At 44.4% G+C, this 72,089-nt stretch overlaps 1 non-coding gene across 1 annotated transcript; it reads right to left on the bottom strand.

Annotated features, from left to right (window-relative positions):
• Positions 1 to 42,895: 42,895 nt before the first annotated feature.
• Positions 42,896 to 42,977, bottom strand: trnas-uga (transfer RNA serine (anticodon UGA)). The gene has a single exon. It is a non-coding gene; the product is annotated as a tRNA-Ser (tRNA).
• Between the last annotated feature and the right edge of the window lie 29,112 nt (positions 42,978 to 72,089).

The raw sequence follows: 72,089 nt of genomic DNA, 5'->3' as shown, positions 1-72,089 counted from the left end.
CAATTAAGTTACAGAGATAGGTTGAACAAGTTAGTTCTCTATTCATTGGAGCGTAGAAGGTTGAGGGGGGATTTGATCGAGGTATTTAAAATTTTGAGAGGGATAGATAGAGTTGACGTGAACAGGCTGTTTCCATTGAGAGTAGGGGAGATTCAAACTAGAGGACATGATTTGAGAGTTAGGGGGCAGAAGTTTAAGGGAAACACGAGGGGGTATTTCTTTACTCAAAGAGTGATAGCTGTGTGGAATGAGCTTCCTGTAGAAGTAGTAGAAGCCAGTTCAGTTGTGTCATTTAAGGTAAAATTGGATAGGCATATGGACAGGAAAGGAGTGGAGGGTTATGGGCTGAGTGCGGGTAGGTGGGACTAGGTGAGATTAAGGGTTCGGCACGGACTAGGAGGGCCAAGATGGCCTGTTTCCGTGCTGTGATTGTTATATGGTTATATGGGTAAAGTATCGCATCTGCTTTTAAATTCATCCTTCCTAAGAGAATCACTCCGTAATGTTCTGGGTTGAACTCCATCTATAATTTCACCAACTTCCTCATCGTTGAAAATACAATAAAACGCCCTTCCACTTCCTTATTCACATCATTTCTAAAACACAAAAATCCGTGGTTCTCAGAACAGATCTCTGGAAGACGGAGAAAACGCTCCACCCACAAATATCCTCTGCCTTCTTGGGCGTCAGTCCTGAATCCACAAGCCAACTTCCGCAGGACACCAATCCTTCTGAAAGGTCCGGCCATGGTTAACCGCAAATATGACCGCCACATCCTCACAAATTGAACCAGGATCGTAAGACATGATTTACCCCTCACAAAGCCACACAGGTTCTCCAAAATCGGCTTCTGCCTCCAAATTCACATAAATCCTGTTTTTAAGAATGTTCTTCAATAATTTGCCCATCACTACAATAGGATTCATCGCTTCCCGCAGTCACCCAGGGTTCCTCCCGAGCACACAAGAGGACTTATCCGTCATAATTTTGTTTATTCTTTTCAAACGTTCCAGTACATTCTCTCTCTTAACCTCGATATGTTGTCTCAGATCAGCTTGTTTAACGCACTCCTCACAAATGTCACACTGATTGGTGAATACTGAACTAAAGTCTTCCAACAGGACCTGCCCTTATCCCTCTCGACTTTACGGGCTTGTTTGATCTTCTGTCCCAGACCGGTCCGACATTCACTCTAGTCATCTTTTTCTTTACATACATCTAGAATAGCTTGGGGATTTCCTTAAACCAGAGCAGACCTTCTGTAGATGTTTCTTGTTCTCAAAATTCCTTTCTTTAGTTTGTCCCCGGCTACTTTGTAAATCTACAGTCATGTCTGATCCTTGCTTTCTAATCCTGAGCTCAGCTTCCTAAAGCTTCGTTCGTCCTCTTGACCAGCTGTATCACATCTCTTGTCAACCATGGTTCCTTCACCCTACTATCCTTCCCCTGTCTGAATGGGGCAATCCTGTCCAGAACCCCGTGTAAGTGCAGCCTAAAATACCTTCACATTTCTATTGATTATTTCCCAGGATATATACTTTCCTGATTTATACTTTGATGTTCCAGCTTAATTTAATTGTAATTCCTCTTACACTGTTAATAAATTTGGGAATTGACACAGGGCTGTGGGCAGAGAGTGTGGCAATGGGATGTGTATGGGGAATGACACGAGATTGTGGGGACAGCGGGACATTAAGATTAAATGTGACACGGGTCTGTGTGTTTAGCGTATGTAACCTTTTTACGAAAGGAGGGTGCTGAACCTCTTATAATTTGCCTCCCGACACCACCGATCGACAGACGGTGGAATAGCCACTGCTCTACACAACGGCCTTACACATCTGGACAAGAAGGATGCTTATGTGGGAATGCTATTCTTGGACTCTTGGACTACAATTCTGCATTCAACACCATAATTCCCCCCAGGCTTGACAGGAAGCTCAGAGATCTCGTCCTTGACACTGCCTCTCAGATCACCAGAAGGTTGTAAGAGTGGGCTCCTTCACCTTCACCCTTCCGACTTTCAACACAGGAGCCACTCAGGGCCATGAACTGACTACCCTCCCTTAGTCCCTGTATATCCATGACTGTATCGCCACCCACAGCTCGAATCTGTTACATTTGCCGACGATACTATATTGATTGGACTAATCTCAAAAAATAACGAAGTGACCTACAGGGAAAATGTTATCTCTCAGACATACTGTCGTCAGGTAAGAAACCTCTCCCTCAATTTCGCAAAAACGAAGGAGCTGGTTGTTGATTACAGGAGGATTGGAGACGAGATAACCTGTTGACCTCAATGGATCTGGTGCTGAGAAGGTAAAAAGCTTTAAATTCCTCAGCATCTACATAACCGAAGACCTCACGTGGTCTGTACAGACCAGCCGTGAACTGAAAAAGGCACGACAGCTCACCTAGAGATTGTAAGCAGTTTTGGGCCGCCGATTTTAGACTAACACGTGATTGAGTTTAACATATATTTATGAAAATGATTCCAGGATTGAATACCTTGTCATATGAGGAGAATTTGATGGGTGATACAGTTTAAACCTATCGCATATCCTCGAAGGGCTGGATGTGGACGGGATGTGTCCTATGGTAGAACAGTCTTGGACCAGAGGGGACAATCTCTGAATAGGGAATCGTCCATTTGCAACATTAATGAGTTTAGCCAGAGAGTAGTGAATCCGTGGACTTCGTTGGTACAGGCAGCGTTTAGCGCAAAATTTTGTGCTTATTTAAGACAGACTAATTAACACCACTTCGCATTTACCAGTTTCACCAATGTGCTTCCTTGTTATTCTTCCTCCTCTGCCCACTACACTTCTTACTCTGACTTATCATCTCCTTTTTCAAAAACAAAACCAATAATTCAAGAGTATCGAAGACAGAAGTGAGTATAGATGCCATTACTAATGAGAAAATGTGCTTTGGAGGTAGATAAGCCGCCTGCACCAGATGAAGTACACCCTAGGGTTCAGAAAGAAGTAGTTGAAGAGTTTGTGAGGCATTAGAGTCATGGAACATTACAACACAGGAAAATCTATTCGGCCAGCTTAATCTGTGCCAAGACATTAATCTGCCGATTTCCAGCAACCTCTAACGGGACCATAGTCATCCATATACCCATTCAAACTTCTCTGAAATGTTGAATATCGACCCTGCCCCTTGCTCTGGCAGCACATTCTACATTCTCACGGCCTGTGAGTGAAGACCTTCCCCCTCACCCATCTCTTAAAGAATGAGGAATGATCTGTCAAGAGTGTCTCGATTTTGGTATGTTTCTGATGAGCTAGGAAGTTGCAAATGTCACCACACTCTTTAAGGAGGAAGGGAGGCGGAAGAAAGGAAATTATAGAACAGTTAGTCAGTGGTTGGATTGCATAAAAGATGATTTTTCGGGGTAATTGGCTCATGCTAATGTAGGCCAAATTCAGCATGGTTTTCTTCAGGGTGTATATTGCGTGACAAATCTCTTGGAATTGTTTGACAAAATAACAAGCAGAATAGACAAAAGAGAGGCAGTGTATGTTTTTCTCTTGGATTTTCAGATGGTTTTTAAAGACTTGCTGCACATGAGGCTGCCAAACAAGATCGCAACTCATGGTATTACAGGAAAGATACTGGCACGGATCGAAGATTGGTTTACCGGCATGACAGAAAGAGTTAGAACAATGCCAACCTATTCTGTTTGCTACCGGTAACCAATGGCGTTCCTCTGGAGTCGGTAATGAGATTATTTATGTTGATGTTAAAATCAACGATTTGGATGACAGAGCTGGTGGCTTTGTAGTTGCTATGAAGGTAGGTGCCGGATAGGCAGCTGAGAGCAAAGTGGGTGTCAGCAGAAGGACTCAGACAGGTTTGAAGAACAGACAATGAAGTGGCAGATGGAATACAGTGTAGGGACTGCGGTCTGCAGTCAGGTACTCAGGTTCACTCAGCGTAATGTTGCACGATCATTATTAGCAAAACACTCTGACACGATACGGGTTTCATTTTGTTACAGACAATAATACAGACAATAATACCAGTTTGGTACTGCAAATAAACTACATTTCCACATTGGTGGAGAAGCGTGCCGTCACCCCTCGCTATCTGTAAAAACTGTGATGAGATCCTGAGGCGCATTCACTGTGGACTGGACTGTGCCTTTAAAAAGATAGAGCGGGTGTACACCGATTCAAAGAGAGAGACAGAGCACCGAACAGCTCGTGAGTCGCCATGGTTACGGAAGGGCGGGGCTATATAATGGACAGCTGGCGTTCAGCATGTTTGGGATGCATACAAGCTCAGCTGGCTTTTCAGACCAATACACAGACACACGGAATGCACGGACAGAAAGACAAACGAAATAGACACTGGATGAGCTTTCAGTGCCAGTGGAAGGGATTTACTCGCAGTGTGGAAAAGGGGGACCGGTGGAAGGCTATCGGAGTGTTTAACCCTTGCCTGGGTTGACAGCTTCACCGGCTGAAGATGGTATCCTTTTGTGTGGTCACAGTCGATAACTTTAACATGACTTCGGGGTACAACGGAAAGATCGACGGCATCGGTTTACTTGGAAAATAAATCAGCTCTCTCTCTCTCCTCAGTTCTACTCAACTTAATATCAGGAACTGAACTGACGTCATTCGTATACCATCGTAAGACTGTATCATTTACCACCTAAGCTTGAAGAAGTTTGGGGTTTTATATTTACACACTTATATATGCATAATCAAGTGAAGTCATGTCACTTTTATACGATAATTTTTGCCATAACTGCTGCTACAGTACATAGTAAAAATGAGACAACTTTTTTCAGGACTATGGTGTTACATGACTTCGTCCAAAGACTAGACTGAACTACGTAAAAGAAAACACACAAAAACAACTACACTAGACTACAGACCCTCCCAGGACTGCATAAAGTGCAGAAGAACAGTGAAGGCATTAAAATAAATAATAAATAGTGCAAGGTGTCAGTCCAGGCCTCGGGTATTGAAGAGTCTGATAGCTTGGGGGGAAAAGCTGTTACATAGTCTCGTCGTGAGAGCCCGAATGCTTCGGAGCCTTTTCCGAGACGGAAGGAGGGAGAAGAGATTGTGTGAGGGGTGCATGGGGGCCTTTGCGGATGAAACGTGTAGTGTAATTGTCCGTGATGGTGGGAAGAGATAACCCGATGATCTTCTCAGCTGAACTCACTGTCAGCTGCAGGGTCTTGCTATCTGAGGTAGTGAAATTTCCGAACCACTGAGCTCAGGATGCTCTCATAACACTCCTGTCGAATATGATGAGGATGGGGGCTGGGGGTGGGAGATGGCCTTACCTCAGCCTTTGCAGAAAGTATAGACCCTGCTAGGCTTTCTTTGCTATGGAGCTGGTGTTGAGGGTGCTGTCTCTGGAATTTTGAACAAAGTAACTGTGAAGTCTGGATTGGTTTCAAGACCTTTGACCTTACTGACAGAAACAACTCTCTCGGGTGCTGAGACAGTACACGTTGATTTGGTTAGCTATATTTTAGAATTTAAAGACAAACAAAGTGGTGATGTTGTTCACGTTGTGAATTGGAGAGACAGGATTCTGAGACTTCTGAAAACAAAGGGAAGTGTTGTTTCGACCAACAGAGGCCATCTGCAGGTGTACTTATGGAAAGATATAGACCTGAAGATCTTGGAGATAGAATTAATGACTCGTTTGCAACAAAGGACTTCTTTGGAAGTTCAGCGAATGGGCTTAGTTATTACGAAATTACGAGTCGGGAGTTAGCACCTGTGCAGGATAAAGTTCAGGCCCTCCTTTAAAGCCCTGTTGGAGCTGATCACGTGAGGTTTAACTGCTGTGTGGTGAAGTGCAAAAGAGAAAATGGGTGATCAAACGCCATTTTGAAGACAGCAGGATTTGGTTTTGCAGGAATTTGATTTTGTAACAAAGTATGTGAAAGGTAAAGACAATAACATGATGGATTGATTGTCTGGATTTTAAGTGTAAGAAAGAAATAGAAATTACTATTTTATATGCTTCTGTAGTCTGCTACATGTTAATCAGGTAGGTATTGCTTTATAACTTAATCTACAGTTAGACAATAATTTTGCTCCTTTATCAATTTTTTTTTCCCAAGAGGGAGGGAGGTGTGACGAGATCCTCATCATTATTCAACATGGACTGTGGCTTGACAAAGAGAGAATGTGTGGGTATACACCAATTCAGAGAGAGAGAGAGAGAGAGCACCAAACAACACGTGAGTCTCAGCATGTCTGGGATATATTCAAGGTCAGCTGGCTTTTCACACAGACACACAGACATACGGAAGACACGGACAGAAATGCAGAAGAAATAGACTCTGGATGATCTTACAGTGCCCACGAAAGGATGGATCTTGCTCGCAGTGTGGAAAAGAGGGGACCGGTGTCATGCTCTCTGTGTGTTTAACCCTTGACTGTGTCGATAGCTTTACCAGGTGAAAAAGGTATCCTTTTGTGTGTTCACAGTCGATAACTTTAACAGTTCTTCGGGGCACAACAGAAAGGGATGATTCTTGTCACTGTGGCGTCCATCATTAACATTGCCCACTAGCAGGACGTGCCCTCTACACAGTGTTACCGTCGCGAAGGAGATACGGAAGCCTGAAAGCTCAGGCTCAGCGATTAAGGAACAGCTTTTTTCCCCCGCTACCACCTGTATCTCAGTTTTGTTTTCTCTATATTTATTTATCCTGTATTTCATTGCACTGCTGCCGTAAAGTTAACAATTTCGCGACGTTTGTCTGCGATATTAAATCTGTTTCTGATTCTTGAAATGTACCCTTGAAACTTTTGATTCTGATTCAGATGCAGGGGGGTTGTGTTAGACCGAACTTACATTAGTTGAAAGCCTATCAGAACCTCGTGTACTGTGCTGTAATATTCTATGTTCTGTGCTCGATCGAGCGTACCTTATCTTGCTCTAGTTAAGCAAGTCGATTAATTATTTAAAGCTATGACGCCTTGCTTTTCCAGACTACTCTCAATGCGTCAGAAAATAAAGTGCAGGAGAATTTAAAGAATATTAGGCCAATAACAATAACTCCTGAACTTCTTGCTTTGTCATATGTGTGGGGGTGGGGTTGGGGCTGGGATTGACCCCAAAAGCAAGACACAGACACTGAACTACCAGGAACAGGACTAGGCGTGAGAAGGAAGCAGGGGAAGGAAGGAAGAAAGGACGCTGGACATGACAAAGGCCCCAGTCGAGACAAGGATTCCGAGCTTGGGCTAGGACGTAACTAGGATGGGGAACCAGGACATGGAACTGGGAATCAGGAGCCTGTCCTTGGACTCCGAGCCAGAGACTGGACAAGGACCCGGTACCTGGGTCTTGACTCGGGCTCGGACCCCAGAACCAGGCGAGGACATGAAGAGTTTACAGGACGGGACGTGAGACTCATGAACAGGACAAGGGAACCCCAGCTCAGGACGAGGGAACCCCAGCTCAGGGATGGGCAAGGAACTCCTGGTCTGGGCGATGCACATGGACAAGACGAGGACACAAAGCCGTGGCTTGGACAGGACAATGATCTTGGACGTGATTGGGACGGGACGAGACCCCGAAGCCTTGACTTGGTCGAGGGAGAGGCAGGAACGCAGAGACTTGATCGGGGAAGAACAGGAGCGAAGAACACTGAGCCTGAGTCGAGGGAGAGCCGGGACCCGTCCTTGGGTACAGGACATCGGGCCGGGACTCATCACACAGAACGCTGAACACGACGACACAGTTCCCAATGCTAGGCAGCGGCAAAACGGCCGAACCTACCTAGCGAAGGCGTGGACACAGACAGACAGTTCCAATGAGGGCGAGGATCCAGACACTGGCAAGGCGAGGCAAGGCTCCCGGAAGAGGCAAGGCCCCAGGAAGAGGCAAGGCGAGGTGAGGCAAGGCTCCAGGCAGAGGCAAGGCAGAGCGAGGAAAGGCTGCAGACAGAGGTAAGGCAGGGCGAGGCAAGGCTCCAGGCAGAGGCAAGGCAGGGCGAGGAAAGGCTGCAGACAGAGGTAAGGCGAGGTGAGGTAAGGCTCCAGGCAGAGGCAAGGCAGAGCGAGGAAAGGCTGCAGACAGAGGTAAGGCAGGGCGAGGCAAGGCTCCAGGCAGAGGCAAGGCAGGGCGAGGAAAGGCTGCAGACAGAGGTAAGGCGAGGTGAGGCAAGGCTCCAGGCAGAGGCAAAGCGAGGCGAGGCAAAGCTATGCTAGGCTAGGATCCAGGAGGAAGGTGAAGGGAATGGATACAGACAAGGGGTTTGGACAGAAACAATCCGGCAGCCAGAGGCTGAACGTGAAGCTACTTATGAAGCAGCCCAAAGAGAATCAGTTGCCGCAACAGCAACTGGAGAAACCCGGAAATCCTGGAATAAGGAACGTGGACCGGACCGTGAACCGGAATGCGGTTTTTATGGGCCGGACCATGACATGCTTTGTCATGACTAAGTCTATATGTGTACAGTTTGATGGTTTCTCTCACACACCAGCCTTCCTGTTCTCTTCCCGGAAAGTCTGTAACTGAGCATTCACCTTTTTGTTAAATTAGGTGTTTCCACTTCCCTTCTCAAATATGTACGTCAACATGGGAGCTGATAGTACAGGTTTACCATCTTTTGAGATATACCCTCTAGCTTCCCATAACGGTAAATATTAAATCAAGCACACGTGTAGACAGTGAATGAAGGGAGACGAGTCGTGTACAGTCATCAGAGTTTTGTCTCATTCGGTATCTTGTTCAGAGCAGAAGTTGTGAGTCAATGGGCTTGTTCCCGTACTGTACTGTTCCCAGGATCCCAACATGTCCATGTGACGTGTTCAGCTTGTAATATCAATCTATTAATCATCAGCTTCCCATTCTTCTCCATTCATCTCGTTCTTCTGCACTGGTGAGTGTAATATAGAACACAGTGTCTTGCAACACAGGAACAAACTCTTCCGTCCACAATGTCCCTGACGAGCGGAACATTTCCGGCTAAGCTGTGACGTAACCAGTGACGCCAAATTCTCAGGATTTTATCAATTAACCGGATGCTGCAATTTGGAATTTTGGGAAATTCCAAATTTGAAAATTTACCTTCCCTCGCATTCCTATTCACAAACTCTCTCGGTGCTGGACAGAACAACGTAGACACAATTTTATCAATGGGAAATGCATGGCATTTGCAGACAAGTCTGAGGTTATCATAAGAAAATCGAAATGAATATTACATCATTTATTAGTGGACATGACTCCACTGGACTAATGGTCTGGTGCACATTGAGTAATATGTGACAGAATCGGCAAACATAACGCAGCAGATACTCGGTGAAGGTAGCAATTTAGAACTGCTGAGAGGAAATGTATTCACATAAATGATGCTGGAACATGCAAAGCTCTGCCTCGGTTGATCTTATTTCGAGCAAATTATTAATTTAATTACTCACTTATTTATATAAATTAATGAATTTATTTAAGTTGATTACTTTCATTCAAAACATTTAAGAGGTTGTTTTGCCAAACCACAGAAAGTTACAAATCACGTTGAGTAACAAATAGCGTGCAGAATGATGTCGGGCCGAATAGTCTGTTTGCCATTTGATTCTACGACACTGAATGTCCTGCTGGATACAGCCGACATCATTCATCGGTGCGCTGTCCATCTCACAATCATAACAAAAACCGACTGCAGGAGATTCGTGCTCTAAAAATAGCTCATGGAATACAGAATCTATTTGAGGATTATTTACCAGGTTCGACGGACAGCGGGAAAAAAGAGAAAAAAAACACGCGCTCAGACTGCATCAGAGTCTCACAGGTACAGGACTGATAAAACACACTAAACGGTGGATCCGAGGCAGATAAATGGAAAATGAAACCCACACTCTCACATAGTAACAGAGACTGACAGTTACAGGACTGATAAAACACACTAAACGGTGGATCCGAGGCAGATAAATGGAAAATGAAACCCACACTCTCACATAGTAACAGAGAATGACAGATACGGAATGAAACCCACAGTCTCACACTGTAGCAGAGAATGACAGATACAGAATGAAACCCACAGTCTCACACTGTAACAGAGAATGACAGATACAGAATGAAACCCACTCTCTCACACTGTAACAGTGACTGACAGATACAGAATGAAACCCACACTCTCACACTGTAACAGAGAATGACAGATACGGAATGAAACCCACACTCTCACACTGTAACAGAGAATGACAGATACAGAATGAAACCCACACTCTCACACTGTAACAGAGAATGACAGATACGGAATGAAACCCACACTCTCACACTGTAACAGAGAATGACAGATACAGAATGAAACCCACACTCTCACACTGTAACAGAGAATGACAGATACGGAATGAAACCCACACTCTCACACTGTAACAGAGAATGACAGATACGGAATGAAACCCACAGTCTCACACTGTAACAGAGAATGACAGATACAGAATGAAACCCACACTCTCACACAGAAACAGAGACTGACAGATACAGTATGAAACCCACACTCTCACACTGTAACAGAGACTGACAGATACAAAATGAAACCCACACTCTCACACTGTAACAGAGACTGACAGATACAAAATGAAACCCACACTCTCACGCTGTAGCAGAGACTGACAGATACAAAATGAAACCCACACTCTCACACTGTAACAGAGACTGACAGATACGGAATGAAACCGACACTCTCACACCGTAACAGAGACTGACAGATATAGAATGAAACCCACAGTCTCACACTGTAACAGAGACTGACAGATACGGAATGAAACCGACACTCTCACATTGTAACAGAGAATGACAGATACGGAATGAAACCCACACTCTCACACTGTAACAGAGACTGACAGATACGGAATGAAACCGACACTCTCAAACTGTAACAGAGACTGACAGATATAGAATGAAACCCACAGTCTCACACTGTAACAGAGAATGACAGATACGGAATGAAACCCACAGTCTCACACTGTAACAGAGAATGACAGATACGGAATGAAACCGACACTCTCACAGTGTAACAGAGACTGACAGACACAGAATGAAACCCACACTCTCACACTGTAACAGAGAATGACAGATACGGAATGAAACCGACACTCTCACACTGTAACAGAGTCTGACAGATACAGAATGAAACCCACACTCTCACATTGTAACAGAGACTGACAGATACGGAATGAGACCCACAGTCTCACACTGTAACAGAGACTGACAGATACAGAATGAAACCGACACTCTGACACTGTAGCAGAGACTGACAGATACAGAATGAACCCCACACTCTCACACTGTAACAGAGACTGACAGATACAGAATGAAACCGACACTCTGACACTGCAACATCACCAAATCCGCGTGTGCTCCAACTCGCCGTGCGTATCTCCAAATCTCCAAATTCAAAGGCGGCCCTGTAAGTACAAATGTTTCTCCTAGAGCGAGATTTCAAATTTTTCACAGGATATCTTTATCCAGATTAACAATAGCAAAGAATCGAAGCTGAACGTTGAAGTGCATTATTTATTACAGTGTTTGTAAAAGAAACAACCTTGATATTTGCCATTACTCCAAATCCACAGCTGCTCAGAAATCCGTGAAGACGCGCTTGAGATTCGTCACGTCTCCAAATCAACAAGATCCCGATATCCGTGAGCACCCGAGGACCGTGTACACCATCAACCCGACTGAAACCCAGGGATGCATATTTGATTTTCTCAAAAGAATCATTCACAAAATAGCAACCTTCACCTGAAAGAAATAGCTAGAACAAAGTACAATGTTTAAAGATCAGTTGTTATTAAAACTCAAATAAATGAAACGACTTTGAGATTTTAACAGCTCGAAATCGACCGACACCCACAAATCCATGTGCACCCATATGCGCCGACCGACACCTAAACCTGCGGACATCACCAAAACCACGTGCACCACAAACACGCACGCACCCCTAAAATCCCTGTGCGCATATACTCGGCGACATTCTCATCAATATGTGCGCACGACGTAATCCGTATGTGCCCCCAAAGATGCTGACATACCCACTTGCACATTAGATTATCCCAGTGCAAGAAACATTTCCAGCAGATCACAAAATCGACTTAAACAACCAAACAGGTACTGTATAAAGTACAAGATTGAAAGTGCATTTGTTAATAAATTGTCACAAAACGTCCACCGATAAGCCAAATCCTCATGCGCAAAGACGGCCATCAGCGGAGCGGCAATTGCACACGTGTAGGCTAGTCGGCGAGAGTGAAAGCGACAGGTTTTGTCTCAAAGGAGCCTTCGGCTCTGTGTAAAGCGTCCGTAAGGTTCCATTTTTGTTATTTTCACTCTCTCACTGGACCATTTAATCGCCTGTGGTGTGCTCTTCGTGCCAGATGTTGGAGAACTGGGGTTCCCCGTGTGTTCATGAAGTCCATCCGGCTGCCGCTCCATGAAGACCGTGTTAGGGATCTGGATCGGAAACGGGATGACCTTCAGCTTGTGCGGGAGAGCGAGTTACAGCGATGTAGTCACCCCTAAGTTGCAGGAGGCGATTAGTTGGGTGCCCGTCAGGAGAAATGGTAATAGGCAGTTACAACAGAACACACCGTGGCCATTCTGTCACAAGGTGTGGCATTGGGACCGGACCCAAATGCAAGACACAGACACTGAACTACCAGGAACAGGACTAGGCGTGAGAAGGAAGCAGGGGAAGAGAGAGGAAGAAAGGACGCTGGACATGGTACAGTCCCTGGACAAGACAAGGATTCCGGGCCTGGGCTAGGACTTGACAAGGACACCGGAACCAGGACATGGAACTGGGAAACAGGAGCTTGGTCTTGGACTTCGAGCCAGAGACTGAACAGGGACACAGAACCTGGGTCTTAACTCGGGCTTGGACCTCAGAACTAGGCGAGGACATGACGAGGATAAGGAACCAGGACATGGAACTGGGAACATGGAGCTTGGTCTTGGACTCCGAGCCAGAGACTGGACAAGGACCCAGAACCTGGGTCTTGACTCGGGCTTGGACCTCAGAACTAGGCGAGGACATGACGAGGTTACAGGACGACGAGAGGCAACAGGACTGGACGTGAGATTCATGAACAGGACGTGGGAACACCAGCACTGGGCTGGGCAAGGTACTCCTGGGCCGGGCGTGGCGCATGACAAGACGTGAACACAAAGCCGTGGTTTGGACAGGACAAGGACATTGGACGTGACTAGGACTGGATGAGGCCCCGAAGCCTTGACATGGTCGAGGAAGAGACAAGAACGAAGAACACTGAGACTTGGACGAAGGAGAGTCAGTAGCATGGAACACTGAGCCGGGACCCCTCCTTGGGTACAGGACTTAGGGCCGGATCTCATCACACCGAACACAGAACCCGACGAGACAGTTCCTAACGCTAGTTAGCGGCAAAACAGCCGGACCGAACGAGCGAAGGCGTGGACACAGACAGTTCCAAACAGGGCGAAACTGCAGACACAGGCAAGGCGAGGCCCGGCGAAGCTCCAGACACAGGCAAAGTGAGGCGAGGCTCCAGACACAGGCAAGGAGAGGCGAGGCTCCAGACACAGGCAAGGTGAGGCGAGGCTCCAGACACAGGCAAGGAGAGGCGAGGCTCCAGACACAGGCAAAGAGAGGCGAGGCTCCAGACACAGGCAAGGCGAGGCGAGGCTCCAGACACAGGCAAGGCGAGGCGAGGCTCCAGACACAGGCAAGGCGAGGCCAGGCTCCAGACACAGGCAAGGCGAGGCCAGGCTCCAGAGACAGGCAAGGCGAGGCCAGGCTCCAGACACAGGCAAGGCGAGGCGAGGCTCCAGAGACAGGCAAGGTGGGGCCAGGTGGGGCTCCAGGCAAGGCGAGGGTAAGCTCCAGGCGGAGGCAGCGCGATGGAAGGCTCCAGGCAGAGGCAAGGTCGGGCCAGGCGAGGCTCCAGGCAGAGGCAGGGGGAGGCCTGGCTCCAGGAGGAAGGTGAAGAGAAGGGATACAGACAGGGGGGTTTGGGCAAGAGGCTCCAGGCAGGAAGGTGAAGGGAAGGGATGCAGACAGGGGGATCTGGGCAGGAGGCTCCAGGAGGAAGGTGAAGAGAAGGGATGCAGACAGGGGGTTTAGACAGGAACAATCCAGCAGTCAGAGGCGCAATCCTGAAGCTAATTATGAGGCCAGCCCAAACAAGAATCAGTTGCCTCAACAGAAACTAGGGAAACCCGGAAAACCTGGAATAAGGTACATAGACCGGACAGTGAACCGGAATGCGGATTTCACGGACCGTACCATGACACATTGCCATGAAAAGAAAGTATACCGATTTGATACAATTGTCAGGGATGACCTCCTGGAAGAATGCCGCGGCAACCTGTTTACAGGCACAGAACATGGGACGGTGGCGGAGAAAGGAAAGGGAGAGAAGAAGGAACTGCAGCGATAAAAGATTCGATAGTGGGGGGAACAGACAGGAGACACTGTGGACGTAAACTGCACACTCGAAAGGTATGCTGCCTCCCAGGTGTCAGGGATGGGACGGCTCAGATCGCGTCCACAACATTTTTGGGGAAGGAGGTAAAAGTGAAGATAGCATTCAGTCACGTTGTCAGGAAGGGCAGGCAGGTGATGGGACTTATTTGCAGCCGGAAGGTTGAGTCACAAATCATTAGGTGTGCAGGATCAGGAAGGACAGCAAGTGCGGCACTCAAGGTGTTGTGTCTAAATGCTCGTCGTATCAGAAATAATGTGGATGATATTGTGACAATGTTACAGATTGCCAGACATGATGTTGTAGCCATCACAGAAATGCGGCTGAAAGATGATTGTAGCTGGGAACTGAATGTCCGAAGTTACATGTTATATCGGAGGGATAGGAAGTTAGGTAGAGGGGATGATGTGGTTGTACTGGAAAAGAATGCCATCCAATCAGTAAAAGGATGTGATCGAGTATGGGAAGACCTTGCATCCTTGTGGGATGAGTTAAGAAAATGCAAGGGAAAAAGAATGTTGATTCCAGTTTTATTTAGCCTCCCAACAGTGGCTTAGCTGGTAATTGACACAGTCTTACAATGGTATAGGAATGAATCAGTTCGTGATATTGAGTGGAATTGAAGAGAGAGAGAGAGAGAGAGAGAGAGAGAGAGAGAGAGAGAGAGAGAGAGAGAGAGAGAGAGAGAGAGAGAGAGAGAGAGAGAGAGAGAGAGAGAGAGAGAGAGAGAGAGAGAGAGAGAGAGAGAGAGAGAGAGAGAGAGAGAGAGGAGAGAGAGAGAGAGAGAGAGAGAGAGAGAGAGAGAGAGAGAGAGAGGGCGATTCAGCGATGCAGCGATTCAGGAACAGCTTCCACCCCTCCGCTGTCTGATTCTTAAATGGACATGGAACCCGTAAACACTACCTCACTTCTTTAACATATATTATTTCGGTTTTGCACGATATGTTAATCTATTGAATATACATATACCTTTATTGAGTTACTTTTATTTCTTCTATATTATGGTTTGCTTTGAACTGCTACTGCAAAGTTAACAAATTTCACGACTCATGCTGCTGATAATAAACCTGATTTTGATTCTGAAAATATATGCTTGCATTCGGCACTGCAAGGCTCAGGAGAGAGCGCAGGGCATGTCAAAGCGCAGATCAACTCATGATTCTTCACTGGAGTCAACAACCAAGAAAGAGCTAAGTTTGTGACACTTGTTCCTACACGAATTCTGAGGTCAAGAGAGTGGAAGTTTCCCAGTGCAGCGGCTTTTGGTCCTTGAGAACACTGCCGCACACTGTTCATATACAAAACCACTTTATTATAATGTTATGAAATCTGGCCATTAAACACCTGAAAAGCGACAGAAAGACCGAGTGCAAAGGATAATAATGCTTTCTCTCTCCCTCTCTCCATCCCCCTTCCATTTTCTCTCTCTCCCCCTCTCTTCCCCTCTCTCTCTCTCTCGTCTCTCTCTCCCCTTCTCTCTCTCTCACTCTCTTTCCCTCTCTCTCTTTCGCTCTCTCCCTCTCTCTCTCTCGCTGTTTCCCTCTTTCTCGCTCTCGTTGTTTATCCACTCTCTCTCCCCCTTCTCTATCACTCTCTCCCACTCTCTTTCTCTTTTCCGCTCTCTCCCCCGTCTCTCTCTCGCTGTCTCTCTCTCTCTCTGCCTCTCTCTCTTCGTCCCTCTCTCCGTCTCTCCTCCATCTCTCTCTCCCCCTCTCTTCCCCTCTCTCTCTCTCGTCTCTCTCTCTCCCCTTCTCTCTCTCTCACTCTCTTTCCCTCTCTCTCTTTCGCTCTCTCCCTCTCTCTCTCTTGCTGTTTCCCTCTTTCTCGCTCTCGTTGTTTATCCACTCTCTCTCCCCCTTCTCTATCACTCTCTCCCACTCTCTTTCTCTTTTCCGCTCTCTCCCCCGTCTCTCTCTCGCTGTCTCTCTCTCTCTCTGCCTCTCTCTCTTCGTCCCTCTCTCCGTCTCTCCTCCATCTCTCTCTCTCTCTCTCTGTTCCTCTCTCTTCCCCCTCTGTCTCACCCTCTCTCTCTCCTCCTCTCTCTCTCCCCCTCTCTCTCCCCCTCCCTCTCAGACAAATACTCATGCCACTCTGCTTTACATTCACAATATTCAAAAGTAAGCTTTTAAAACAAATTTCATTCCCCTTTAAACGAGAGTCTGCACTTTATTTTATCTTTATCTCTAATAATTTCCCGCTAAATCTACTGAATTGTTTCAACACAAATTATGAACGTAAAACTGAAATGCTGGAAATTATTTGTCCCCTCCCCACACCTGCTGTTCAGGTATGCAAAAAGGGTTAACTGCATGTGTCATTTCATTAAATGCCGAAATCGTCATCTCCACGGAGGGTTTCAGCGTCACAAGGGAGTTTCCCTCTCCTATTAATAAGCATCTGAATCACTGAGCTCTCACTGAACAGCCGCTCCGGCACTCACAGTGATTCGCCGATCCACACAGCGGGACAGAGAGAGCACGCTGCAGAAGGAAGGTTTGCTGGTTCCGGAATGGATCAGAGTCCGGGAACAGCAGCGTGGAGTGTGACAGAAATTCCGAAGAATGTCTTCTGGGCTGCTCAGTTTGTCCTTGCGAAGGATGAATGGATGAGCTTGGATTTTCGAATCACGCACGCATTAACAGTCATTCAAGTGATTTACTACCCTGGTCTCGCTATCATTGCAGTTCCCGGTGAGTGTCTCTTCAATGGTCAACTACACAACAGTATTTAACTGTTCTCTAATGTTTATCACCCGTTTGAAATTATTGCTACTGTCACACACTCCAGGTAAGAAATCTCCAAAACTCCAAGTTATGCAACGATGCTATTCACTGTGGGTCTTGTAATTGTGCGGGTGTGATGGCCAATGATCCAATCGGTAAACTCCGTTCAGTCGTTGCTCACATCATTTCATGACCGAGGCTTTCATATTTTGCCTCCGGGAGCGTTGCCTCCTCTCAGTCTCTCCATATTCCCCTCGGAAATGTCGGCTTTGGAATCAAGTTGCTTCAACTCCTTGCGTTTGCAGCGGAATTTAATCTGACGTCCAAGTGCGCGTTATTCTCACAGGCAACCGCTCTGTCAACGACCCGCCAACGTCACTGCAGAATTAAGATGGTGATGTTAAACCTGATTCTGATATGGGTCTCAGTAGACGACTCAGAGTGGAAAGGGGTTAGAGTGAGAGAATCGTCGTTGGGAAAAGTGAGAGGGAGAGGGGAGGGGGAGGGAAGCACCGGGGTGACATTCTGTAATTGACAATAATTCCCCACGTCGTTTTCTCCTGCCAGATATGCAATCTGTTTCTCCGCTCTACATGTGCAAAAGGCTGGGGCTGCCTAACTATATATATGTTTGCCAAAGACATTTACATAGTAGTGAATAATGATCAGGGGACGGAGCCTGCCCTTGATCTAAACAGTCATTGCTGAGGAAATTTATCGAATGGAATTTACGTTTCTGTACATTTCGTATTTGCAGTGCCATTTGCATCCTTCCTGTCAACATATACAATGTTACTGGTTATCAGTGATCGTTATCTGTATTATTCAGTGCGGTTTCATGTGTGATATCGGCCCACAAATACTGCGGTTGATTTTTCACTGAGTTCACTTACGATTTGATTCTACTAATCGATTTCCTTGATAGACTTCCCGAGGAGCAATTATTCACTCATGTGACCAAACACAAAGAACAAATCCGATCAATTGTATGATAACAGAAAGCGCTTCCGGATGTGTCCCCACTGATTATTTTTATGCATCTTGCAGTGAATATGGTGACAATTTTAATCCTGTCCAGAGGAAAGTGCGGTCTCTCCGGAGTTGTCACTCGCTACCTGGTTGCCATGACAGCGGCGGATCTTATGGTCGTTGTACTGGACCTGATATTGAGCAAGATTCCGTATACTTACGCGCCTTTTGGGCTGAGGATACACCAGTGTGTAAAATCCACGCCGTCCTGCTTTACGCCGCCACCGATTGTTCGGTCTGGTTCACCGTCACTTTCACCTTTGACCGGTTTGTGGCCATTTGTTGCCAGAATTTCAAAACAAAATATTGCACCGGGATAACTGCGGCTGTGATTCTGGGGACGGTAACTGCGATCAGCTGCTTAAAGAACCTTTACTGGTATTTTCGTCTCGCTGCGGCTTATGCACTGATAATTGCTCCATTTATTTGTATGAAAACCGCGTATTATGTGTCTTTATCTGTCGCAATTCCAATAGACTTAGTTCATTACCTTCTCACCCCTGTAATCCCATTCCTGCTGGTTCTCCTGACGAATGCATTAACCGTCCGACATGTTTTAGTCACCAGCAGAGGGCGCAGCAGACTCCGGTGTGCTGACAAGGAACAGGGTGCCCGGGACCCGGAGATGGAGAGCCGCAGGAAATCCCTCGTTTTACTGATGATCATCTCTGGCAATTTCGTCCTGCTGTGGGGACCGTTCACTGTGTATTCTTTGTGGAACCGACTGTCTGTTGCCTCTGCGGCGAATCTTCCTCCGGATTCTCTGCGAGAACTGGGCTCGATGCTGCAGCTTCTGAGCTGCTGCACAAACACGGCTCTTTACGCGGTCACCCAGACCAAGTTCAGGGAGCAACTGAAGGACACGATAAAGTATCCCCTGGCTCTCATTGCTGGTAGGATATCATGAAGTAATGATGTTTCCCTGCCTGGTTCTACTAATTCACCACTCATTGCAGGCAAACTCTGCACCAAAGGGGACCCGTGTAAATACGTGTTCGTCTCATTTGTCACTCGCTTTACTAGCGCGCATGATTCCTCACTCCAGCTCAACTGACGACCCTTTGAATCGTTTTATTTTCTGCATTCACCAGTGTATATTCCCCTCTCTTCCCGAGTGGAACGACCTACGTTTGTCAGTGTATATAGCGCCGCCCTGGTGACCCACAGTTCTGTCTTGCAAGTCCCACCGTCCACCTGGTGCGGATGCACTGCCCCACTCCAGCGGGAGATTCTGTGTTCCCGAAACCTCTCCTATTCAGCGGTCCAGTTCCCCCAGTTCGCAGTTCGAGACTGGAGATCGTGTCCCGGGTATCGGTGACCGAGACCAAGGATTCCGGAAACATCTTGCAATCTCAGTGTCAACGGGAGCTTGAAAAGTCGGTGTTAGCTTGGTGGAAATGCGAACGTCAGTCCGCAATGAGGGGTGCAATTGCCGTAGTTTTTTTATAAAGCCTCAGTTTGGTCGAGGGGGAAGGCGGGGACAGACACGTCGCCGGATTCCAATGTGAAAGAAACGCGGGGGAAATACAGCGCACATACTTTGGTGTTTTATCTATAGGGATCGAGAGACTGAAAACTCTGGAACTGCGCGTTCCTTCAGACTTAGCGCAGACCTAATGCCATTGGCGTGTGTTCCAAACTTACCTGACTTCCCCAAATCTATCAAAGTCATTCAGAGTCATTGGACCAGCCGGTAAAATGGGCTGAGAAGTGGTCGATGTAATTTCATTCTGGGAACTGCGAGCTGTTGCGTTAGGAGGAATCACACGTTGAATGTTGGGGCAGCGATGAGTGCGGTGGAACAGGGGGATCTGGGAATGGAGATCCATAAACTCTCGAAAGCCGCATCACAGGTCGACAGGGCCGTAAAGAGGGTATTTGGTACATTGACCTTCATAAGTTAAGGTATTGGGTATCGGTGATGAAATGTTATGTTGACATTTTATGACGCCGGTGACGGCGGATTAGGAGTATTGTATGCAGATCTGGTCACCTTTCTGAAGGAACGATATCAAAAAGATTGAATGAGTTCATAGAGATTTTACGAGACTGTTGCGGGGTGCTGAGGACAGAGCTATAAGGATAGCTTGAATAGGTTATCACTTTATTCCCTGAATCAGAGGAGAAAAACGAGTGATCTGACCCATCACTTCAACATGGAGTAAACAGAGCGATCACAACTGCTGGTGACGCATCACTGACGCTCTGGTATTGTCACTGTGTATTCAGACTGGTCACTGACCACACGGACGAGGCTTCTCCCTCAATATCGGCAATCGTGTTAGAAATGTTTCTATCAGGTCCATGAATATTCGCACAGATCATGTCATTGCTCATTCAGAACTTCCCTCACTAAACTAACACTGCCGTTACATTTCCTGTCCCAACTCGGACACAGCAATGACGTTCATATTTAAACTCGTCAATAATAATACCCCTTAATCATCGACCACGGACTGTGACTGAATATCCGAGCACAATTGTACATTTAATTCTAAATACCCAACCCCAATTCTGCATACTAAATTGTGAATTTTCCATCAAGAGCCAAAGTGTACAATCACGGGATGAACTTCTCAGTTGTGCGATTGCGCAAAATCAAATTAAGATGATTTATTAAACGAACTCCAATTAAAACACGAATCCCTATGTTATTCCAATCTCAGGATACTTTAGAAATCACCGGTTCAACGTGAGCCTATCATCAAAATCCGTATATGTTACCATTTCCTGTCTCAAGATCTTTTTCTTTGCTGGCTGTTACAGGAGGGTGTGGAAGAAAAGTAAACTATTTCCCCCCAAGTGCTACACATAAGCAGATAGCCGCTGCCAAACAACTGAGAAGGTGCGTTTTAAAAATTTCTGAATGTGAGTCTGTACGCAGCAGGGAATCAAATCGAGGCAGATCTGCAGACGGAGAAGGAAGTGAATCAGGTCCGATGGGATCGGCACAAACTCTCCACTCGGCATGTCTGTGACTTCCCGGAGAGACACGACCAGGACTGAAGAGGACCAGCAGAGACGAACACAAACTGAATGTTATGCCAACATTTTAAAGTCATCAAAGCCGAAATATGGACTTTTAAAAAGACAATTCAGTTCAATAAACAGAAGAGTCTGTGTTTTATAGACCTGCAGAAAGACACTTCAGTTCATAAACCGAACAGTCTGCGTTTTTATAGACCTGCAGAAAGACACTTCACTTAAAACAGAAGAGTCTGTGTTCTTATAGACCTTCAGAAAGACACTTCAGTTCAATCAACAGAGCAGTCTGTGTTTTAGAGACCTTCAGAAAGACAGTTCAGTTCAATAAACAGAGCAGTCTGTATTTTGAGAGAACTTCAGAAAGACACTTCAGTTCAATAAACAGTGCAGTCTGTGTTTTTATAGACCTTCAGAAAGACACTTCAGTTCAATAAAAAGAACAGTCTGTGTTTTTATAGACCTGCAGAAAGACACTTCAGTTCATAAACCGAACAGTCTGCGTTTTTATAGACCTTCAGAAAGACACTTCAGTTCAATAAACAGAACAGTCTGTGTTTTTATAGACCTTCAGAAAGACACTTCAGTTCATAAACCGAACAGTCTGCGTTTTTATAGACCTTCAGAAAGACACTTCAGTTCAATAAACAGAACAGTCTGCGTTTTTATAGACCTTCAGAAAGACACTTCAGTTCAATAAACAGTGCAGTCTGTGTTTATATAGACCTTCAGAAAGACACTTCAGTTCAATAAACAGTGCGGTCTGTGTTTTTATAGACCTTCAGAAAGACACTTCAGTTCAATCAACAGTGCAGTCTGTGTTTTTAGAGACCTTCAGAATGACACTTCAGTTCAATCAACAGTGCAGTCTGTGTTTTTATTGACCTTCAGAAAGACACTTCAGTTCAATAAACGGAACAGTCTGTGTTTTTATAGACCTTCAGAAAGACACTTCAGTTCAATCAACAGAACAGTCTGTGTTTTCATAGACCTTCAGAAAGACACTTCAGTTCAATAAACAGAACAGTCTGTGCGCTTATAGACGTTCAGAAAGACACATCAGTTCAATAAACAGAAAAGTCTGTGTTTTTATAGACCTTCAGAAAGACACTTCAGTTCAATAAACGGAACAGTCTGTGTTTTTATAGACCTTCAGAAAGACACTTCAGTTCAATAAACAGAACAGTCTGTGCGCTTATAGACGTTCAGAAAGACACTTCAGTTCAATAAACAGAACAGTCTGTGTTTTTATAGACCTTCAGAAAGACACTTCAGTTCAATAAACAGAGCAGTCTGTGTTTTTATAGACCTTCAGAAAGACACTTCAGTTCAATAAACAGAACAGTCTGTGCTTTCATAGACCTTCAGAAAGACACTTCAGTTCAATGAACAGAACAGTCTGTGTTTTTATAGACCTTCAGAAAGACAATTCAATTCAATAAACAGAACAGTCTGTGTTTTTATAGACCTTCAGAAAGACACTTCAGTTCAATAAACGGAACAGTCTGTGTTTTCATAGACCTTCAGAAAGAGACTTCAGTTCAATAAACAGAGCAGTCTGTGTTTTTATAGACCTTCAGAAAGACACTTCATTTCAATAAACAGAACAGTCTGTGTTTTTATAGACCTTCAGAAAGACACTTCAGTTCAATAAACAGAACAGTCTGTGCTTTCATAGACCTTCAGAAATACACTTCAGTTCAATAAACAGAACAGTCTGTGTTTTTATTGACCTTCAGAAAGACACTTCAGTTCAATAAACGGAACAGTCTGTGTTTTTATAGACCTTCAGAAAGACACTTCAGTTCAATCAACAGAACAGTCTGTGTTTTCATAGACCTTCAGAAAGACACTTCAGTTCAATAAACAGAACAGTCTGTGCGCTTATAGACGTTCAGAAAGACACTTCAGTTCAATAAACAGAACAGTCTGTGTTTTTATAGACCTTCAGAAAGACACTTCAGTTCAATAAACAGAGCAGTCTGTGTTTTTATAGACCTTCAGAAAGACACTTCAGTTCAATAAACAGAACAGTCTGTGCTTTCATAGACCTTCAGAAAGACACTTCAGTTCAATGAACAGAACAGTCTGTGTTTTTATAGACCTTCAGAAAGACAATTCAATTCAATAAACAGAACAGTCTGTGTTTTTATAGACCTTCAGAAAGACACTTCAGTTCAATAAACGGAACAGTCTGTGTTTTCATAGACCTTCAGAAAGAGACTTCAGTTCAATAAACAGAGCAGTCTGTGTTTTTATAGACCTTCAGAAAGACACTTCATTTCAATAAACAGAACAGTCTGTGTTTTTATAGACCTTCAGAAAGACACTTCAGTTCAATAAACAGAACAGTCTGTGCTTTCATAGACCTTCAGAAATACACTTCAGTTCAATAAACAGAACAGTCTGTGTTTTTATAGACCTTCAGAAAGACACTTCAGTTCAATAAACGGAACAGTCTGTGTTTTTATAGACCTTCAGAAAGACACTTCAGTTCAATCAACAGAGCAGTCTGTGTTTTAGAGACCTTCAGAAAGACAGTTCAGTTCAATAAACAGAGCAGTCTGTATTTTGAGAGAACTTCAGAAAGACACTTCAGTTCAATAAACAAAACAATCTGTGTTTTATAGACCTTCGGAAAGACACTTCAGTTCAATAAACAGTGCAGTCTGTGTTTTTATAGACCTTCAGAAAGACACTTCAGTTCAATAAACAGTGCAGTCTGTGTTTTTATAGACCTTCAGAAAGACACTTCAGTTCAATAAAAAGAACAGTCTGTGTTTTTATAGACCTGCAGAAAGACACTTCAGTTCATAAACCGAACAGTCTGCGTTTTTATAGACCTTCAGAAAGACACTTCAGTTCAATAAACAGAACAGTCTGTGTTTTTATAGACCTTCAGAAAGACACTTCAGTTCATAAACCGAACAGTCTGCGTTTTTATAGACCTTCAGAAAGACACTTCAGTTCAATAAACAGAACAGTCTGCGTTTTTATAGACCTTCAGAAAGACACTTCAGTTCAATAAACAGTGCAGTCTGTGTTTATATAGACCTTCAGAAAGACACTTCAGTTCAATAAACAGTGCGGTCTGTGTTTTTATAGACCTTCAGAAAGACACTTCAGTTCAATCAACAGTGCAGTCTGTGTTTTTAGAGACCTTCAGAATGACACTTCAGTTCAATCAACAGTGCAGTCTGTGTTTTTATAGACCTTCAGAAAGACACTTCAGTTCAATAAACGGAACAGTCTGTGTTTTTATAGACCTTCAGAAAGACACTTCAGTTCAATAAACAGAACAGTCTGTGCGCTTATAGACGTTCAGAAAGACACTTCAGTTCAATAAACAGAACAGTCTGTGTTTTTATAGACCTTCAGAAAGACACTTCAGTTCAATAAACAGAGCAGTCTGTGTTTTTATAGACCTTCAGAAAGACACTTCAGTTCAATAAACAGAACAGTCTGTGCTTTCATAGACCTTCAGAAAGACACTTCAGTTCAATGAACAGAACAGTCTGTGTTTTTATAGACCTTCAGAAAGACAATTCAATTCAATAAACAGAACAGTCTGTGTTTTTATAGACCTTCAGAAAGACACTTCAGTTCAATAAACGGAACAGTCTGTGTTTTCATAGACCTTCAGAAAGAGACTTCAGTTCAATAAACAGAGCAGTCTGTGTTTTTATAGACCTTCAGAAAGACACTTCATTTCAATAAACAGAACAGTCTGTGTTTTTATAGACCTTCAGAAAGACACTTCAGTTCAATAAACAGAACAGTCTGTGCTTTCATAGGCCTTCAGAAATACACTTCAGTTCAATAAACAGAACAGTCTGTGTTTTTATAGACCTTCAGAAAGACACTTCAGTTCAATAAACGGAACAGTCTGTGTTTTTATAGACCTTCAGAAAGACACTTCAGTTCAATAAACAGAACAGTCTGTGTTTTCATAGACCTTCAGAAAGAGACTTCAGTTCAATAAACAGAGCAGTCTGTGTTTTTATAGACCTTCAGAAAGACACTTCAGTTCAATGAACAGAACAGTCTGTGCTTTCATAGACCTTCAGAAATACACTTCAGTTCAATAAACAGAACAGTCTGTGTTTTTATAGACCTTCAGAAAGACACTTCAGTTCAATAAACGGAACAGTCTGTGTTTTTATAGACCTTCAGAAATTCATTTCAGTTCAATGAACAGAACAGTCTGTGTTTTTATAGACCTTCAGAAAGACACTTCAGTTCAATAAACGGAACAGTCTGTGTTTTTATAGACCTTCAGAAAGACACTTCAGTTCAATAAACAGAACAGTCTGTGCGCTTATAGACGTTCAGAAAGACACTTCAGTTCAATAAACAGAACAGTCTGTGTTTTTATAGACCTTCAGAAAGACAATTCAGTTCAATAAACAGAACAGTCTGTGTTTTTATAGACCTTCAGAAAGACACTTCAGTTCAATAAACAGAACAGTCTGCGCGCTTATAGACGTTCTGAAAGACACTTCAGTTCAATAAACAGAACAGTCTGCGCGCTTATAGACGTTCTGAAAGACACTTCAGTTCAATAAACAGAGCAGTCTGTGTTTTTATAGACCTTCAGAAAGACACTTCAGTTCAATAAACAGAACAGTCTGTGTTTTTATAGACCTTCAGAAAGACACTTCAGTTCAATCAACAGAACAGTCTGTGTTTTTATAGACCTTCAGAAAGACACTTCAGTTCAATCAACAGAACAGTCTGTGTTTTTAGAGACCTTCAGAAAAACACTTCAGTTCAGTCAACAGAACAGTCTGTGTTTTTATAGACCTTGAGAAAGACACTTCAGTTCAATAAACAGAACAGTCTGTGCGCTTATAGACGTTCAGAAAGACACTTCAGTTCAATAAACAGAACAGTCTGTGTTTTTATAGTCCTTCAGAAAGACACTTCAGTTCAATAAACAGAACAGTCTGTGTTTTCATAGACCTTCAGAAAGACACTTCAGTTCAATAAACAGAGCAGTCTGTGTTTTTATAGACCTTCAGAAAGACACTTTAGTTCAGTCAACAGAACAGTCTGTGTTTTTATAGACCTTCACTAAGACGCAGCAGTTGAATAAACAGAAGCCTGTTCTTTTATAGACCTTCTGAAAGACACTTCAGTTCAATAAACAGAACAGTCTGCGCGCTTATAGACGTTCTGAAAGACACTTCAGTTCAATAAACAGAACAGTCTGTGCGCTTATAGACGTTCTGAAAGACACTTCAGTTCAATAAACAGAACAGTCTGTGTTTTCATAGACCTTCAGAAAGACACTTCAGTTCAATCAACAGAACAGTCTGTGTTTTTATAGACCTTCAGAAAGACACTTCAGTTCAATCAACAGAACAGTCTGTGTTTTTAGAGACCTTCAGAAAAACACTTCAGTTCAGTCAACAGAACAGTCTGTGTTTTTATAGACCTTGAGAAAGACACTTCAGTTCAATAAACAGAACAGTCTGTGCGCTTATAGACGTTCTGAAAGACACTTCAGTTCAATAAACAGAACAGTCTGTGTTTTTATAGACCTTCAGAAAGACACTTCAGTTCAATAAACAGAGCAGTCTGTGTTTTTATAGACCTTCAGAAAGACACTTCAGTTCAATAAACAGAACAGTCTGTGCTTTCATAGACCTTCAGAAAGACACTTCAGTTCAATGAACAGAACAGTCTGTGTTTTTATAGACCTTCAGAAAGACAATTCAATTCAATAAACAGAACAGTCTGTGTTTTTATAGACCTTCAGAAAGACACTTCAGTTCAATAAACGGAACAGTCTGTGTTTTCATAGACCTTCAGAAAGAGACTTCAGTTCAATAAACAGAGCAGTCTGTGTTTTTATAGACCTTCAGAAAGACACTTCAGTTCAATAAACAGAACAGTCTGTGTTTTCATAGACCTTCAGAAAGACACTTCAGTTCAATAAACAGAACAGTCTGTGTTTTCATAGACCTTCAGAAAGACACTTCAGTTCAATAAACAGAGCAGTCTGTGTTTTTATAGACCTTCACTAAGACGCAGCAGTTGAATAAACAGAAGCCTGTTCTTTTATAGACCTTCTGAAAGACACTTCAGTTCAATAAACAGAACAGTCTGTGTTTTTATAGACCTTCAGAAAGACAATTCAATTCAATAAACAGAACAGTCTGTGTTTTTATAGACCTTCAGAAAGACACTTCAGTTCAATAAACGGAACAGTCTGTGTTTTTATAGACCTTCAGAAAGACACTTCAGTTCAATAAACAGAACAGTCTGTGTTTTTATAGACCTTCAGAAAGACACTTCAGTTCAATCAACAGAACAGTCTGTGTTTTTATAGACCTTCAGAAAGACACTTCAGTTCAATCAACAGAACAGTCTGTGTTTTTAGAGACCTTCAGAAAAACACTTCAGTTCAGTCAACAGAACAGTCTGTGTTTTTATAGACCTTGAGAAAGACACTTCAGTTCAATAAACAGAACAGTCTGTGCGCTTATAGACGTTCAGAAAGACACTTCAGTTCAATAAACAGAACAGTCTGTGTTTTTATAGTCCTTCAGAAAGACACTTCAGTTCAATAAACAGAACAGTCTGTGTTTTCATAGACCTTCAGAAAGACACTTCAGTTCAATAAACAGAGCAGTCTGTGTTTTTATAGACCTTCAGAAAGACACTTTAGTTCAGTCAACAGAACAGTCTGTGTTTTTATAGACCTTCACTAAGACGCAGCAGTTGAATAAACAGAAGCCTGTTCTTTTATAGACCTTCTGAAAGACACTTCAGTTCAATAAACAGAACAGTCTGCGCGCTTATAGACGTTCTGAAAGACACTTCAGTTCAATAAACAGAACAGTCTGTGCGCTTATAGACGTTCTGAAAGACACTTCAGTTCAATAAACAGAACAGTCTGTGTTTTCATAGACCTTCAGAAAGACACTTCAGTTCAATAAACAGAACAGTCTGTGTTTTCATAGACCTTCAGAAAGACACTTCAGTTCAATAAACAGAGCAGTCTGTGTTTTTATAGACCTTCACTAAGACGCAGCAGTTGAATAAACAGAAGCCTGTTCTTTTATAGACCTTCTGAAAGACACTTCAGTTCAATAAACAGAACAGTCTGTGTTTTTATAGACCTTCAGAAAGACAATTCAATTCAATAAACAGAACAGTCTGTGTTTTTATAGACCTTCAGAAAGACACTTCAGTTCAATAAACGGAACAGTCTGTGTTTTTATTGACCTTCAGAAAGACACTTCAGTTCAATAATCAGAACAGTCTGTGCGCTTATAGACGTTCAGAAAGACACTTCAGTTCAATAAACAGAACAGTCTGTGTTTTTATAGACCTTCAGAAAGACACTTCAGTTCAATAAACAGAGCAGTCTGTGTTTTTATAGACCTTCAGAAAGACACTTCAGTTCAATAAACAGAACAGTCTGTGCTTTCATAGACCTTCAGAAAGACACTTCAGTTCAATGAACAGAACAGTCTGTGTTTTTATAGACCTTCAGAAAGACAATTCAATTCAATAAACAGAACAGTCTGTGTTTTTATAGACCTTCAGAAAGACACTTCAGTTCAATAAACGGAACAGTCTGTGTTTTTATTGACCTTCAGAAAGACACTTCAGTTCAATAATCAGAACAGTCTGTGCGCTTATAGACGTTCAGAAAGACACTTCAGTTCAATAAACAGAACAGTCTGTGTTTTTATAGACCTTCAGAAAGACACTTCAGTTCAATAAACAGAGCAGTCTGTGTTTTTATAGACCTTCAGAAAGACACTTCAGTTCAATAAACAGAACAGTCTGTGCTTTCATAGACCTTCAGAAAGACACTTCAGTTCAATGAACAGAACAGTCTGCGTTTTTATAGACCTTCAGAAAGACACTTCAGTTCAATAAACAGAACAGTCTGTGTTTTCATAGACCTTCAGAAAGAGACTTCAGTTCAATAAACAGAGCAGTCTGTGTTTTTATAGACCTTCAGAAAGACACTTCATTTCAATAAACAGAACAGTCTGTGTTTTTATAGACCTTCAGAAAGACACTTCAGTTCAATAAACAGAACAGTCTGTGCTTTCATAGACCTTCAGAAATACACTTCAGTTCAATAAACAGAACAGTCTGTGTTTTTATAGACCTTCAGAAAGACACTTCAGTTCAATAAACGGAACAGTCTGTGTTTTTATAGACCTTCAGAAAGACACTTCAGTTCAATAAACAGAACAGTCTGTGTTTTCATAGACCTTCAGAAAGAGACTTCAGTTCAATAAACAGAGCAGTCTGTGTTTTTATAGACCTTCAGAAATTCATTTCAGTTCAATGAACAGAAGAGTCTGTGCTTTCATAGACCTTCAGAAATACACTTCAGTTCAATAAACAGAACAGTCTGTGTTTTTATAGACCTTCAGAAAGACACTTCAGTTCAATAAACGGAACAGTCTGTGTTTTTATAGACCTTCAGAAATTCATTTCAGTTCAATGAACAGAACAGTCTGTGTTTTTATAGACCTTCAGAAATACACTTCAGTTCAATAAACGGAACAGTCTGTGTTTTTATAGACCTTCAGAAATTCATTTCAGTTCAATGAACAGAAGAGTCTGTGCTTTCATAGACCTTCAGAAATACACTTCAGTTCAATAAACAGAACAGTCTGTGTTTTTATAGACCTTCAGAAAGACACTTCAGTTCAATAAACGGAACAGTCTGTGTTTTTATAGACCTTCAGAAAGACACTTCAGTTCAATAAACAGAACAGTCTGTGCTTTCATAGACCTTCAGAAAGACACTTCAGTTCAATGAACAGAACAGTCTGTGTTTTAGAGACCTTCAGAAAGACACTTCAGTTCAATAAACGGAACAGTCTGTGTTTTTATAGACCTTCAGAAAGACACTTCAGTTCAATGAACAGAACAGTCTGTGCTTTCATAGACCTTCAGAAATACACTTCAGTTCAATAAACAGAACAGTCTGTGTTTTTATAGACCTTCAGAAAGACACTTCAGTTCAATAAACGGAACAGTCTGTGTTTTTATAGACCTTCAGAAATTCATTTCAGTTCAATGAACAGAACAGTCTGTGTTTTTATAGACCTTCAGAAATACACTTCAGTTCAATAAACGGAACAGTCTGTGTTTTTATAGACCTTCAGAAATTCATTTCAGTTCAATGAACAGAACAGTCTGTGCTTTCATAGACCTTCAGAAATACACTTCAGTTCAATAAACAGAACAGTCTGTGTTTTTATAGACCTTCAGAAAGACACTTCAGTTCAATAAACGGAACAGTCTGTGTTTTTATAGACCTTCAGAAAGACACTTCAGTTCAATAAACAGAACAGTCTGTGTTTTCATAGACCTTCAGAAAGAGACTTCAGTTCAATAAACAGAGCAGTCTGTGTTTTTATAGACCTTCAGAAAGACACTTCAGTTCAATAAACAGAACAGTCTGTGCTTTCATAGACCTTCAGAAAGACACTTCAGTTCAATGAACAGAACAGTCTGTGTTTTAGAGACCTTCAGAAAGACACTTCAGTTCAATAAACGGAACAGTCTGTGTTTTTATAGACCTTCAGAAAGACACTTCAGTTCAATGAACAGAACAGTCTGTGCGTCTATAGACCTTCTGAAAGACACTTCAGTTCAATAAACAGAACAGTCTGTGCTTTCATAGACCTTCAGAAAGACACTTCAGTTCAATAAACAGAGCAGTCTGTGCGTCTATAGACCTTCCGAAAGACACTTCAGTTCAATGAACAGAACAGTCTGTGCTTTCATAGACCTTCAGAAATACACTTCAGTTCAATAAACAGAACAGTCTGTGTTTTTATAGACCTTCAGAAAGACACTTCAGTTCAATAAACGGAACAGTCTGTGTTTTTATAGACCTTCAGAAATTCATTTCAGTTCAATGAACAGAACAGTCTGTGTTTTTATAGACCTTCAGAAATACACTTCAGTTCAATAAACGGAACAGTCTGTGTTTTTATAGACCTTCAGAAATTCATTTCAGTTCAATGAACAGAACAGTCTGTGCTTTCATAGACCTTCAGAAATACACTTCAGTTCAATAAACAGAACAGTCTGTGTTTTTATAGACCTTCAGAAAGACACTTCAGTTCAATAAACGGAACAGTCTGTGTTTTTATAGACCTTCAGAAAGACACTTCAGTTCAATAAACAGAACAGTCTGTGTTTTCATAGACCTTCAGAAAGAGACTTCAGTTCAATAAACAGAGCAGTCTGTGTTTTTATAGACCTTCAGAAAGACACTTCAGTTCAATAAACAGAACAGTCTGTGCTTTCATAGACCTTCAGAAAGACACTTCAGTTCAATGAACAGAACAGTCTGTGTTTTAGAGACCTTCAGAAAGACACTTCAGTTCAATAAACGGAACAGTCTGTGTTTTTATAGACCTTCAGAAAGACACTTCAGTTCAATGAACAGAACCGTCTGTGCGTCTATAGACCTTCTGAAAGACACTTCAGTTCAATAAACAGAACAGTCTGTGCTTTCATAGACCTTCAGAAAGACACTTCAGTTCAATAAACAGAGCAGTCTGTGCGTCTATAGACCTTCCGAAAGACACTTCAGTTCAATGAACAGAACAGTCTGTGCTTTCATAGACCTTCAGAAATACACTTCAGTTCAATAAACAGAACAGTCTGTGTTTCATAGACCTTCAGAAATACACTTCAGTTCAATAAACAGAGCACTCTGTCCTTTTATAGACACCTCAGCGCTGTTGTGGGGAATAATGGGGACACGATTTTTTCTTTCATCCCGCTCCTCCCCCGCTTAATTTGCTTTATCTATCGCCTTCTGTCTTTTATCACCTCCATCTTCATATTCTAGCTCGATTCCCCATCATTTCCTGTGTGATCAGACCATTATATACAGCAGGAGGAGTGGTCCACTCGGCCGATCGAGATTGCTCCGCCATTTTATCATGGCTTACCTATATCTACCCTCAAACCCATTCTCCCTCCATCTCCCCATGACATTGCATCCAGACTCACCAGGAGCCAACCAACCAACGCTTTAGTACACGCAGTGCTTTGGCCTCTACAGCCGTCGATGGCACTGAATTACACAGGTTCAACACCATCTGGCTGAGCGATTTCCTTCTTATCTCTGTTCTAAATAGTTATTCTTCTGTACTGACGCTGTGCCCTCTGGTCATGTTTCTACAGTTTCTCCATCGAGTCCTTTGAGTATTCGATAGATTTCCATAAATCCACCCTCCTTGTTCTGAACTCAGGCGAGTACAGGTTCAGAACCTTCAAATTCTCCTCATACGCTTAGCCTTGTATTCCCGGAATCATTCCCGTGTACCTCCTCTGGACGCTTCCCAATACTAGCACCACCTTTCTTACTGACGTGTCCCAGACCGATCCCAATACTCCGTGTGGTCTGATGAACGCGGAGAAACACCCGCTGAAACGGTTATCTACATTCGTTAAAACATAGAGCGACCAGTCGGTTTCTGCAGTAGAATTAAGTCAAACGCCATGTTTCCTCCATAAGCTATCCACCTGCCGATATGTGGAATCACGGTTAACAACTGAGCTCTCTGAAGTACACATGCATTTAGTGATGATATATTTCACTCGCCGTCTACTCTGTACAGGTGAAATTTGCCCTTCATCAGATATATAATGTAACAGGATCAGCTCAGCTGTAATTCACCCCGATGGACTCTCTGTAGAACACCGGAACTGCCGGGAATGGTTCACTCATGTCACGCCCGTTTTTTTCAAATTTTCATCCTCTCCGTTCGGTCTCATTCTTCTGTCTGGTGACGTTCACGGTGTTTTACTCCGGGCTGGTCCAGTCAGAGTGGATCAGCTCCCTTTTCTCCATCCTCCTCGCTGTTCCTCATTCTCCTATTTAATGATGATCCCGGTGTTTTACTCCGGGCTGGTCCAGTCAGTGTGGATCAGCTCCCTTTTCTCCATCCTCCTCGCTGTTTCTCATTTTCCTGTTTAGTGATGTTCACGGTGTTTTACACCGGGCTGGACCAGTCAGAGTGGATCAGCTCCCTTTTCTCCATCCTCCTCGCTGTTTCTCATTCTCCTATTTAGTGATGCTCACGGTGGTTTACTCCGGGCTGGTCCAGTCAGTGTGGATCAGCTCCCTTTTCTCCATCCTCCTCGCTGTTTCTCATTTTCCTGTTTAGTGATGTTCACGGTGTTTTACACCGGGCTGGACCAGTCAGTGTGGATCAGCTCCCTTTTCTCCATCCTCCTCGCTGTTTCTCATTTTCCTGTTTAATGATGTTCACGGTGTTTTACACCGGGCTGGACCAGTCAGAGTGGATCAGCTCCCTTTTCTCCATCCTCCTCGCTGTTTCTCATTCTCCTATTTAGTGATGCTCACGCTGGTTTACTCCGGGCTGGTCCAGTCAGTGTGGATCAGCTCCCTTTTCTCCATCCTCCTCGCTGTTTCTCATTTTCCTGTTTAGTGATGTTCACGGTGTTTTACACCGGGCTGGACCAGTCAGAGTGGATCAGCTTCCTTTTCTCCATCCTCCTCGCTGTTTCTCATTTTCCTATTTAGTGATGTTCACGGTGTTTTTCTTCCGATTTCGATCCCGATCCTCCGAATGCTTCCCCGCTTTTGTCTTCTCCCTCGCCGGTATACAAATTTAGATTGGTGAGTTGCCGCATGAGAAATCATTATCGGACCTTCACACAGTGGAGTCATGTGTTTTCTTTTCTTTTTCAACACTCTGTCCATCTCCGGACTGCTCTCTCTTTGTTCTTTCATATCTCCGTCTTTATCTCTCTTCACATCCTGAGGATTCGTGACAATTTGCTTCCTCACTTCTCCCTCTGTTCTCTGTTTCTCTCTGTCCACGCGTCCGGTCCGCTACTGAGCAAAGTACATCTCATTGTAGCATTTCGGAGCATATACTTACACTGATCATAAATGTACATAGCACTTTAAATAGCTTTCAAAGACACCGGCAAAAAAGACGTCATTTGATCTTTTTCCGTCCCTCTCTCTCTCTCTCTCTGCAACTAACTGGACTTTAACTTGCAATGTAATCGATTTTTTTTAAAAAAGAGAAGAAAATTTGATGCTGGAAATCACAATTAAAACAGAAATTGCAGAAAACGCTCAGCTGATAATGTAGGTCTTTTAAAAATAATAATTGATATTTGAATTGTCTCTAGTCACTGTTCACCACAAGGAGAAACACCACCGTACCTCTTGTCTGTGGGTTCGAACACGGGTATCTTCTTCCATTCATCATCTGATGGGTCTTCCACCCGATCGGAGTTTCACCACAAGGAGAAACAACGTACCTCGTGTCTGTGGATTCGAACACGGTATCTTCTTCCATTCATCATCTGATGGGTCTTCCACCCGATCGGAGTTTCACCACAAGGAGAAACACCACCGTATCTCGTGTCTGTGGGTTCGAACACGGTATCTTCTCACATTCATCATCTGATGGGTCTTCCACCCGATCGGAGTTTCACCACAAGGAGAAACACCACCGTACCTCGTGTCTGTGGGTTCGAACACGGGTATCTTGTTACATTCATCATCTGGTGGGTCTTCCACCCGATCGGAGTTTCACCACAAGGAGAAACACCACCGTACCTCGTGTCTGTGGATTCGAACAAGGTATCTTCTCACATTCATCATCTGGTGGGTCTTCCACCCGATCGGAGTTTCACCACAAGGAGAAACATCACCGTACCTCGTGTCTTTGGATTCGAACACGGGTATCTTGTCACATTCATCATCTGATGGGTCAGCACCCAATCGGAGTTTTACAACACCATTGACGTAGGGGTTGGGACGACGGGTAACCTCCGAGCGCGAAGCGATTCATACCACCACTTTGTCCATTCTCTTTATCAGTCTCTGTCCTCCTGCACCCGCCCTCCTTAAAACAACACTTGCTGCTCCTCCACCTGTCTACGCTTAGTCCGCAGTCTTCGCTACAGCGCCATCAATTTCATCATCGTTAAAAAAGCGGTCCTGACACACCCTTGTGGAACACTCCTAGTCACCGGTAGACAACCCGAAAACCATCCCTTTGCTTTGTTCCCACGCTTTCCCTGTTGTCAACCAGCCAATGCACTATGTATGCTCTTGCCTTTCATGTAATGCACTGGGCAGATTCATGTGCGGAATCTTGTCAGAGACCTTCTGAAAATCGAAGTGCACAACATCCACCCATTCTCATTTGTCCATCCTGTTGTTATTTGCTCAAATAATTCCAACGGGTTTGCCAGGTTCCCTTAAGGAAAACTATTTTGTCACGTGTCTTTTATTATCCCGAAACCGCTTCCTTAACAATCCACTCCAACATCTTCCCAACCACTGAGCTCTGACTATCGAGCTAACTGCCCTATAATTTCCGTTCTGGATCTTCCCTCCCTGCCTGAAGACTGAAGAGTCATTTGGTATTCTCAGTCCTCTGCAACCATGCCAGAGTATATTAATATTTGAAAGATGATTACTAAAGCACCCACAATCCCGTCAGCTTCCACTTTTAAAACACTGGGGTGTCTTCCCGTCATTTCAAGGTGACCGATCTAACTTCAGACTGATTAGTTTCTCAAGCAGCTTTTCCTTAGTCAAAGCAACCGCCCTCACTTCTGCCCCGGACACCCTCGAACTCTCAGCACACTGTCAGTGTCTTCGACAGTAAAGACTGGTGCAAGATACTTGTTCAGTTCGTCCGCCATTCCCTTGAATCCAGTTATTATCTCGACAGCGCTATTTTCCAGCAATGTTTACACACCCATGTTTTTTACTACATATATATATATATATATATATATATATAACCTGTGTGATTGTTGATATTATTGGCGTGATACCCTTCATTTTTAATCACTCCATCCCTCTCCTCTTATGACCATCTCCAACGGAATCCCACCACCATGCATATCTTCAATTCACGTCCCACCCCCCGCCACTTTCTGTTTTCCGCGGGGATCGCGCCCCACGGGTCTCCTTTGTCAATTCGAACCTCTCCATGGATCGCCCTCCTGGCGCTTTTGCTTGTAAGCGCAACAAGTGGCAGAGCTGCCCCTACACCTTCTCCCTCAGGGTTTTAAACAGTCCTTCCAGGTGAGGTGGGATGTACCTCACAGAAACTTCGCGCATTGTAACTGTTCATCCATGCTTTTGTGCTAATTATAATAACAAATTCGACTTTAGCTTTGTCCCCTACATTTTAATATCGATACTTAAACATATCGCATGGGTGAGAGCACATCACGCACTGGGTTAAACATTATATTATGGGGTTTGATCTTGCGTATGTATTGCCCCGCTCCCTCAATATCGATTATATTCCTGTTTGTCCATCCCAGTGTCCAACTCGGACATTGTGCTGACGTGGGGGAATGATTCTGCACGGTCATTTTCCACAGGGAAATGTTGCCATCATATTCCTAGGATCTCAGCTGGTATCTGCAGCTGCCGTGGGCCTTCTTTACACGTGGATATAGTTCCTATAAATTCAGCTCAATACTTATTCAAAGTGACGATGGGTAATTGCATAAGGAGAGATGGGAACAGATAATGTGACCGTCATTTGAAAGGGGCGTGGTTAAAGGAGCTGGTGCAGATCACAAACACGGGCTGGTTCTGCTTGGTTTGAATGAGCTGATATTGCGTGATTACATTAATTAAAATTGATTATTAATTCCTTCCCCAGGACGCAGCCCATTGCCACAGCTGATCCACCTAAGATCTTGCCTCGAGCATTTTGAATTTTCTGGGGCCTATTATAGATTTCACAGGTCGTTTCCCAAAAAGAATCAAATATATAGTCACTGACCTGTCTGTCATGAAATTATTTGTTTTGCGGCAGCAGTACTTACCGATGTGCTGTTTGTTACAGGAAGTTGCCAGACTGAGAAAGATGGAAGACAGAGACAACATCTGGTGACAAGTCACAAGAACACTGAGCACCAGGGAGACACGAGACACTCCAGATACAGAAACCCAGATCAAAAATAACATATTGATGCAAGACGTCAGCGTGTCAGACAACTACTGTGTACGGAGAGGAATGGACGGTGAATCTCCTCGCCAAGCATTTGAACAACCAATATCAATGACACTGAGGTGAAAGAGGGACGATGGGCTGGGGAAGGCGTGAATTCCCTCTGGATATCACTCCTGCCAAACACTGTTCACTTTATCATCCTGGAGGTAAATCCCCCAAAGCTCCCCTCCAAGTACCTTGCGTTCTGAGGTTATCATCCGGGATCCCTCTTTCAGTTTAGATAGGAACATAATAAAACAGGTTCATTTGTCGGCTAATCAGCCTCTCAAACCAGTCCTGACAGTCGATACTATCTATGGATCTTTACCATCTCTCAACTTCTCTCCAGTTCCAGGCCCACATTGTTCTAAACTCCCCAGTCTTTGAAAATGTATCCCCTTCCTTATTATCTACAGCCATTGACCTAATCTCAGCGAACCTCTAAGGGAGAGAATCCCAGATATTCACTCTTTTCCACGAGAGGAAATTGCGATCGACGTCAGTTGTCAATCGGCCCCATTATGTCTGCTTGTTGAAAGCTCTATTGTAAATAGATACATATCCCTTCGGTGGGGTAAGTGGAGATTACACGGAATCCCCGGGATCTCAGATATTTAACCCGGATATTCCAGATTCCTCCAACATCCCAAATATATGTGTGATTTTGGTTTGTTTTATGTGTCTCTTTAAATGCAGGTGAGCGGCAGGCTACGCATGAGAACAAGTGGGAATGTAAGGGGAGTATGAAGGGCTGGGGCATATTTAGTTTTAAAATAGACTTTGATGGCTGGCAAGGAGTTCATAGGTTGAAGAGCCTATTTTCGTGCTGTGTGTTTCTCTGCCTCCCTCTCAACCTCTACCCGGCTGTGTCCTCTCAGGTTCTGTCTGGTTCAAATAGGTCACCCCTCACTCTGTAATCTTTAGCCTTTCGTGATAAGAGCACACCTTTGATCCAGGAATTCGCTGAGGTGATATGTTCTGGACAGTCAACGTGAACGAATTCTCTCTGAAATAGGGAATTCAGTTCCGTACACAGTGGTCGAGGTGTGGCTGTGTTAATACTCTGCACAGTTGTATTTCTAAACTCCAGCCTTGTTGTAATAAATATCACAGTGTTATTTGCTGCGTTGACAGTTTGATGCACCATCATACTAACTTTTCTATATCTCACACGCAAGGACATCCCAATCCCTTTGAATTTCACTTCTGTGTAATATTCTCCACTTGATGCTTCTTCCCTCACATTTTCAATCACTAACCTGCATGTGCAGACTTTTCATTTGCTCTTTATGTCTATCAGTACGCAAGTTGAAATTTGCGCATTGCAACCGGCCCTCTCACCTCTTTTCGTGTTATCATCAAACTTGCAAACTTGCCCTCTAAGTCATGCTTACAAGTGTAAATACAGACGGCGTCCGTGTCGGGTACTGACGAATCGAAGTGACGAAACCCGAGCGCGAGGCCGTGTCGAAGTAGCATAGAACAAGGAATGACCCAAGCTTTTATCGAATTAAGAAACTGGACATCGAAATGGCCCGTTATCGGAGGTGCAGGCGAGGGACTGTTCGGCTCCGCTCGCTTCTCCCCGGGATTTGCTCGTCTCTGTGCTGGCCTGAGGCTGTGGCCTGCAACTAGTGGATTCTTGTCCGGCTGCAGTGATGCCTGACTTTGTGACCTTTAGTTGTGATTCCTGTTTCCGTGCTTTTATTTTTGAAAGATCTCTCTCTCTCTCTCTCTCTCGCTCTCTCTCTCTCTCTCTCTCTCTCTCTCTCTCTCTCCTGTCCACTGTTACTGCAGTTATTCGTTATTTGTTCTGTTTGAACAAGGAGAACATTACTTTGAAAACTAATATCGCAGTTGCAGTCTCAATAAAGTTGGAAATAACTTTGCGAGGTCTTACAGACAATAATTTTCAATGGATACAATGTAGGTTTGATCTTCTTCACTCCTCACTGCACCTCAATCCACTCAGAGACGCTGTCTCTCTGTAGAAGAGGGTGACCATACGTTTCCCATATTGGACTCTGGTCCTACTCACTCAGTTTGCCGACATCACTTTGACTCATCTGCCCGGGGTCATCACTGCTCAAATCTCAGTAAGTGTTGTCAGGTCCAGTCGGGTTTATTGCCGTGTGCACAGGGGCAGGTGCAATTAAACACTTGCAGCATCATTGCAGGCTCGAAAAGACAGACAGTACGCAAAGCATGAATTGTACAATTCTGCATCATTAACAAAAGATGGATATCAATCTTGTGCCAGTTTCAGACTTGGAAATAATTCCTCAGGCGAACTGATGACATAGAGTGCGAACTATTATCTCCCCGGGGGAGCCTGTTATTCCTTTTCTTTAAACAGACAGACAACAGAAAGAAGGGCGAGTCTCTGGACCTCTTCAGCCAGCCCTGGCATTGAATAAGATCAGGCTGGCCCAGAATTTTTCTCAATCCTCCCCCCACACCCATATCGCAGTTGCCGGACAAAAGTCGGTCGATGTCCGCCACCAAATTTTCTACCGTCTCCCCAGGTAAGAGGAGATAAACTTCTGTCGCCTGCCTTTGTTTCGACGCCCTGAGCGCCCCCAGCATATGAATATCAGAAGCATATGGATATGAATGTTATAAAATGGGACATTGTTCTGAGTTTTGATCAGTTGGGGAGGCAGAAATAGTCAGAGTCTGTGGGAGGGAACGATTCTTGGGTGAAACCCTTTTCGCAATTGGATAACACATTTGATTGACATGTGCATACACGAATGGGAGCTAGGTAGGTTGCACACCATTTGACGAGATTGGTTGATGTCGGGCAATTACACCGGCTCAGTGACAATTGGCGAGGGTGATTTTGCCGGAAGGTCAGCGAACCGATTTGTCTATGGCAATAGGCGGGGCCGCTCGGTAGACAAGAGAGCAATGGGGAGTCTGTACAGTGAGTGATATGAAACGGCGAAAGCTTTTCGCGTTCAGAGACCGTGCTGCCCACTTCAGCGAATCAGTCACAATCTCAATCTCCCCTCTTCCAGCCGCAGCTGAACAACATTTCTTATCGAATATGTAAATGTTTTTATAAGTTGAAAATTCAAGTGTTTTCAGCTAACCGAAATCTCGCATGATGGTCGTGTCTTAACGGAGCACTGAACCAAAGTCCAGGACAGATATGTTTAAAAAATGGCTACTCCTTCATGTCATATTACCTGTTCGCCCCGACATTTCAGCACCAGTTTACACACATTCCCACACGCTCCACCCTAACTGTCTTATAAAAGAAAATCTATTAACGACCCACTAAAATCACGCGGTCCTTTCACTGAACACGAATATTGATAGCTAACCGTTCGCTTCAGGCTGTGAGGAAAGTGTGGAAGTGAGGAGCAAATGGACAGAGAGAGAGAGAGAGAGTGAGAGAGAGAGAGAGAGAGACAGAGAGAGAGAGAGAGAGAGAGAGAGAGAGAGAGAGAGACAGAGAGAGAGAGGAGAGAGAGAGAGAGAGAGAGAGAGAGAGACAGAGAGAGAGAGAGAGAGAGAGAGAGAGAGCGAGAGAGAGAGAGAGAGAGAGAGAGAGAGAGGGGGAGGGAGGGAGGGAGAGAAAGAATATCATGTGTGTATTAGAGGGAGATAGAGAAAGAGCGAGACATGGAAGTGAGGGCGGGGAGAGAGTCCACATCGTAGACAGGACAAGAGAGGCAAACGGGGTAGTTTGAAAGGCAGTTAGAGAGAGAGAGAGAGAGAGGAGAGAGAGGAGAGAGAGAGAGAGAGAGGGAGAGGTGGGAGGGGAGAGAGAAAGAATATCGTGCGTGTAAGTGTGTATTAGAGAGAGATAGAGAAAGAGCGAGACATGGAAGTGAGGCAGGGGAGAGAGTCACATCGTAGATAGGACAAGAGAGGCAAACGGGGTAGTTTGAAAGGCAGTTAGAGAGAGAGAGAGTTACGCGGCAGCTTACCAATTTCATGTTCTCTGTTTTCCTCACAGTGTTTTCTTGACCACCAGAGTAACTCACCTCACCGACAAAACCAAGTGGACCTTTCCGTCCCTTCATTTAAACGCGAACGCTGCAGGGCTCGTAAGTATTATCACCGTTTGGACTGAGGAGGAGAAATGGTTCATGCGTTTACACATTGCCCTTCAACCGATATACGTATTGATGCCATTCTCCCAGTTTCTTCATTATAAAGACAAATGACATTAAATCAGAGCCATTAATTCTTAAAATTCAAAAGTTAGTTCTGATTTGGTTGAAGAGTTCTGCTCAGAGTGATAAATCGCCCGCTGTCGAACATAAGGAAGTACGTCGGTGAAAGACGCGAGGAGCTCAGCATCCATGCGGTTGTGGAAACACACCGGCATCAATCGTCCTGTTCCTACTGAAAATTTACTGTTCGGCAAAGTAAGAATATCGTAGCTAAATAAACTGTATTGGCATGTCGATTTGTCGAGTTGCCACCTGTTCCCGCCCATCAGCAAGTACATTTTACATTGCGCTTGTGTGTACAGATAGATGTGCTTATAAATATAAATTTGAGCTCACTTTGAGGGAATCACCACTTACGTATAATGCATGATCCCCTCGGTTAGATCCTTCACCAGATGCAGATGAATTGAGTCACTGTCAGTTATTTTCGTGCAGTAGAAACCCAAGACCTCGACCAGCATATGTGGGTGTGGGGACGATGGTGGTGGAAGAAATTTTCAATGTTTTCCGTTGTAATACTGAATCAGGACCTCCTAATCTGCTATATATTCTCAGCTAAAAATGCTGCGAGCATTGAACTGACGGAAATATGGGATGTCAATTCCACAAATTCTCGAATCTCCCCTGTCGATCTATTGAAGAAAGTGTTACCGGCTCCGGATTTGTGTTGGATACGGTACCAGAACTCAATACATCGAAATCCATGTCGTTAATGAAAATGGAATCGGGAAAGTACCACGTTGAAGAGAGAATCAGAATCAGGTTTATTATCTCCGGCATGTGACGGGAAATTTGTTAACTTAGTAGCAGCAGTTCAAAGCAATACATAATCTAGCAGAGAGAGAAAAAAATAAATAATAATAATAATAATAATAATAATAATAATAATAAATGAAATAGAACATTTATTAAAAAATGAGATAGTGTTCTAAGCTTCAAAGTCCATTCGTGATTCTAATTGCAGAGGGGAAGAAGCTGTTCCTGAACCGCTGAGAGTGCGTTTCTGTCTCATTACCTTAGACACCCAAGGTCAACACTAATATCCGGTGCCATCTGTGTCGACGTTGCTCCTTTGCAGATTGGAAGAATTTTTATCGGTAGTGTCATGACGGTCGTTTAACGTCCTTTATTTATGAGCTGTCCTGACTGTGTGAGGCTGATGACGTGACGTAGCGGGACAGCGGGCTGCAGTGAGAATACTTAGGCTGCAATTGGTTCGTTCAGTGAGGGCACAAACTGGACAAAAGTGATTATTTTGAATAAAGAGGAATGCAGGAATGTGTGAGGTCATGTACTTCGTTGGGATTAAGTTAAAATAAAGTTGCGGTGAGACTGTCAAAGGAAACTGTTCACGAAACAGAGATGGCGAGCCGATGGGTGGATCAGGTATTTTGCAAGGCAGATTGTCAACTGAACAAAGTTTAGGGCGCTCAGTCAGCGTCCAGGGTGTTAAATTTTATTGTCAAATTACACGCTGCTGCTTGTAGTGTTAGCGCTGCGAGCAGGGATCGAACCAGCGCGGGGAATCCCCATTGGATTTCAAGTCCAACGCCTTAACCACTCGGCCATCGCAGCTCCATTAATGTTCAGCACCAATCGTAGCACTACATCTGAAATGAGGGGTGTACTTGATTTATTTTCGGTAACGGAAATGGTGAAACATCATTGCAATACAAATAGTATAATTGGAGAGCTGTGGAATTTGTTTCAACCCCGTTAGATTAGAATGTGAATGTGGAGCGATAACACAGGCTTCAATATCGTAAATGAAGGAGATTTCCACTGTTGGGGATAAAGGTCAAAATCAGAATCAGGTTTATAATGATGGACATACGTCAACATTACGGTGTTGCTTTTATATTCTACTCCTCCTGAACTGAATGTGAAAATTGCATTTGCTTTCCTTTACCACTGACTAGGCCTAGAAGTAAACATTTAGTAAACATTGCACAAGGTCTCTTTGCATCTCTGATTTCTGAAAACTATCCTGATTTGGAGACGTTTATACAGTGGCATGCCAAAGTGTGTCCACCTCTGGTCAAAATTTCTATTACTGTGAATATTAAGGAAGTAGACGATGAAGTGATCAAAAGTCATAAAGTGATACCCACTCTCGCATTCCTTTTATTCTTCATATGTCTGAAAAAATGGTATTTTCTCTATTATTAGCCATTTATTTTTCTCTCATCAAATTTTATTTGCTTTCTTTTGTATTTTGAAAGCATCCCAAACCTCCAGCTTCCCACTAATGCTTGCTATATTATAACCTCTCACTTTTGCCTTTATGCTGCCTTTACTTTCCAGTGTCGGCCACTGTTGCCTCATTCTCCCTAACGAGTATTTATTCTTATTTGTGATGCATCTATCCTGCGCCTTTCCAATTGCCCCTAGAACACCAGTCCTGCTGGTTCTGCCGTTAACCCTGCTGGTTCCCCTTTCCAATCGACTTGGCCAGCCCTAGACTTTGGTCGCTGTTGTTTTCTGCGAGTGACAGTGTCGAGAACTGTTATCGTCCCTGACTTTTTTCTCTGCGAATGACGTGGTCGGGAACTGTTATTGCTGTTGTTTCCATGCGAGTGATGGGGTCGAGGATTGTTATCGTCCCTGACTTTTTTCTGCCAGTGATGTTTTGGGGGACTGCTATTGTCGCTATTATTTTTTTTTGTTTGCTGCTGGGGAGGAGACAGTTTGGGGTTTGTGAGGTTTTTTTTCATTTCCTTTTTCGTGCCGGGGTTGATGTCTGTCCTTACATCAACCCCGATGGCCTGTCTGTATTCAGTTGTTCTCCGGAGCAGACAAATATCAGAGTTGTATTGTACATGCAGCCTTTGAAAATAATATTAACCGTTTGCACCTTTCTATTCTCCTCACTCGCGCCACTGCAGTTCCACTTACTGCAAGGAATACTCATACGTCTAATTTTAGATTCTCGCTCTCAGACTGCAGGATAAAATCGATCACATTACAATCACTGCCTCTGAAGCATTCCTGTATACTAATGTACCTGGTCAAAGCACAACACAACACACAATCCACAACTGTCTTTGCCTGATGGGCTCAACCACAATGTACTCTAAAAAACTATTCAGTAAGCATTCCCAAACTACCTACATGTTGAGATCCTACAATGACCATCGTAATATTGCCATTTTCACATGCCTTGTGCATCCATTGTTATTTGTACGCAAAGTCGACTGCTAGAGACTCCCATTCTCTGATCCTATGTTAACTCGCACTAAGGATTTTTTTAATGTTCTGGACATCATTATAAATTACAATAAATAAAATAAATAGAAATTTAAAAAGGAAATTGTTAGGAAGAGTTCATGCGTTCATGTGTTGAGAAATGTCTAAGCTGAGCAGAAAAAGTGGCTCTTAATAAAAATGTGATTTTCTATTTTCACCACCCCACACCACACTCCCCCACTCCCCACCCCCGGGGTAGAAATATGTAGAGGGCATGTGTTCCTTCAAGTTCCGAGGTCAGTATGGTTAGCAGGGAGAGTCGCTGCCTCCTCGGTACTTCACCCGTCCCAGTCATTGATCAGCAGTACAGTCAACGCAATGGCTGTTCCTCCGGACCACCCGGTGTGAGTGACTGTGAGTAATCAGTGCTTGGTCGTTGCAGAAATGGTTCAGTGTCTACAGAATGGAGCAGCGAGCGGCGTCACGGAGAAGGACACTCTTCAGAAAGGGTTTGCACATTTCACTGCAAACACAGGATGGGCTGAGACTATCACTGTCACGTGATTGGTTTCAGTTCGTTATGATGTCAGACATTCCTGGTATTCGTCTCAGGCTTGGCTTATAATTAGTGATCACATACATAGACTCCAAACAGAACACAACCTAGTCGCGGTATGAAGGTTTGCCTGGCTCAGTAACCTGGAGAGCGAAGCTGGCTGGAGTTAGGAGTTAATGCTTTGGCCTTTGGTCGTGTCACTCATGCCAAACAAGTCAAATGGTAGAGGGCAGACGGCGAGTGTCCACCGGCCCTACAAATTCGAGGGCTTAGCTCAGAGATAACAAGCGGAACTAGTCAAAGAAAACTTCAGTTTAACGTAAATGAAGAGACCGTCTACATATGTACCCATCGGTATTTCTGAACCGCTACCCGGGACTTGGCAGGCCGAGCGGAAGCTACTGACACGATGAATGAATCCCTGAACATCGCCGACTGGCAGGGATGGAGGATCTTCACTGCGGTCCCAAAAAGCCAGCGGCGAGACTGGCAGTAAGTTATGAATTTAGTCAGCTCCGCCATAGGGACAGGCCTCCGTTGTGTCCAGAACATCTTCATGTAGCGGTGACTCAGAGAGGCGGCGACCGTCTTTAAGGAATTAATCACCCAGGACGTTCCTTTTCTCACTGTTACCATCAGGAAGGAGGTACAGAAGCCTAAAGCCACAAACTCAGCGATTCAGGAACAAATTCTTCCCCTCTGCCATCCAATGTCTAAATGGACATTGAACCTATGAACACTGCATCACCTTTTTTTTTAGCTGTTTTGCTCTAGTTTTAATTTAACAATTTAATATACATATTATTACTGTAATTGAATGTTTGATTGATTTTTACTTCTATATTTATCATGTATTGATTGCACTACTGCCGCTAATTTAACAGATTTCTCGACATACATCCCAAATATTAAACCCGAATCTGATTCTGATTCTGAAGTAAGTCAGATCCGTTAGACAGATGTTGGTGAAGATCAGAACTGAGACTCTCAATCCGGATCAGCAGAAAATGAGTTCAGTGGGAAGATTCCAGCTCTCTAAATCCCAAGCGTTTGGCACAACAATGTGACCGGAGTGAGCAGTTTCGCTTGTCACCTAATTTCTGCCCGCACCGATTCGCAACCCTGTGAAGTGTATAAGCCGATATTCTATGCAAGTTAGCGGCACTTGTGTCCTGGTCGGAAAAAGGGATGTGGTTAAACTATATAAGTTTACTTGCCGGTTTCTTGTTCTTCCACATTAATGTCTACAGTGCTCATCAACATGCAGATCCATCGTTTTCCAAAAACTGCTGCGCTGTTACCATTTTACACGTATTTCCACAACAGAGTTCAACAGCAACACAGTCTCCCAACTCCTACACTGATCTCCTGAGGCCAGGGCGCCGAACACCTTTCCCACAGTCTCTCTGCATATGAGACGGCTTTCAGCAAACTATGCCCCTCTCCGACTCTCTCTCCCTGCTGAGTTGCACTCCCCGGTGCTCTAATCCTCACAGAATATATACTCAGCTGCACTGACATTCCAAAGTGTGACACTTCAAACTTACCTGCATTGAAAACTATTTCCAATTCCTCCCTCAGTGTTTCTGTTTGATATAGCTAATGTTATTCGTGCGTCAATGCAAAAATCGTGAAGCAAATCACTAATAATATCCAATAACGGGGCTCGTCCGGGATTTGAACCCGGGACCACTCGCATATGCCTTTTTTCACCCGAAGCGAGAATCATATCACTCTAGACCAACGTCACAATTGAACTGCGAAGCTACTTAAAGTTAATTAGTGTAACATCCATTGTCCTCTCCGTTGGTGAGAGGAGAGCCCGATGTCGAAATATGTTGGGCCCGTATTCCTTTGAGATTGCAAGAGTATTCGTTACTTGATTCAGTCAAAAAAAGAATATAACGGACCCTGATGTAGAGCAGATCAGAATGCGTTTGCCGATGGAAAGGACCCAAACAAGGGACGCCTGTTTAAAACTCAGTTCCGAGCATACTTTTCTTGCATTGGGTGATGCCTCTGAGCAATCCCCTGCCCCGGCGGCTGCTGGACGGTGAATAATTGGCATGATTTCAGGCGGGTGTACAGAAGCATTTGTCTCATGAACAGCGAAGACGTTTGATAAAAGGCACACAATAAGAACTTTATTCAGGACGAATTTTCACACGTCGATGCTGCCTGGTCTGCTGAGATCCTCCAGCCTGTTGAAATGTAGAACATTGAATAACCGGCGAGGTGGTGGGGTGGTTAAAGCGATGTACTGGTCACCTATTCTGTTTTGCGAAATTGCATCCGAATCCCTTCCTTGACCTTGCCGGTTTGTTTTGTGGGACCATCTGCTGCGCTTTCACGTAAACCGCTGCAAAATTATCATTCAAGTTCAGCTTGAAATTTACTGTTATTAAACCGTAAACAGGCAAACGTCCAGACGAACGTTTTTCTGGGTCGAAGCAGCGAAACCCAAAACCTACGTCACATACAACACATAAAATTATATTAACACAATAATTTTACCGGATAGTAAATATATATTCGGGAGCTATACTGTACAAATTGACATCAAGTGCATATCTAGTACAACATATAGTTAAACATATGTGAATAATGCCACAGACGTTGCAATAAGTAATGTTTAATGGATGACAACCGGCTGTTCAGAAGTCTCACAGGGCGAAGAAGATGTTTCCTCGCCGAACAAATCTTGCTCCTAGCCCGTGGTACCTTCTGCCTGACGGTATGAGGACGGAGACATTATGGAACAGTAGGACGAATGCGAGTTGCCTTTGATATTGACGGAGAGCCCCGGATAAATTCCACAGCCGTTCTCACAATCCATTACAAAATCCGGGACAAAACTGATCAGCGTTTACCCTCCCTTTCAACACAAGTGTCCGACTGGGTGCGGTCCGTTTCACTGGAGCTTCTGCTCAGCCTGAGAACTTGACTTTGATCGAAAAGGAAGAGTAAGCTGCCGTCCTATCCCGCAATCAAGGTGAGATTTATTGACCCGTCGTGGGCAATTTCTAGATTTCCGCGAACTTCTGTCGATCATAGGATAGCAATGGACATTTTGCTGCTGATTTTTCTTACCTGCGTGAGCAGGCTTCCTCCTGTTTAACAAGCATCGAGAGCAAGGATGACGTCAGGTAGAAAATACCACTTATTGAAACCTACCGAATGCAGACAGGACCAGACAGGGCGGATGTGGAGAGGAGTTCCCTAAGGTGGGGATATCCAGAAGTAGCGGGCACAGCCTCAGAACTGAGGGGGCGATCTTCTAGAACAGCAGTAAGGAGGATGTATTTCATTAGCCAGAGAGTAGTGATTGTCACACACTGCGTTGGAGGACAGGTCTGTGGGTATTTTTAAAGCACAAGTTGAGAGCTTCCTGAATGGTCAGGGTTTTAAATAATATGGCGAAAAGACAGGTGTACGGGAGGGATCCAGAGTCAGCCAGAATGGAATGGTAGAGCAGATTCGATGGTCTGAATGGCCTACTTCTCCTTCTATGTCTTATAGTAAGCGTGTGCGCTTTATTGGTTTAAGACTCTATTACAGGATCACACAAACAACCTATACTTTTTGATGTGTTTTATTGCCACTCAAACGGAACAGGCGACTAACAGTAGACCATCGGTCTGCGATGACAAAGGCCACGGAGCCAAGCAATGGACAAGATCAACAATAACAATCATGAAACCGAGAGGCGATCCTGAGGGTGTTTCACAACAACATTCACTGACAGCTCGCATTGTCACTTCTTCATCTGTGAGATTTTGTAATTTCCTGTCAAGCTATCCATGCCTCATTACAATTGGGATTGTAATCGAATGACATCATGTTTATTTTTATCCCAGCTGTTGGAAGACACGTCAGCCTTGTGCAGTATTGAATATTCAGCGTGTCGGAGCGAGTATAAATGAATGAGCGTGGAGATTCATCAGCTCAGAGTTTCTTCAGCGAGATCGCAGGCAGCTAGAAGACAGTCTGAATCTCACACAGCATGCTCGAAACGTTTTACCGTGTGAGAAAGACATATTACTTGATCATTGCCGTTATCGGTGTTCCCGGTAAGAATATCAGCGAGCAGTCATTTGCAGTCTTATGTGCGCGGTCTGTGGTCTCATTCAGTTACCGACAGCGTTGTGATGCCGCTGTATCAGTGCAAACATTGTGTCAAAACTCTGTGCTTTTTCAGAAGCTCCCTTGTAGATTAATCCGTGGTGTCAGCTGAAAATGAACCGACTATTGACACAGATGTGGAGAGGAAGTTCGGTGAGATGGACTCATTTTATGGATTCAGAGCAGACAATTTTGATTTGTGATCGAATCAAGACGTACAAAAATGCTGGATGAACTCAGCAGGTCGGGCAGCGTCCGTTGAAAGGAGCAGTCAACGTTTCTGGTCCTGACGAAGGGTTTCGACCCGAAACGTTGACTGCTTCTTTCAACGGAAGCTGCCCGACATGCTCAGTTCATCCAGCTTGCTTGTACGTCTCGTTTTGATTTATCAATGCAAAGTCGCTGTCGGAGTAAACTGCCGTCATTCACTGCGCCCGGCACCTTTACCGGTTACTTGGTTTTATCCGGCTCAATGTTGATACATGTTTGAAATTTAAAGGTTTTGCGCGGTGTTTTCAGAAACTGCTGCAAGCTCGAAGGGAAAGCGAGCAGCGAAACCCCGGAGAGATGCCGCGGAGAGCCGTAGACATCACTTCCGACTGAGAATCCGAAGCATCGGGAGCTTTCAACAGTCATATCGGGTGTGTCTGTGTTTTAGTGTACCAGGGATTGTTTCCACGCTCTGTTATCCGCCAAGTGAAGCAAGAAGAAAGAGTCAAACCGGCAGTGTCCGTGACAGGTCAGACCGGGTAACGGCGATACTCCGCTCTCGAAAAAAAAGCTTGGAAGCATTTAGCAAAATGCTGCAGGGATTCGGAGCAACCCCTAAAAGTGACAAATGTTTTTGAAGTATCTACATTGACTTCCCTTTGAAAATTAGATGGTTTAATCACTAACCTGCAGAATATCTATAAATTCAGCGGGTCAGGCAAAATCTTTAAAAGTGAAAAATGAAACTTTCTGTTAAGATCCGTTGACACAGTGTGAAGGAGCTACGAACAGAAGTTATTGCAGAATGCAAACGAAGCGAGAATAAGACATGAAAATGCGGGAAATAAAATTGCTTTCAACAACGAACTTTGGAAGTGGACAGAGACGGAGGGAGAAGACCTTCGATCTATATGGAGTTTGCGGAACATAAGTGACGGGAACTCGGCAAGCAGTATCGCTGAGACAGTTGCTGAGGAATCTTACACGCTAGTCGAGAACCTTCTGGTGTGAAATTTATACTGATTTTTTCATAGCGCCTTTGGCCATCAGATGACAATGTCTCCTTCTCAAACAGCGTTCCTCTTCCAGTCCCGCGTTCTGTACCCGTTCACCCAGCATTCACGCGCCTTGGGCATCGGTCCTTCCGCTTTACACTTGTCAACCTCCAGTAGTGAGTTCTCTGCAAAGTTTGATTGTGCTCAATTTCCAGTTTATCACTGTCCTGAGACCCATGGAGCGGCGAGACTGTAATTCACTCTCTATTTCTGCTTCCCCCCCCCAGTGAACTTAGTGGCGATTGTGATCCTGTCCCGGGGAAAATGCGGCCTCTCCACCTGCACCACTCGCTACCTGGTGGCCATGGCAACGGCGGATCTAATAACCATAATCTTTCGGGTCCTTTTGTGGCGGATCAGTTATTATTACTTCCCCGGGACATTCCTGGATATCACCCCCGTATGCAGTGTGATCTCTGTCCTGGGATTTTCAGCCACAGACTGTTCTGTCTGGTTCACCTTCAATTTTACGTTTGATCGGTTTGTCGCCATTTGTTGCCAGAAGCTGTAAACAAAATATTGCACCGGGAAAACTGCGGCTGTGGTTCTGGCAACAACCGGCGTTCTGCTCTGTTTTAATAATGTGCCCAGATTCTTTACATACCATCCTGCGAAAGTCATTGACAATATACCGTGGGACTGTATTCCAAAGCCCGGCACCTATACGGATCCCGGGTGGTTGGGGTATGACTGGCTTACTACCGTCCTAACGCCATTACTCCCGTTCGTGTTAATACTACTGTTCAACGCTCTGACAGTCAGACACATTTTAGTGACTAGTCGCGTCCGTCAGGGGCTGAGGGGTCAGAACAAGGCGGAGAACCGCAGTGACCCGGAGATGGAGAGCAGGAGGAGGTCTGTGATCTTACTTCTCACCATCTCCGGAAGCTTCATCATCCTGTGGTCGGTGAATGTTGCCGAATTCCTTTATTACACCATCGCCGGATTGGATCCAAAGAATTACAACGAATCGGAATACATATTTCTACACCTCGGATACATGCTCATGATATTAAGTTGCTGCACAAACACGTTTATTTATGTGGTAACTCAGTCCAAGTTCAGAGAGCAGTTCATCAGCGCAGCGAAATATCCGCTCGCATCAATTATTCAACTAATTAATAAACAAAAAATCTAAATTCTTCTCAGAGGCGGTCTCCCCGATTTCAGTGTTGATACTACAGATCGATGCCGGCTGGTGGGTGCTGGACTTCGGGGCGAGAAGTTCCGGTTCGAATCTGGCCGGCTACCTTGCACGCTCTCCGGAAATGCCTGGGTTGAGTGTCGAGCTGGCAAGTCGACCTCGTTAAAAAACAAACAAACTAAATAACTGAAGAGGGATAGGCTCTTCCAGGTTCCAGGTTTTTAGGCGGTCACCCGGTGAAAGCGACAGCGGTGAAAATAAAAGGGAGAGACACATAACACGGGAACAGACCCTTCAGAATCTATGCTTTATACTTTGCTTTATTGTCACCAGACAATTAATACTAGAGTGTACAATCATCACAGCGATATTTGTTTCTGTGCTTCGCGCACCCTGAAGTACGGATCTGGAATCTGCGACCTCCACCTCGGAACAATAATTAAACTCATTCTACCTTTTATTTTTTATCTTTTCACTGTATTCCTTCTTTAGTCTCCACCGCTTCCCTTTGGGTAATAACAGAGCGGCTGAGGATCTGAGCATATTCAGGACCAAATCGGCAGGAATGCAACTCATTTGATAGTATTGTCTTCTGCTTGGGAATGACACGAAAAAGAAAACAAGCAGCCGAGATTTGCAGTAATCTTTACACTTCTCCTTCGTATTAGATAAACTTGCTATGCAAAAAAAATAAAACAGCTCCAGAAAATTCGTGCAAATTGTTCACAATTGTGTAAATTTCTCTGGATAATCCTAATGTTCTCTCTGCATTAAGGAAGGAATGAGTTACACTTCCTGATTTCTAAAAACAAACATCCGAGCAAACTGCATATTAAATCTCCATTGCATTCACTCCAGCACAATCTCATGTTTATACTACTGCTAACAACAACAATGACAATGATGATGTTGATGATAATCTCTGTTCCGGGTCTCTTCCCATCTCCCTCGTCACTCAGACTTCTCTTCCCACTCCAAATCATTTTCCCCAACCCAGATCCCTCGACTCACCCAAGCATTCCTCCTCCTGGTCTGGTTCTACCTCTCCCCCTCGGTTTCTTTCTACCTCATCTTCCTCGCGCCCCATCTCTCACTCCTTCTACCGCCAGTATCTCTCCTCGGCATTACATTCTCTATCTCTCAGAGCTTTTCCGCTCCAGTCTTTCTTCCTCATGCTGCTCCCTCTCTCCCCCTCCCTCATCTATCTGCCCCACATACCCTCTCCGGCCACTCTCTCCACCGTCTCTTTCTCTGCCGCTGTTTCTCTCTCCCCGTCTCATCTTCCAGACACTATCTCGCCTCCGAGGTGCTCTCTCCCATTTTCTCTTACCCCTATCCTCTTTACCCCGCCCTTCCCGCTCCTCAGTCTCCTACCCTGTCATTCCATTTCCACTCGGCTCTCTCCATCGTCTCTCTCGTCAAGCCTCTCCCTGCCCTATTCTCTCTTATTCCATTTCTCTCTCTACCTTTCACTCTCTCCCACTCTCTCACCATTTCTCTCTCATTCTCTCTCACCGCTTCTCTCCACAGTCTCTCTTTCCCTGTCCATGCCCCTCCCCAGTCTCTCTTTACCCTGTACATGTCCCTCCCCAGTCTCTCTTTCCCCTGTTCATGTCCCTCCCAAGTCTCTCTTCTTCCAGTCTATCTCCCAGGCTCCCTCTCCAATCTCTCTTCAATCAGTCTATCTTGTCCAGTCTGTTTCTCCCAGACTGGTCCGCTCAATCTCTATGCCAGAAGTCTCTATCCCTGGTCTCTTTCTCCCTCTCTCCCAATGTCCCCCCCCCCAATCGCCCTCGCCAGTCTCTCTGTTATCGAATCACTCTCTCCCCAGTCTCTATCTACCGATTCTCTCTCCCCAGTCTCTCGCCCTCTGTCACACGCCACACTCTCTCACTCCAGTCCATCTCCACCTAGTCTTTCTCTTCCCCAAGTTGTCTCCGTCTCTCTCCCCAGTCTCCCTGTTTCTCTCTCATACCGGTCCACTTTCTCCTCCAGTTCTCACACACAGTTTCTCCCGCCCCCCGCCGTTTTCCTCCCATAGGCCATCGGCTTCGTCTCCCTCTCAATTGTCTTCTCTCCTACGTCCCTCTCCCCTGTCCTTCTCTCCTCCCCAGACACCCTCGTCTCTGCACATTCTCCAGTCTCCCTTTATCCCCCATTACCACTCCCGTCTTCCACTGTCTCTCCCATCACTGTCGTTTTCCAATCCCGCTACCTCTCCCCAACCCGGGATTCTCTCTCCCAGTCTCCCATCCTACCAACCCTCACCCCGTGTCTATCACCTCCGGATTATCTCCCCGCTATTCTCTTTCTCATTCATCCTCTCTCAAGTCCCCCAGTTTCTCTCTGTACAGTCTGTCTTCCTCACGTCTGCCTCTCCCTCCCCATCTCTTGCTTGTCTCTAGTCTCCCTCCTCGCAGGGGCTCTCATTCCACACTTTCATCCGCATTCTCACCCTCTCTCCCTCTCCTACCAGTCTATTTCTCTCCTCAGTTTTTCGACCCTTCAGACTTTTATTCCCCGCCTAGTCTCTCTCTCTCTCTCTCTCTCTCTCTCTCTCTCTCTCTCTCTCTCTCTCTCTCTCTCTCTCTCTCTCTCTCTCTCTCTCTCTCTCTCTCTCTCTCTCTCTCTCTCTCTCTCTCTCTCTCTCTCTCTCCACCCCCCCCAAGGCTTTCTGTCTCCCGGTTTCTATCAGCCCATTCGTTCTCTCTCCTTCAACTCTCCCTCGCCCCGTTTCTCTCTCCTCGTCACTCTCCGTCTGTGCGTATCCTTCTCTTGTCTCAGGCCCCGTACTTGTCACTCGCTGCTTCTCAACCTCTCCCTTTCTCCCGTCTTTCACCTAGTCTTTCTCCTTCCTACGCTCCTCTTTCGCTCCCCGTGCTTCTCCGCATATCTGCAAGACTCTCTTTCACTAGTCTCCCTTTTCTCCCAGTCTGTCTTTCCTCTGCCGCCTCTCTCACTATAATTCTTTCGCCCACTCCCACTCATTCCAACCAACCTTTCTCCTCCGTAGTCTTTCTAACCTGTCTCTGCTCCCTTGAAATTTATTTTCCCTCACGTCTCTAGTTCGTTCGCTTTCCCTTACCTCGCTGATCTTCCGTCTCTCGCGCGTTTTTATCTCAGTTTCTCTACCCATCTCTCTCTTCCCCGTGTGTCTCCACTCCGCTGTCCACTGTGCTCCCATTCTCCCGTCATTGCCTCCCCCACGTCCGGTTTTGCTCGGACTCCTTCCAAGGCTTGGAAAATGTTTAACACTACGGATACTTGCTGATGGTATTAACTTGCTGATTAAACACGTTTATTTATGGGGTAACTCAGTCTAAATTCAGAGAGCAGTTCCCCAGCGCAGCGAGAGATCCTGTCATGTCAACTAATTAATAACTAAAATGTCTAAATTCTTCTCAGTGGAGGGAGGATGTATTTTTCCACCTTGACAGTGCAAAACCGGCGGTCATTGGAGAACGTAGCAGCGGGGAGAATAAAACTGGTTTTCAGCCCGAAGGAGACACATCATGAGAACAGACCCCTCGGCGCCCGCACCCTGCGACCTTCACCTCCGACCAGTGATTAAATTCATCCTGCATCTTATTTTGATTTTTGACCATAACCCCGCTGTCGTCATCGCCGAACCAGGTTGAATAATAAATCCCGCCCTACGGTGTAAATACTCAGCGCTCAAGTGACGGACAAAGCCGGTGCTTGTCGCAGACGGAGCAGCTGCTGGAAATATGGCCGTTACAAGGAGAGCGGACGGAATTCACAGTGAGCACCCCGACGGTCAGATCGGGACTGATCCGAGCTCGCAGTCAGTGGGCAGCACCGCAATGAGATTTAGCTGTTTGCACCCTATATCGGATCCGTCAACACGCGATGAGCAGACAACATCCACCTGGACACAGACCAGAATTGTAACTGTCGAGTTTTGCAGTTTTCCAAATTTCCATCCGAGCAAAATACATGTTGAATCTCCTCTGCATTTATTCCAGTACAAACGCATGTATGTTAATATTTTTTCTTTTTTTTCTCACAGCTAAGACTGGTAAAACTCATTTTTCAATTGCTGGGAACATTCCTACTATTCTAGTGATATTTATTATTGTAGCTTTCAAGAGATTTACATAGATATTGCTGCATAGGAGTAATTATTGTTGCACAGTGACTCTGGGATGAAACTACCATTGGAAATTACAATTGGGACATTATATACCCTTTTCATATACCATAGTCTTTCAATTTTATTTTTCAAGTCAGAATATTTTTGTTGTTTCTCAAGTACTGATTTCTGTCTATTATGTGTTTTTGGAGTGACACACACATACCTGCAGATTTGTCTCTTGTTTTTTATTGGTTGACTATTAAGTAAATTGCTTTTGCTGTTTAATCCTGTAATATTATATCCGGATGTGTCTGATGTATTGCCCTATCTCTAGGAATGGATTGGTCATAATAAAATTGTCGGAATCTAACTCTAAAACTCCCTCAGGATTCGATTTAGAGTAATGGATCGTCTCTTTCATGAGTTTACAATTTAAAGCATGATTTTGGTGATTATGCCTGCCACTTGATTGTCCCTGTGTGAGTAATCAGCTTGAGTTAAACTGTTTCAGGATACTGTAATGTGTTGAATAATTTCTGGTTAATCTTAAATTCTGCCTTCATCGTCTTGTCTTTGTTCGTCTTTTATTGTGTGTTTTCGATATTACCGTGTTAACCACCCGGTCCTATATTGCCACAGAAGGAATGGAACTCCCCCAACAACGTTTCTGAATGTGAGCAGCTCCCTGACCATCTTCTTCTCCACCGCGTAATCTACTGCTTCGTCCCTCCCTTCTTCCTCACCCCGACCATTCTCTCACCCCTCTCTAGTCTTTCAGCACACCCCCTCTCCCTCAGCCTCTTTCCTCCACCCTCACCCGTCTTACTCCTCTCGCCGCACTTGCCTTCACTCTCACTTTTCTTCTATAGACAGTGGCGGGCAAAGGTTTGGACACCACTAGTCAAAATTTATTTTACTGTGAATATCTAAGCGAGTAGAAGCTGACCTGATGTCCAAAAGGCATAATGTTAAAGATTACACATTTCTTTAATATCTTAAGAAAGATTACATTTTATTTTCATCTTTTACAGTTTCAAAATAACAAAAACGGGAAGAGGGCTCGAAACAAATTTTGGGCACCCTGCATGGCGGTACTTAGTAACACCCTTTTGTCAAGTATCACAGTTTGTACACGCTTTCTGCAGAGAGCTAATAGTCTTTCAATTCTTGGTTGACGGAATTTCGCCGACTCTTTCTTGCAAAAGGCTTCTAGTTCTGTGAGATTCTTGGGCCGCGTTGCTATTTGAAGTCTAGCCACAGATGTCCGTTGATGTTTAGGTCGGGAGACTGTGAGGTCCATGGCAAAACCTTCAGCTTGCGCCTCTTGAAGTAATGCATTGTGGTTTTTGAGGTGTGCATGGGATCATTATCCTGTTGTAGAAGCCATCCTCTTTTCATCTTCAGCTTTTTTACAGACGGAGTAATATTTGCATCCAGAATTTGCTGGTATTTAATTGAATTAATTCTTCCTTCCACCAGTGAATTGTTTCCCGTGACACTGCCTGCAACACAAGCCTAAAGCATGATCGATCCACCCCGTGTTCATGAAATTCTGCACCTTTTTTTCTCCAAACATACCTTTGCTCATTGAGGCCAAAAAAAATCTACTTTAACTTCATCAGTCCACAGGAATTGTTTCCAAAATGCTTCAAACTTGTTTAGATGTAACTTTGCAAACTTTCGATGCTGATTTTTTTTGTGGTGAGGATGCAGGAAATGTTTTCTTCTGACGACTCTTCCATGAAGGTCATATTTGTGCAGTTAACGCTGCACAGTAGAACAGTGCACCGCATTTAGAGTGCATTTAGAGTCTGCTAAATGCAGGAGGGGGCGGGACACTCTCCCACTTCCAGTCCGCCGCAATCGTAGCTGGTGGGGGTTCGCTCCCCGGAGAGTGAGGTGCTGCTACTCGCTTGTGAGGCGTTTCCAGTCGATAGGGTCTTCAGACCGAAAGGGCTATGGAATGGAAGGTGAAAGTTGTGGACATACCTCGCTTCCGTGGGTCTGATCCATGGGGAAGCAGCGACCTGGTAGGTGGAAGCTCCGTAGTCCCGACACTGGTGGGTTTGTTCGTGCTCCTAGGCTCGGGATTCCATGGTCCTGAGGTAAAAGAAAGGGTGGGATGAGATCGCGGAAATACTGGGTTAGGCCGTTAGGGGGCGCTCTTCGATGTTTCAAATTCACTGTAGTTCCGTACATCAATTTAACTATTTACGCAGTAATTAAAAAAATAAGAATTTAGAAAATATAATAAAACTAATATTTCATCGTGTTTCACTCTGAAATACATTTAAATTAATTAACCTGATTTCTTATATCCTTTACCTGCATGAGGAGTAAAAATTGTAACGTCACGTCTCTATCTAAATGTGCAATCATAGTTATTTATAATAAGTTATAGTAAATAGAACAGTCAATGTAGTATAGAGTACAAACAAATCAGCGTGAGTTCATCAGCCTGATGTCCTGGTGGAAGCTGTGCCGGAGCTGTTGGTCCAGCTGTCCCGGACACTGTTGGTCCTGGCTTTTATGCTGCGGTACCGCTTCCTGGATGGTATCAGCTGGAATAGATTGTAGTTGTGCTGACCAGGGCCCGCAATGAACCTTCGGGCCCTTTTTACACACCTGTCCTTGTAAATGATCTGAATCATGGGAAGTTCACATCTACAGGTACGCTGGGCTGTCCGCACCACGCTCTGCAGAGTACTGCGATTAACGAAGGTACAGTTCTCATAACAGGCAGTGATGCCGCCGGTCATGATGCTCTCAATTGTGCCCCTGCAAAGAATTCTTAGGATTTCGGGACCATACCAAACTTCCTCAACAGTCTGAGATGAAAGAGGCGCTGTTGTGACTTTTTCACTTCACAGGTGGTCTGTACAGGCCACGTGAGGTCCTCGGTGATGTGGATGGCAGGAACTTAAAGTTGTTTACCCTCTCAACTCCAGATCCATTGATGTTAATAGGGGTTCGCCCGTCTCCATTCCTACTGTAATCAACAATCAGATCTTTGTTTTTGCGACATTGGGGGAAAGATTGTTTACTTGACGCCATTGCGTCAGGGAGATAATTTCTTCCCTGCAGGCCACTTCGTTATTTTTTGATGTCAGGCCTATCAATGTAGTGTCGTCGGCAAATTAAATTAACAGCTTGGAGCTGTGGGTGACAATACAGTCATGGGTATACAGTGAGTAAAGGAGGGGACTCAGTATATGGCCCTGAGGGGCTCCTGTGTTGAAAATCAGAGGGGTGTAGATGAGGGAGCCCACTCTTACAACCTGCTGGCGATCTGAGAGGCGGGGTCAAGGACGAGATATCTGAGCTTCCTGTCGAGCCTGGGGACAATTATGGTGTTGAATACTGAACTGTCGTCCAAGAATAGCATTTTCACCTAAGCATCCTTCTTCTCCAGATGTGTCGGGACGGTGAGTAGACAGTGGCCATTGCGCCGTCTGTCGATCGGTTGTGTAGATAGGCAGATTACAAGGGATCCAGCACCCTCCTTTCGTAAAAGGGTTACATACACTAAACACATAGGCCCGCGTCAGTCACCAAGTAATCTCAAAGCCCCGTTGTGTCCCCACAATCTCGTGTCATTCCTCATACCCATCCCATTGCCCCAAACTCTTCCGACAACTGCGTGTCAGGGTGCAAATTAATCACTCTACCCGCTTGCGTCCCACAGCAGCCCTGTGTCTGTTCCCGAAGTAATTAACTGTGTCAGTGGAAGTAGAATGATATTAAGCTGGAACATCGAAGCATAAATCAGGGACGGGTATGTCCAGGGAAATACACAACGGAAATGTGAGGGTACTTTACGCTGCACTTACATGGGGTTCTGGACGGCTTTGCCCCATTCAGACGGGAGAATGACTGTACGGTGAAGGAACCATGGCTGACAGATGTGAAACATCTGGTCAAGAGGAAGAGAGAAGCTTCAGGAAGTTGAGCTCAGGATTAGACACAAGGATCAGACATGACTCTAGATCTACAAAGTAGCCGGGGACAAACTGAAGAATGGAATTATGATAACTAGAAGGTCTACTGAGGGTCTGCAGTAACTTTAAAGAAAACCCAAGCCATTCTAGATGTATGTGAGGAAAACGATGACTGGAATGAGTGTAAGAACTGACGGGGATAGAAGATGAAACAAGCCCCTGAGTTCGAGAGAAGAAGGGCAGGTCCTGAATAAAGAATTTAGTTCAGTATTTACCAGTGACAGGGAAACTTGTGAGGAGAGCGGTAAACAGGCCGATGTGCGACAACATTCCGAGATTAAGAAAGAGGATGTACTGGAACTTTAAAAAAACACATAGGATAGATAAGTACTCTTGTGTGTTCGGGAGTAACCCTGGGAGACTGCGGGAAGCGGTGAGTCCTAGTTCAGTGACGGGCAAATTATTGGAGAACATTCTTAGAAACAGGAGTTACGGGAATCTGGAGGAGTATTGCCTAATTTGGGAGAGTCAGTGTGGCTTTGTGAGGGGCAAATCATGTCTCACGAGCCTGCTTCAATTTGTAAGGATGTGACGGTTAAATTTACGGTTAACCATAGTAGGACCTTTCAGAGCGTCAGAAGGCTTGGTATCCTCAGAAAGTTGGCTGGTAGATTCAGGACTGACGCCCAAGAAGGCAGAGGATAGTTCTGGATGGAACATTTTCTCCCCGGATGCTGGTGCCAGTGGTGTCCTGCAGAGATTTGTTCTGAGACCCTCGGATTGATCTGCTTTAAAAGAGATATGAATAAGGAAGTGGAATGATGGGGTATTGTATTTTCAATGATGTGGAAGTTGGTGGAATTATGGATAGTGTAGAAGGTAGTCACAGAGTACAAGAGGACAGTGACAGGAGGCAGAGCAGCGCTGAAAAGTTACAGATGGAGTTCAACCCGGAAAGGTACGGAGTGATTCACTTTGGAAAGATTAATTTGAAGGCAGAGGTATCACTTGCTCGAGTCAACCGAGTACTGCACATTAGTACGAGTTCCACAATGGAAACAGAGTGATGAGACTTTCTCCAGTGAAGCGAGGGCCGCTCATCGGTACGAGAACTACAATCGGCACGGAGCGAAAAAAAAACATAGGATAGATAAGTCCTCTTGTGTGGTCGCGTGTAACCCTGGGAGACTGCGGGAAGTGGTGAGTCCAAGTTCAGTGACGGGCAAATTATTGGACAAAATTCTTAGAAACAGGAGTTACGGGAATTTGGAGAAGGATTACCTAACTTGGGAGTCAGCATGGCTTTGTGAGGGGCAGATCATGTCTCACGAGCCTGGTTCAATTCTGTGAGGATGTGACGGTTAAGCATGGCAGGACCTTTCAGAAGGTTTGGTGTCCCAGGAAAGTAGGCTTGTGGATTCAGGCCCCAAAAGGCCGAGGGTAGTTGTGGATGGAACATTATCTCCCCGGATGCTGGTGCCGGTGGTGTCCAGCAGAGATCTGTTCTGAGAGCCCAGGATATTTGTACTTTGAAATGATGTGAATAAATAAGTGTAAGGGTGGTTTATTGTATTTGCAATGATGTGGAGTTTGGTGGAATTAGGGATAGTATAGAAGGTAGTCAGAGTTTACAACAGGACAGTGACAGGACGCAGAGCAGTGCTGACAAGTTACAGATGGAGTTCAACCTGGAACGTTACGGAGTGATTCACTTTGGAAGGATGAATTTGAAGGCTGAGGTGATACTTTCTCGAGTCAACCGAGGGCCGCACATTAGTCCGAGTTCCACAATGGAAACGGAGTGATGAGACTTTCTCAAATAAGCCGAGACCCGCTCATCGGTACGAAAACCACAATCGGCACGGAGCGGTGCGCTGCAGGAGCAGACGGAAGTGTAATTGACAGGTGAGCTTGAACACTTCCGCTGTTCTTCACATACTCATAGTGACGCTGGAAAGGCAATATACCTGACAGTAAATCAGGGGGGAAATATACAACTTCGTGGCAAATGATACAACAGCCTGAGAACCTGCTGATTGATCATAGATTTTGCTTACTATATTTGTTCAAACAGAGAATGGATGGAGAAATAGTGGTAAAATTGTAGCAGGTCTGAGAATATCTTTAAAGTTAAATAGACTGCATCGCAGGTCACGGCTATGGGCGGACAAGTCCTACACTGGCAGAGGTCAGGTTCCTGCCAAACGGCCCACGTGTGCGCTGGAAAACATTGTTCTTCAAACTGTCCACAGCCCTCGCTAATCTCCCGAGGACAGTTTTCCTTTTTGAAGACAGGTCTCTGGAATATCGCTGTGGATCTTTTACAGTGTTTGGAGGGATATGTGCAGTTTATTTTATTGTAACACATGTCAGCTGTCTCTGTGATTTCCATCACTCAAACCGCTCGGAATGACTGGAACGAACGAAAGAAAAGATGATGAACGTTCCCCTTTCATAAAGAAGTATTCTCCATTTCACCCGCCAGAACAAACTCCTTCCCTCAATTTCAGAAGCGAATGTGCTCCGTGAAATATTCCAAATATATCGACTTCAAGCTGAATGCCTGATTTAAAATCAACAATGACAAAATATATCTTCATTTAAATAGCTGAAGCCAGGTATCATGGAAAACAACATGGGAAAAAAAAAAGCACATCATATTTTGTTTTAAAGTAATGACATTGCAAAATCCCTTGAGGAGTCAAATTCATGACAAGGGGATTGAAAGAGTAAAAATAGTTTAACGTAAATGTTTGTGTAGTTGGTTGTTACTAATGTCCCTGACGTGATCGCCACGCTAATTACCTCAGTGGAATTGCTCTCTCCTCAATAAAAGTCTGCTAAACCGATCACCAGTCCATCTGAGCAGCTGAAACGTTCCGTACGACTGAACGCTGCTTCTGACGGAATATGGGATATCCGACGATTTACTACATCGCGGCCATTTTCTATCCCACACTTGTAGCGGTCGGTGTCACCGGTAAGATGCCGGAGCTGCTCACTTTATGTATGGTGCCGTCGTTACTCTGCTGCGGTATTCGCACTGTTACTGAGCACAGATGCTACCGTCGGCTGAAACGTGTTTCCGGAATGGAGGTTTCAGGCATCTGATTGTTTTATTTTCATTTTCGTACTTTGTTCGAAGTGATTATTCTTTTGTCAATTACGTATATGCCGATATTGACATCGTTTCATAATTTCACCTCGCTAGGCTTTCTGAAGTGATGCTGCTCTCTGCTTTTCTGGGTCCAAGTTTCTATCAGTACAGACACTTCGACCTTAAAACAACATAGCAGCTTATTTAAATGACTGTCCAGTCTATTTCCGACACGCGGGTCTGTAAATGATAAATTGTGTTTTTTGATTCCACTTTGTCACGGCTGCAAACAATCCCTTCAGCTCTTTCACCTCCAGTAATGGAAATGGTGTTGTTTACTGGGACGATCGTCTGTTCACCGGTCCGTGAGCCGTGGAAGTCAGATTCTTTGCTCTAACCTGCCCAGCCGGAGTGCAGCGACGGAGATTCCCGCTTTCCACTTCCAAGACCCTACCCTGCATACCATCGGTAGAATGGGGCATGCAGGGAGATGACCATATCTCTAATCTCTTTTCAAATTTCTTGCAGTTAATTTAACGGCGATTGTGATCCTATCGCGGGGAAAATGCGGACTCTCCAAATGCATCACCTGTTACCTGGTTGGAATGGCAACAGCGGATCTGATGTTGGTTATCGTTGCTGCTTTAATGGAACAGACCAACAATATCTACATTTATTCTAGATTCCTGCTCATCACTCCTGTATGCGCTCTGACACTTGTATTTCGGGTTATAACGAGTGACTGTTCTGTCTGGTTCACGGTCAGTTTTACCTTCGATCGCTTCATCGCAATATGTTACGAAAAGCTACGGGAGCGATACTGCACCGAGAGAACAGCAACGGTGGTTATCGTCACCGTGGTTATAGTGAGCTGCGGGACAGGGGTCCCGTTTTACTTTGCCATTGAACCAGACGTCATCATTGACAACATGCCCTGGCGGTGCACCACCACATATGAATACCGTACTTCACCCGTGTGGAAAGGATACGAATTACTGGAGAGCATTTTAACACCATTGCTACCAATCGGCTTAATCCTGGTGTTTAACGGGCTAACCGTTAGACATATCGTTGTGGCAAATAGAGTCCGCAGAAAGCTTCGGCACAGCAGCGATAATCAGAAAGATGCCGAGGTGGAAAAACGCAGAAAATCGATGATTTTGCTGTTTTCTATATCAGCTAATTTCATATTATTGTGGATGCCCCATGTAGCCCGTACTCTAAAATGGCAAGCGCAAAACTATTTTTACGAGGACAGATATTTGAGTTCCCCGGTATATATCTTCCAACAATTTGGGTTCATGTTAAAATTTCTCAGCATGTGCACCAATACTTGTATCTATACACTGACACAGAGGAAATTCAGAGAAGAGCTGAGGAATGGAATGAAGTATGTGTTCACATTAAATGGCCATCTGTGTAGATAACGTCGGCCTTCAAAGGCAATTCAGTGAAGTTTTCAAATAAAGCCGTTTTACAATGAACAGGCTTGGCATGGATGTCATAAATTCAAACATTCATATGCCTGGTCATCCGGGAATTGGAGAATTGGTGGAAAATTGCTGACGTGATACAGTTCAGGGAGGTAGCAATACAAACACTCAATGCTGCTACCGTGATTGTTAGATTGGTTGAATTATGTGTCACTCGCCTGTCTGTGAAAGGTACATAAGATTCGCTTATGTACATAGACTAATTTTACGTACTTAAATGAACGCTGGTTGCGCGAACTTCCGAACATGATATGTGTCTGACAGGAAATTATAAATTGACAATGTCAATGGCCACTGAAATGTGTCAACAGGGCAGGGATGGCTTCAGGGCTTTCCGAGCTTTAAGTGTTTTAAAATGGACAGGGTCAGGTCACAGAGTGTAAAGTGAGTGCGATGGGAAACAAGGGATAGTATCGCAGCTGCAGAAAGGGAGGACAATGTGGAGAGTTCGTTTGTTAATAGACTGGGAGACGAACACAGAAACATGAAGGACGCGATCTCTCCGTTTGGAGTATTTTATACAGCTGCCCACAGATTGAACAAAAATAAAAACGGCGACTGAAACAGGGAGGTACCGACCGGGAAGCGGAACTTGAACACGTGTCATGTCATTGGCAAGGGCAACTGAAAATTCCCTAATATTCTGTGGCACATCCCCAGGGTAAAAGGTTTGGTTATAACAGATATCCTCAGTTGTGTGCTGGAAGGATTCACGTCACTATATGAAGACAGGCGGACTAGCGAAGAGTCCATTCCGGATCTAATATTAGAAAAGGAAACGGATCAGGTGTCAGATCTCTCCGCGGGTCAGCATTTCAGAACGACAGGGAGAACTCCCCGACATCCACCCTGCACGGAGATAGGACCAGAGAGCATGGAATTATTTAATTCCGATACATCGGGCTACGTGGCAGGAACTTGGGAAGGTAAATAGGAAAATGATGTACTCAGGGAAATGCACAACACACATGTGGAGATTGTTCAGGAAACACTTACATGGGGTTCAGTAAAAGCTTGTCTCATTCAGGCAGGGAAAGGATGATTGCGTAAAGTAACCCTTGCTGACAAGAAATTGGAACAGCTTGTCAAGAGGAAGAAAGAAAGATACTTAAGGTTCAGGAATAAGGATCAGATAGGGTTAGGGCGAGTAACAATGTAGATAGAAAATGAATTTAACAATGGACTTCAAAGTTAGAAGGGGAGTAGAGATCAGTAAGATAATTGAAGAGCAGAAAGATGACTGGAGAGAGTGTGGGCAGATCAGATGTAAAAGAGGAAAACTTGTGTCTGGAGTCCAAGGAGGCGGTGAAGCTCCTCACTGAATACATTGATCAATGTGAACACAGCGTCAAAAGGCAGATCTGCCAGAACCTGCCGACGCTCAGAAAGAGGATGCGCTGGAAACTTGGAAAACATTATGATAAATGATTCCCCGGTGCCGAAAGGGATGTAGTCCAGGTAATTTTGAAAGGTGAGCAAAGATTTTGCTGCACCTTTAGACAGGATATTTGTATCTTCGCTGGCCATGGAAGTAGAACGAGATGATTGGAGAGTGGAAAATGTTATTCAATTGTTGACGAAAGATAATAGGGATATTTCTTTTAATTTTAAGCAGGCAGTCTTACATCAGTAGTGGGTAAACTACTGGAGAGGATAATTGAAGAAGGAATTTATGTGTATTTGGAGAAACTTAGTCTGGTTAAGGAGAAACAACATGGCATGTTGTCCTTTATTAGCCAGACTGAGTTATTTGAAAAAGTGAAAATAAATCAAACAGAATTAGAACAATAGACAATAGACAATAGGCGCAGAAGTAGACCATTCGGCCCCTCCAGTCTGCACCGCCATTCTGAGATCATGGCTGATCATTCACTATCAATACCCAGTCCCTGCCTTGTCCCCATATCCCTTGATTCCCCTATCCATCAGATATCTATCCAGCTCCTTCTTGAAAGCATCCAGAGAATTGGCCTCCACCGTCTTCCGAGGCAGTGCATTCCACACCTCCACAACTCTCTGGGAGAAGAAGCTCTTCCTCAACTCTGTTTTAAATAACTGACCTCTTATTCTCAATCCATGCCCTCTGGAACTGGACTCTCCCAACTGCTGGAACATATTTCCTGCCTCAATCCTTTCAAATCCTTTAATTATCTTAAACGTTTCAATCAGATCCCCTCTCAATCTCCTCAATTCCAGCGTGTACAAGCCCAATCTCTCCAATCTCTCTGCGTAAGACAGCCCTGCCATCCCAGGAATCAACCTAGTGAATCTACGCTGCACTTCCTCAATTGCCAGAATGTCCTTCCTTAAACCTGGAGACCAAAACTGTACACAATATTCCAGGTGTGGTCTCACCAGGGCCCTGTACAAATGCAAAAGAACATCCTTGCTCTTGTATTCAATTCCCCTTGTAACAAAGGCCAACATTCCATTTGCCCTCTTCACTGCCTGTTGCACTTGCTCATTCACCTTCATTGACTGGTGAACTAGGACTCCTAGGTCTCTTTGCATTTCTCCCTTACCTAACTCGACACCGTTCAGACAATACTCTGCCCTCTTGTTCCAGCTTCCAAAGTGCATAACCACATTTATTCACATTGAATGACATCTGCCAAGTATCTGCCCACTCACTCAGCCTATCCAAGTCTCCCTGTATTCTCCTAACGTCCTCTTTGCATGTCACACTGCCACCCAGTTTAGTATCGTCAGCAAACTTGCTGATATAGTTTTCAATGCCCTCATCTAAATCGTTGACATAAATCGTAAAGTGCTGTGGTCCCAATACAGAGCCCTGTGGTACCCCACTAGTCACCTCCAGCCAGTCCGAGAAACACCCATTCACTGCTACCCTTTGCTTTCTATCTGACAACCAGTTTTCTATCCATGTTGAAACCCTTCCCCCAATGCCATGAGCTCTGATTTTACTCACCAATCTCCTATGTGGCACCTTATCGAATGCCTTCTGAAAATCTAGGTACACAACATCTACTGGCTTACCCTCGTCTAACATCCTTGTTACACCCTCAAAAAACTCCAACAGATTAGTCAAGCATGATTTGCTCTTGGTAAATCCATGCTGGCTCGGCCTAATCCTATTTCTGCCATCTAGATGTGCCACTATTTCGTCCTTAATAATGGACTCAAGCATCTTCCCCACGACTGACGTTAGGCTAAAAGGGCGATAGTTCTCCGTTTTCTACTTCCCTCCCTTCTTGAAAAGTGGGACAACATTAGCCACTCTCCAATCTTCAGGAACTGATCCTGAATCTAAGGAACATTGGAAAATGATTACCAATGCATCCGCAATTTCCTGAGCCACCTCTTTTAGAACCCTCGGATGCAGACAATCTGGACCCGGGGATTTATTAGCCTTCAGTCCTACCAGTCTACTCATCACAGTTTCTTTCCTAATGTCAATCTGTCTCAATTCCTCTGATATCTTATGACCCTGCCCATCCATACATCTGGGAGATTGCTTGTGTCCTCCCTGGTGAAGACAGATCTAAAGTATGCATTAAATTCTGTTGCCATTTCCCTGTTTCCCATAAAAATTACTCCCAATTCATTCTTCAAGGGGCCAACATTGTTCTTAACTATCTTCTTTCTCTTCACATAGCTAAAAAAAGCTTTTGCTATCCCCTTTTATATTCCTGGCTAGACTGAGCTCATACCTGATTTTTTCTCTCCGTATTGCTTTTTTAGTTAAGATCTGCTGTTCCTTAAAACTTTCCCAATCATCTGTATTCCCACTCATCTTAGCCCTGTCATACTTCTTTTTCTTTAATGCTATACAATCTCTGACTTCCTTTGTCAACCACTGTGGCCCCTTCCCCCTCTTTGAATCCTTCCTTCTCATTGGAATGAACTGCATTTGCATCTTTTGTATTATGCCCAAGAATATCTGCCACTGCTGATCCACTGTCTTTCCTGCCAGGGCATCCGCCCATTTAACTTTGGCCAGCTCATCCCTCATGGCTCCGTAGTCTCCTTTATTTAATTGCAACACTGACACCTCTGATCTGCCCCTATCCCTCTCAAATTGTAGATGAAAACTTATCATGTTATGGTCACTACTTCCTAATGGCTCCTTTACTTCAAGATCACTTATCAATTCCTGTTCATTACACATCACCAAGTCCAAAATAGCCTCGTTCCTGGTTGGCTCAAGCACAAGCTGTTCCAAAGATACATCCCTTTGACACTCCACAAACTCCCTATCCTGGGGTCCAGCACCTACCTGATTCTCCCAGTCCACCTGCATGTTGAAATCTCCCATAACGACTGCATTACCTTTATCACATGCCAATGTTAACTCCCTAATCAACTTGTACCCAATATCCACGGTACTGTTTGGGGGCCTGTACACAACACCCATTAGGGTCTTTTTACCCTTACTGTTCCTCAGCTCAATCCACACAGACTCTACTTCCCCTGTTCCCAAGTCACCTCTTGCTAAGGACTGAATCTCATTCCTCACCAACAGGGCCAGCCCACTCCCTCTTCCCATATTTCTGTCTCTACGATAGCACGTATACGCTGGTACACTCAATTCCCAGGCCGGATCCCCTTGCAGCCATGTCTCCGTTATCCCAAAAATATCGTAGTTCCCCATTTTCATCTGAGCTTCAAGCTCATCTGTCTTATTTCTGACACTACGCGCATTCAAGTATAGAATTCTTAGCCCATTCCTCCTCTCTTTGCTTAAAACACTGTCTACTGTACCTAACCCAGCTCCTTGAACTTCCATCGGGCAAATTGCACCCTGAATTTTGATGACCTTCTCAAGATCACCCAAACTTTGTACACATTTAACCCCATGCACCTTCTGACCAACCCTCTGGATCTGGATCCCTGCCCCCTGCACATCTAGTTTAACCCCCCCCCCCCCCCCGAGCAGCACTGGCAAACACTCCTGCAAGAATGTTAGTACCCCTCCGGTTCAGATGTAGACCATCCCTTCGAAACAGATCCCAATGTCCCTGAAACAAAGACCAATTATCCAAAAACCTGAACCCTTCCTTCCTGCACCATGCTCTCAGCCTCGTATTAATGTGCATAATCATTCTATTCTTCGCCTCACTCGCACGTGGCACAGGTAGCAATCCCGAGATTGTCACCCTGGAGGTCCTGCCTTTCAGCTTCACTCCTAACTCCCTGAATTCTCTAAGCAGGACCCCCTCACTCACCTTACCTACATCATTGGTCCCTACATGGACCACTACATCTGGGTTCATGCCCTCACTCTCAAGAATAGCCTGCACCCGATCTGAGATGTCCCGGACCCTGGCACCAGGGAGGCAACATACCATCCGAGACTCCCGATCTGCCCCACAAAATCTCCTATCTGTCCCCCGAACTATAGAATCCCCTAAAACTATCGCTCTCTTCTCCCCTTTCTAGTTGAGGGTTCAACCTCTGTGCCAGAGGCAGGACCACTACAACTCATTCCTGGTAGGTCATCCCCATCAACAGTATCCAGTACGGTATACTTATTGTTAATGGGAATGGCCGCAGGGGTGCTCTGCTCTCTATGCCTGCTCCCCCTGCCTCTCTGGACCGTCACCCATCTGTCTACTTCTTGGTTTTTTGGTGTGACTACCTCCTGATAACTCCTATCTATCTCTGCCTCCACCTCCCGAATGATCCGTAGTTCATCCAGCTCCTGCTCCAACTCCCTAACTCGGTCTGATAGGAGCTGCAGCTGGACGCACCTTTTGCAGGTGTGGTAATCAGGGACAACTGTGTTGACCCTGACTTCCCACATACTGCATACGGAGCACATCACTGCTCTGACTGTCTCCCCCATTACCTGAACTGGATTAATAGAATAAGTCTAAAAATCACCTAGCGACCTTACCTTCTTCCCCTCAGCGAGCAATCACACAGGCTTACCGAAGTCCCCTTACGCCGAAGCCCACTTAGCCAAAGCCCTGAACTCTGCTTCCACGGACTCCGCTGCCCGCTCTGAAAAGAAGTCCTGCCTTTTAAAGTGCGCGCTCGACGCTGACGTCACTCGCGCCTGCGCAGTTCCCCCTACTCCACAGGTATTGACCAGGTAGGCTTAAATCCTACCTACACGGTCGAATTCTCTGAGCTCCCAGGTGAATCACAAGCTGTAACTTGCTCCCAATTCAAATGACAGAACAGTCGATGTGGCTGCATTAATTATGCTCAGGCTTTTCATCAGCTCCCCAAAGTGGACTCATTCAGAAAGTCAGAAGGCATTGGATCGAGGGAAACCTGACTGCGTTGATTCAGAATTGGCTTCCTATCCGAAAGCAGATGATGTAGTAGACCGAGTGAATTCTGGCTGGAAGACAAAGGACATCCGTGTTCCACACGGAGAGTCGAAACTTCGGTGCAATTTACAAGTCTATTGCGAGTTCGCAGTTACAGTGCTCCAAGAAATAGAGCTGAGGAAATAATCGATTTAATCTGATCACACAGCAGCACCAGGATAATTAATGGAATTTGGACTGACGATGTAAGCAAATCGCTGAGCGATTGACTGCACCTGCTCGTTTTCTAAACTGACCTGTCATTTACATATTACAGGGCAAATGCAACAATGAGTTTACAACATGATTTCCAGTGAAGCCCTAGAACTTAAAACCAGCATTTCAAAGTGTTCAGCAGCAGGTTCTGGTGCTTATTAAAAGAACCTCCCTTCCAAAATGTCAATTCCAAATTCGCAATTCAAGTACACACCAATTTATCTGAATGCCAATTTACCACTGAATCGTGGTTTTATCATATCGGGTGTAGATACGCTCATATTTCGATCCATTTAACCCTGAATCCACATGGCAGGTGTAGAATCCGTGTCTCCCTCTGAAATCAATAATAATTGAAATACACAAATCTACACAACTGAAAACGCAGTGAAGGCAAAGCAAATATCCGGGCTCACTCTTGACTTCCTTGAAAACCATCGCAGGCAATTGGGGAATACAAAATAAACAATTTCCAAAGCTTCCATCTTCTCATGTCATAACCATTCAAGAACACTATCAACGACTTTCTAGATTGGTCAGTGCTGTGACACAGTGAAGTTCTAACCCAGACAGACAGTCAGACACCGATAGGGGTCCATTGCACAGGAACAGGGTCTTCAACCCGTCAGGCCACTGAGGAATTACTTAAACTGCCTACTGCCATCGACTGAACCCGGACCGTGGCCATCCATTCCCCAGTACTTATCCAATCATTTCGTAAGCATTGGCATTGGAATCTCAATCACTGTTTGCGTTGGCGACACTGTCTACCCTCTGACCACCCTCTGGGTGAAGAAGTTTCCCCTAATGTTTCCATTAAACCATTCGTCCATGATTTCTAGTTGTATTCTCACCGAACATCAGTGGAGAAAGTCCGCTTGCAGTTACACTCTCCATCCGCCTCATAGTGTTGTACACCTCTATGAAATCTCCCCTCGGTCCCCTACCCGCTCGGGAATAAAGTGCTAACATATGTAACCTTTCCTTTTAATTGAAAACATTCAGTCCCGGCAATAGCCGCGTAATTTTTTCTGCATTCTTTCAGCCCTTCTAGTCCATGCCGACCAGTTTTTGTTGTTACTGCCTGGTTCCAGCTACCAGCACCAGAGCCTCCATACACCTCCCATCCACGTCTCATCCAGATTCCTCTTTAGTGTCTCAATAAAACCCACATCCTCCACTTCCACTGGCAGCTCATTCCACACTCTCACCAACCTTTGAGTGAAGAATTCCCCTTCAGATTCCCCGAAAATAATTCACTTTCACCCTGAACGTATGTCCAATGTCAGGGTGAGA

This window comes from Hypanus sabinus, unplaced genomic scaffold (assembly GCF_030144855.1).
Source record: "Hypanus sabinus isolate sHypSab1 unplaced genomic scaffold, sHypSab1.hap1 scaffold_662, whole genome shotgun sequence".
Taxonomy (NCBI): domain Eukaryota; kingdom Metazoa; phylum Chordata; class Chondrichthyes; order Myliobatiformes; family Dasyatidae; genus Hypanus; species Hypanus sabinus.
This window is presented reverse-complemented; position numbering and strand designations above follow the sequence as displayed.